The sequence below is a fragment of the Mus musculus genome, chromosome X (genome assembly GCF_000001635.26).
Source record: "Mus musculus strain C57BL/6J chromosome X, GRCm38.p6 C57BL/6J".
NCBI lineage: Eukaryota > Metazoa > Chordata > Mammalia > Rodentia > Muridae > Mus > Mus musculus.
Window position 1 is genome coordinate 152,888,836 of NC_000086.7, and position 72,089 is coordinate 152,960,924.

At 41.1% G+C, this 72,089-nt stretch overlaps 2 pseudogenes; both read right to left on the reverse strand.

Annotated features, from left to right (window-relative positions):
* On the reverse strand, window positions 19,895–21,485 carry Rpl7a-ps12 (ribosomal protein L7A, pseudogene 12; annotated as a pseudogene).
* Window positions 20,668–21,359, reverse strand: Rps7-ps3 (ribosomal protein S7, pseudogene 3; annotated as a pseudogene).

Below are 72,089 nucleotides of genomic sequence, written 5' to 3' on the forward strand. Positions count from 1 at the left end.
TTTGCTGCAGAAGATTCCGGTTTGTTGTGTCTTTCCTGGCCGGTTGCGAAAACGTGTGTAAGAGTTGGTGCTGGAACCTGGGACGAGAAAACCCGGGACGGGAATTACCATCACCGGCACAAGGAAGATCCCTCATTCCGGAACCAGAACTGCGGGTCACGGTCATAAAGGTTCCCGTAAAACAGACTGTTGAGAAGGATCCCGTGTGGATTCAGAACTCTTCAGCTGGGGAATGGTGGTAATGAAGTGTTCCCGTAAAACAGACTGTTGAGAAGGATTCAACTGCGTGGATTCAGAACTCTTCAGCTGGGGAACAGGGGTACCCGTAAGTACAGCTTTACAAGGTAGGTCTGGTCTTGAACTTTCTAACGAAATTCAAGACAGTCTATCAGAAGTAAAGTGGGAAATAGCTTTACAAGGTACGTCTGGCCTTGAACTTTCTAATGAAATTCAAGACAGTCTATCAGAAGTAAAGTGGGAAATAGCTTTACAAGGTAGGTCTGGTCTTGAACTTTCTAACGAAATTCAAGACAGTCTATCAGAAGTAAATCGGGGAATAGCTTTACAAGGTATGTTTGGCCTTGAACTTTCTCCAGTGTTAGGAGCCTTTTTGTTCCTTTTCACATGTTATCAAGTGGTTAAGGCAGGGCTGAAAATTCTGGATGAAATTCAGGGCAATCTATCAGAAGTAAAGCGGGGAGAGAGAGTAGGAGCAAAGAGGAAATATGGTGCACAAAATAAGTATACAGGCCTTTCCAAGGGTCTTGAACCCGAGGAAAAGTTTGGGTCAGGGAAAAATACCTGGGGAGAGATTGGAAGGAAGGAGAAGGAAAAAGAAAAGAAAAAAGATCAATCAGCGGAGGTCTCTAGGAGAAGGAGCCTATACTCATCACTAGATGAGCTCAAGGAGCCAGTTCTTAGTAGTTCTGAATCAGATGAAAAGGCTATTAGGGCCTGGAAGGCGCTCTCCCGAGCAGGTGAAGCCACTGGACAACTAACAAAGATCGTCCAGGGACCCCAGGAGTCCTTCTCAGATTTTGTGGCCAGAATGACAGAGGCAGCAGAGCGTATTTTTGCAGATTCAGAGCAAGCCGCACCTCTGGTAGAATAGCTCATTTATGAGCAAGCCACGCAGGAATGCAGAGCGGCCATAGCCCCAAGAAAGAACAAAGGTTTACAAGACTGGCTCAGGGTTTGTCGGGAGCTTGGGGGACCTCTCACCAATGCAGGCTTAGCGGCCGCCATCCTCCAATCCCAAAAATGCTCCCTGGGCAGAAATGAATCAACACATAGATCTTGTCCAGGAACAACTAGATGTATTATGGCAAATAGCTCAGCTGGGATGTGAACAAAAGTTTCCGGGATTGTGCGTTACTTCCATTCAGTATGAGAAATTTACTAGGGCAGCTAATTTGTTAAAAAGTCTTTCTCAGTATATGTTACAGAATTGGACGGCTGAATTTGAACAGACCCTTCGGGAATTGAGACTTGCCATCATTCAGGTCAACTCCACGTGCTTGGACCTGTCCCTGACCAAAGGATTACCCAATTGGATCTCCTCAGCATTTTCCTTCTTTAAAGAATGGGTGGGGGTGGGATTATTTGGAGATACACTTTGCTGTGGATTAGTGTTGCTTCTTTGGTTGGTCTGTAAGCTTAAGGCCCAAACTAGGAGAGACAAGGTGGTTATTGCCCAGGCACTTGCAGCTCTAGAACATGGTGCTTCCCCTGATATATCTATGCTTAAGCAATAGGTCGCTGGCCATTCAGCTCTTGCACCCCACGAGGCTAGTCTCATTGCATGGGATAGAGTGAGTGTGCTTCAGCAGCCCGAGAGAGTTGCACGGCTAAGCACTGCAGTAGAAGGGCTCTGCGGCATGTATGAGCCTATTCTAGGGAGACATGTCATCTTTCAAGAAGGTTGAGTGTCCAAGTGTCCTTCTCCCCAGGAAAAACGACACGGGACCAGACCAGGACCCCTCTGGGTGATGAGCCTGGGAAGAGGTTATGTGTACAGCTCCTTTACCTGCACACTGGGGATTTGACCTCTATCTCCACTCTCATTAAAATGGGTGGCCTATTGCTCTTATTAAAAGGAAAGGGGGAGATGTGGGGAGCCGCCCTCACATTCGCCGTTACAAGATGGCACTGACATCCTGTGTTCTAAGTGGTAAACAAATAATCTGCGCATGTGCCAAGGGTAGTTCTCCACTCCATGTGCTCTGCCTTTCCTGTGACGACAACTTGGCCAATGGGCTGCAGCCAATCAGGGAGCGACACGTCCTAGGCGGAGGATAATTCTCCTTAAAAGGGACGGGGTTTCGCCATTCTCTCTCTTGCTCCTGAAGATGTAAGCAATAAAGCTTTTGCCGCAGAAGATTCCGGTTTGTTGTGTCTTTCCTGGCCGGTCGCCATCTTGTAACGGCGAATGTGAGGGCGGCTCCCCACAATATCCTTCCAGTCTTAGGGCATTATTCTATTTTTAATAGCCCAAGAAGTCAGGATTTGTTTTACAAATGGTAAATGTATTCCAAAATTTAGTAACACTTTCCTTAAATTTTCTCAGTTCTAACACTTCCATGGGTTGCCATTTGAATTCCTGATAACTCTGTGAATGATCATTGTCTGGAGCTCTTTGTTGTTTACCAACCAGATAAACTAAAGTTTGTTTTCTAATAACCCTTGGTTGACCTTCTTTAATATCTTCTGACTCTACCTGAGTATTTTCCTTAGTTGAAATTTTAAATTGCTCCCTTAAAATCTGTGCCCATGCCTCATATCTCTGTATTCTCTGTTTAAGGTTCTGCTTCCACATTTTATTTTTTTCTTTATATTATACTTCTGATATTTTGCTGTCTATTTTATTCTGAATGATTAATTTTAAAAGGTTTTTCTCCAAGCCTTGCTTCCAATCCTCATTATTTTCTCTCTGCTGCTCAGTCTGCTCTATGATCTCTGCATCCTTTGTTCTAGCATCTTCCTCAGCTCCTGTCTCCCACCTTCATTTTCCTCTCTCTGTTGCTTATCATGACCTAGAATTTCCTTTGCCTTTAGTTCTAGTGTTTCCTCTAGGCTGTGTTGCTAGTCTTAAGTTTATCTCTTTGTTGCTTAGTCTCATCTATGAATTTCTGCATATTTTGTGCTAGCATCTTTTCCAGCTTCTGTCTCCAACCTTCATTTTCCTCTTTCTGTTGTTTATCTTGACCTATAAAATCCTGTATCTTTAGTTCTAGAGTTTCCTCTAAACCGTGTTGCCAAGTCTTAAGTTTATCTCTCTGTTGCTCAGTCTCATGAATGTCTGCATCTTTTGTTCTAGCATCTTCTCCAGCTTCTATCCCCGACCTTCATGTGTTTCCCCTAATCCCTTTTCTAAAGCTCTTTTTCTTTTTTTTTAATCTAGGGCCCTGTCTTTTGAGAAGACATAGTAAATCAAGATACCTAATATGGTAATTGTTGTGGATAGCCTTGGAGCTAATTATATTTTATGTGAATTCCATTCTCCTGTTTGTGGCTGAGAACAAGAAATGAGTCAGCACTCAGGTGATTTCCTATAAACCTGCTTCCCACCTCAATTTGTAAAATAAAGGAGAGCTGATGATTGGGCAGATAAAAGGGAAGGTGGAGAGGAAGGTGGAAAGAGAAGGAGAAAATGGAAGAGGGAGAGAATGCAGAGGAAGAGGAAGAAGAAGAAAAGTGGAGCACAGCACATGGCCTAGAGAAACCACAAGTTCTAAGGGGTCTCATAGATGTGATAGATGGCAATGTAGTGGTAGATCTGCCCAATCTAGGAACACAGCATATTAACTGTGCTGTGTTTTCATTGCCGGGCATATTTGAGATGGAGATTTACCACAATGATAATTGACAAGGTGTCTATTTCCTTTAAATCCATCCCTGTCAAACCATTCAAAATATCATCCCATAAAACCCCAAAGGTATTTATTGTGTTTCTTATCTTTAAATAATATATATATGTGTGTGTATTAATATATATTATATAAGTGATAATATATATTATTGATAATATATCTTTATTATCAATTTATAACTCTTATTACCTGATCCAGAGCTTTTGTACCTTTGCCTCCCTCTGCTGTTTGATTCAGGACATTTCAGTCCTCTCTGATTCTTTCATTTGCAGGGAGGTGCTAACTGTAGAAAGACCCAAAACTTCTGCGTTTCTGAGCTAGATCTCTGGTTTTGTTTGGGTTGAAACCAGCAGCATGTGCACTGATCTTAGGCAGCAGTAGTACAAATAGTCAGAAGAGTGGGTCTGGCTGTCCTGTGTCCTGTTTAGATGTGGGGGATATGAGGAAGGGTGCATAGGAAGGTTCCCTCAGCCATAGATGCTCAAATCAGACCATTATGTCTGTGAGAAGATTTCCCTGCATGCAGCAACACGCCAGGTTCCCCTGTCCCTCCCTAGGCTCAGGGAACCTGACACCAGCACTGCCCTATTCCCTGTCTGGGGCTTGGTGAGAGCCTCTCAGCAACTGTCTCTGTAGACCCTTCAGACTCAGTCAGCTTTCAATCCACACACTGCCACAGTCTTAAATGGCAGCCCCAGCCCTTTATTTGGGGATAAGAGGTAGGAGGAACTTTTATCTCAGGTTAGTTGGGTTCTAAGCCCCATATTGGGCACCAATTTGTTGCAGTAATTTCCAACCCCAATAAGTGCTTATAAAAAAACACACAACCCAATTATATTTATAAGCTATATGCCTAGATTGGGCAGATCTGACTATCCTCACTTATTCCCTGCTATGAAACCCTTTGCTACTTGTAGTTTTTCCTGGCCACATGCTTCTGCTCCATATTGGTTTTCTCCTCTTCCTTCTCCATCCTTTCTCTTCTCCTTCCTCCCACCTTTGAGACCGACAACCCCACCTTTCCCTTCCACTTCCCAATCATAGGCTCTAGACTTGATTTGACCAGATAGAATGGGAAGAAGGTTCAGTGAGATCACCTCAGTACTGGATCTTCTTCTCATCAGGTACAGCCCCCCTCTTGAGTAAGCAGAATGAACATCAAAAATACAAACAGCACCAAGACAACCTACAACAGGGATGCTTTGGTTCTTTGGCAGTGAGCAAAGCTTTAGACCATAAGGCAGAAATCCTAGAAATCAGGATGGAACCAAGGTTCAGTGCACATAAAAAAAACTATCAAACTGAAGTCAGATGTGGTAGTGGTGCACATATTTCATTCCAGATCCCAGGAGGCAGAGGCAGGGTGATCTGTGTGACTTGGAGGTCAGCATGATCTACATAGTGGATTCTAGGACAGCTAGACCTACATACTGGAACCCTGCCTCAAAACAACAAGCAAATGAATGAAGCAGCAAACCAACATCCCCCACCAAAACATTCAGACTGAGATTCTTAAACTCAAGCATTTTACCAATGAGTATTTTGAGATTCAGAGTAGCTCCTCCCCTCTTTGTGTCTCCGGAGAGCAGGTGTAGCATCTGTCCTCCAAAGAGCCCCACAGTATTCCTTGAAATTGCCCATTGCCATGCCCTCCTGAGGCTGATTATGGCTGCTCCACTGATGAGCTGTTCAAACATTCCCTTATTGCTCCTTGGCAATGATGCTCTCCCTTCCCTTGTCATAGCTGTGCCAGGAGATGTGGTGCTTTGAGTTCTTCACCTACCTTTGTCCTTCCTTGTGAGTCCTTGGAGCAGTCCTTTTAGTGCCCTAAAAGCTTGGAGGCTTGAAGGCATTCTGAATGGGTCTGACAATATTTTTCATGGCCAGAGAAGAAATGTCCCAAGATCATTATGGACCGACAGATTATGCTGGGGAGGGTGAAACAGAAGGCTTGGGGCAAGGTTTCAGGGGTTTACCAAGTCCTGGTGTTGGGAGCCGCCCCCACATTCGCCGTTACAAGATGGCGCTGACATCCTGTGTTCTAAGTGGTAAACAAATAATCTGCGCATGTGCCAAGGGTATCTTATGACTACTTGTGCTCTGCCTTCCCCGTGACGTCAACTCGGCCGATGGGCTGCAGCCAATCAGGGAGTGACACGTCCGAGGCGAAGGAGAATGCTCCTTAAGAGGGACGGGGTTTCGTTTTCTCTCTCTCTTGCTTCTTGCTCTCTTGCTTCCTGCACCCTGGCTCCTGAAGATGTAAGAAATAAAGCTTTGCCGCAGAAGATTCTGGTCTGTGGTGTTCTTCCTGGCCGGTCGTGAGAACGCGTCTAATAACAATTGGTGCCGAATTCCGGGACGAGAAAAAACTCGGGACTGGCGCAAGGAAGATCCCTCATTCCAGAACCAGAACTGCGGGTCGCGGTAATAAAGGTTCCCGTAAAGCAGACTGTTAAGAAGGATTCAACTGTATGAATTCAGAACTTTTCAGCTGGGGAACGAGAGTACCAGTGAGTACAGCTTTACGAGGTAAGTCCGATCTTGAACTTTCTAACGAAATTCAAGACAGTCTATCAGAAGTAAAGTGGAATATGTTTGGCCTTGAATTTTTTCTGGTGTTAGGAGCCCTTTTGTTCCTTTTCACATGTTATCAAGTGATTAAGATAGGGCTGAAAATTCTAGAGGAAATTCAGGACAAGCTATCAGAAGTAAAGCGGGGAGAGAGAGTAGGAACAAAGAGGAAATATGGTACACAAAATAAGTATACAGGCCTTTCCAAGGGTCTTGAACCCGAGGAAAAGTTAAGGTTAGGTAGGAATACCTGGAGAGAGATTAGAAGAAAAAGAGGAAAAAGGGAAAAGAAGAAAGATCAATTAGCGGAGGTCTCTAGGAGATACTCGTCACTAGATGAGCTCAGGAAGCCAGCTCTTAGTAGTTCTGAAGCAGATGGAGAATTCTCCTCTAAGGAAACAGACTGGGAGGAAGAAGCAGCCCATTACCAGCCAGCTAATTGGTCAAGAAAAAAGCCAAAAGCGGCTGGCGAAGGCCAGTTTGCTGATTGGCCTCAGGGCAGTCGGCTTCAAGGTCCGCCCTATGCGGAGTCCCCGCCCTGCGTAGTGCGTCAGCAATGCGCAGAGAGGCAGTGCGCAGAGAGGCAGTGCGCAGACTCATTCATTCCCAGAGAGGAACAAAGGAAAATACAACAGGCATTTCCGGTCTTTGAAGGAGCCGAGGGTGGGCGTGTCCACGCTCCGGTAGAATACTTACAAATTAAGGAAATTGCCGAGTCGGTTCGTAAATACGGAACCAATGCTAATTTTACCTTGGTGCAGTTAGACAGGCTCGCTGGCATGGCACTAACTCCTGCCGACTGGCAAACGGTTGTAAAAGCCGCTCTCCCTAGTATGGGCAAATATATGGAATGGAGAGCGCTTTGGCACGAAGCTGCACAAGCGCAGGCCCGAGCAAACGCAGCTGCTTTGACTCCAGAGCAGAGAGATTGGACTTTTGACTTGTTAACGGGTCAGGGAGCTTATTCTGCTGATCAGACAAACTACCATTGGGGAGCTTATGCCCAGATTTCTTCCACGGCTATTAGGGCCTGGAAGGCGCTCTCTCGAGCAGGTGAAACCACTGGTCAGTTAACAAAGATAATCCAGGGACCTCAGGAATCCTTCTCAGATTTTGTGGCCAGAATGACAGAGGCAGCAGAGCGTATTTTTGGAGAGTCAGAGCAAGCTGCGCCTCTGATAGAACAGCTAATCTATGAGCAAGCCACAAAGGAGTGCCGAGCGGCCATAGCCCCAAGAAAGAACAAAGGCTTACAAGACTGGCTCAGGGTCTGTCGAGAGCTTGGGGGACCTCTCACCAATGCAGGCTTAGCGGCCGCCATCCTCCAATCTCAGAACCGCTCCATGAGCAGAAATGATCAGAGGACATGTTTTAATTGCGGAAAGCCTGGGCATTTTAAGAAAGATTGCAGAGCTCCAGATAAACAGGGAGGGACTCTCACTCTTTGCTCTAAGTGTGGCAAGGGTTATCATAGAGCTGACCAGTGTCGCTCTGTGAGGGATATAAAGGGCAGAGTCCTTCCCCCACCTGATAGTCAATCAACTGATGTGCCAAAAAACGGGTCATCGGGCCCTCGGTCCCAGGGCCCTCAAAGATATGGGAACCGGTTTGTCAGGACCCAGGAAGCAGTCAGAGAGGCGACCCAGGAAGACCCACAAGGGTGGACCTGCGTGCCGCCTCCGACTTCCTACTAATGCCTCAAATGAGTATTCAGCCGGTGCCGGTGGAGCCTATACCATCCTTGCCCCCGGGAACCATGGGCCTTATTCTCGGCCGAGGTTCACTCACCTTGCAGGGCTTAGTAGTCCACCCTGGAGTTATGGATTGTCAACATTCCCCTGAAATACAGGTCCTGTGCTCAAGCCCTAAGGGCGTTTTTTCTATTAGTAAAGGAGATAGGATAGCTCAGCTGCTGCTCCTCCCTGATAATACCAGGGAGAAATCTGCAGGACCTGAGATAAAGAAAATGGGCTCCTCAGGAAATGATTCTGCCTATTTGGTTGTATCTTTAAATGATAGACCTAAGCTCCGCCTTAAGATTAATGGAAAAGAGTTTGAAGGCATCCTTGATACCGGAGCAGATAAAAGTATAATTTCTACACATTGGTGGCCCAAAGCATGGCCCACCACAGAGTCATCTCATTCATTACAGGGCCTAGGATATCAATCATGTCCCACTATAAGCTCCATTGCCTTGACGTGGGAATCCTCTGAAGGACAGCAAGGGAAATTCATACCTTATGTGCTCCCACTCCCGGTTAACCTCTGGGGAAGGGATATTATGCAGCATTTGGGCCTTATTTTGTCCAATGAAAACACCCCATCAGGAGGGTATTCAGCTAAAGCAAAAAATATCATGGCAAAGATGGGTTATAAAGAAGGAAAAGGGTTAGGACATCAAGAACAGGGAAGGATAGAGCCCATCTCACCTAATGGAAACCAAGACAGACAGGGTCTGGGTTTTCCATAGCGGCCATTGGGGCAGCACGACCCATACCATGGAAAACAGGGGACCCAGTGTGGGTTCCTCAATGGCACCTATCCTCTGAAAAACTAGAAGCTGTGATTCAACTGGTAGAGGAACAATTAAAACTAGGCCATATTGAACCCTCTACCTCACCTTGGAATACTCCAATTTTTGTAATTAAGAAAAAGTCAGGAAAGTGGAGACTGCTCCATGACCTCAGAGCCATTAATGAGCAAATGAACTTATTTGGCCCAGTACAGAGGGGTCTCCCTGTACTTTCCGCCTTACCACGTGGCTGGAATTTAATTATTATAGATATTAAAGATTGTTTCTTTTCTATACCTTTGTGTCCAAGGGATAGGCCCAGATTTGCCTTTACCATCCCCTCTATTAATCACATGGAACCTGATAAGAGGTATCAATGGAAGGTCTTACCACAGGGAATGTCCAATAGTCCTACTATGTGTCAACTTTATGTACAAGAAGCTCTTTTGCCAGTGAGGGAACAATTCCCCTCTTTAATTTTGCTCCTTTACATGGATGACATCCTCCTGTGCCATAAAGACCTTACCATGCTACAAAAGGCATATCCTTTTCTACTTAAAACTTTAAGTCAGTGGGGTTTACAGATAGCCACAGAAAAGGTCCAAATTTCTGATACAGGACAATTCTTGGGCTCTGTGGTGTCCCCAGATAAGATTGTGCCCCAAAAGGTAGAGATAAGAAGAGATCACCTCCATACCTTAAATGATTTTCAGAAGCTGTTGGGAGATATTAATTGGCTTAGACCTTTTTTAAAGATTCCTTCCGCTGAGTCAAGGCCTTTGTTTAGTATTTTAGAAGGAGATCCTCATATCTCCTCCCCTAGGACTCTTACTCTAGCTGCTAACCAGGCCTTACAAAAAGTGGAAAAGGCCTTACAGAATGCACAATTACAACGTATTGAGGATTCGCAGCCTTTCAGTTTGTGTGTCTTTAAGACAGCACAATTGCCAACCGCAGTTTTGTGGCAGAATGGGCCATTGTTGTGGATCCATCCAAACGTATCCCCAGCTAAAATAATAGATTGGTATCCTGATGCAATTGCACAGCTTGCCCTTAAAGGTCTAAAAGCAGCAATCACCCACTTTGGGCAAAGTCCATATCTTTTAATTGTACCTTATACTGCTGCACAGGTTCAAACCTTGGCAGCCGCATCTAATGATTGGGCAGTTTTAGTTACCTCCTTTTCAGGAAAAATAGATAACCATTATCCAAAACATCCAATCTTACAGTTTGCCCAAAATCAATCTGTTGTGTTTCCACAAATAACAGTAAGAAACCCACTTAAAAATGGGATTGTGGTATATACTGATGGATCAAAAACTGGCATAGGTGCCTATGTGGCTAATGGTAAAGTGGTATCCAAACAATATAATGAAAATTCACCTCAAGTGGTAGAATGTTTAGTGGTCTTAGAAGTTTTAAAAACCTTTTTAGAACCCCTTAATATTGTGTCAGATTCCTGTTATGTGGTAAATGCAGTAAATCTTTTAGAAGTGGCTGGAGTGATTAAGCCTTCCAGTAGAGTTGCCAATATTTTTCAGCAGATACAATTAGTTTTGTTATCTAGAAGATCTCCTGTTTATATTACTCATGTTAGAGCCCATTCAGGCCTACCTGGCCCCATGGCTCTGGGAAATGATTTGGCAGATAAGGCCACTAAAGTGGTGGCTGCTGCCCTATCATCCCCGGTAGAGGCTGCAAGAAATTTTCATAACAATTTTCATGTGACGGCTGAAACATTACGCAGTCGTTTCTCCTTGACAAGAAAAAAAGCCCGTGACATTGTTACTCAATGTCAAAGCTGCTGTGAGTTCTTGCCAGTTCCTCATGTGGGAATTAACCCACGCGGTATTCGACCTCTACAGGTCTGGCAAATGGATGTTACACATGTTTCTTCCTTTGGAAAACTTCAATATCTCCATGTGTCCATTGACACATGTTCTGGCATCATGTTTGCCTCTCCGTTAACCGGAGAAAAAGCCTCACATGTGATTCAACATTGTCTTGAGGCATGGAGTGCTTGGGGGAAACCCAGACTCCTTAAGACTGATAATGGACCAGCTTATACGTCTCAAAAATTCCAACAGTTCTGCCGTCAGATGGACGTAACCCACCTGACTGGACTTCCGTACAACCCTCAAGGACAGGGTATTGTTGAGCGTGCGCATCGCACCCTCAAAGCCTATCTTATAAAACAGAAGAGGGGAACTTTTGAGGAGACTGTACCCCGAGCACCAAGAGTGTCTGTGTCTTTGGCACTCTTTACACTCAATTTTTTAAATATTGATGCTCATGGCCATACTGCGGCTGAACGTCATTGTTCAGAGCCAGATAGGCCCAATGAGATGGTTAAATGGAAAAATGTCCTTGATAATAAATGGTATGGCCCGGATCCTATCTTGATAAGATCCAGGGGAGCTATCTGTGTTTTCCCACAGAATGAAGACAACCCATTTTGGGTACCAGAAAGACTCACCCGAAAAATCCAGACTGACCAAGGGAATACTAATGTCCCTCGTCTTGGTGATGTCCAGGGCGTCAATAATAAAGAGAGAGCAGCGTTGGGGGATAATGTCGACATTTCCACTCCCAATGACGGTGATGTATAATGCTCAAGTATTCTCCTGCTTTCTTACCACTAACTAGGAACTGGGTTTGGCCTTAATTCAGACAGCCTTGGCTCTGTCTGGACAGGTCCAGACGACTGACACCATTAACACTTTGTCAGCCTCAGTGACTACAGTCATAGATGAACAGGCCTCAGCTAATGTCAAGATACAGAGAGGTCTCATGCTGGTTAATCAACTCATAGATCTTGTCCAGATACAACTAGATGTATTATGACAAATAACTCAGCAGGGATGTAAACAAAAGTTTCCGGGATTGTGTGTTATTTCCATTCAGTATGTTAAATTTACTAGGGCAGCTAAATTGTCAAAAAGTCTTTTTCAGTATATGTTACAGAATTGGATGGCTGAATTTGAACAGATCCTTCGGGAATTGAGACTTCAGGTCAACTCCACGCGCTTGGACCTGTCGCTGACCAAAGGATTACCCAATTGGATCTCCTCAGCATTTTCTTTCTTTAAAAAATGGGTGGGATTAATATTATTTGGAGATACACTTTGCTGTGGATTAGTGTTGCTTCTTTGATTGGTCTGTAAGCTTAAGGCCTAAACTAGGAGAGACAAGGTGGTTATTGCCCAGGCGCTTGCAGGACTAGAACATGGAGCTCCCCCTGATATATGGTTATCTATGCTTAGGCAATAGGTCGCTGGCCACTCAGCTCTTATATCCCATGAGGCTAGACTCATTGCACGGGATAGAGTGAGTGTGCTTCAGCAGCCCGAGAGAGTTGCAAGGCTAAGCACTGCAATGGAAAGGCTCTGCGGCATATATGAGCCTATTCTAGGGAGACATGTCATCTTTCAAGAAGGTTCAGTGTCCTAGTTCCCTTCCCCCAGGCAAAACGACACGGGAGCAGGTCAGGGTTGCTCTGGGTAAAAGCCTGTAAGCCTAAGAGCTAATCCTGTACATGGCTCCTTTACCTACACACTGGGGATTTGACCTCTATCTCCACTCTCATTAATATGGGTGGCCTATTTGCTCTTATTAAAAGGATAGGGGGAGATGTTGGGAGCCGCCCCCACATTCGCCGTTACAAGATGGCGCTGACATCCTGTGTTCTAAGTGGTAAACAAATAATCTGCGCATGTGCCAAGGGTATCTTATGACTACTTGTGCTCTGCCTTCCCCGTGACGTCAACTCGGCCGATGGGCTGCAGCCAATCAGGGAGTGACACGTCCGAGGCGAAGGAGAATGCTCCTTAAGAGGGACGGGGTTTCGTTTTCTCTCTCTCTTGCTTCTTGCTCTCTTGCTTCCTGCACCCTGGCTCCTGAAGATGTAAGAAATAAAGCTTTGCCGCAGAAGATTCTGGTCTGTGGTGTTCTTCCTGGCCGGTCGTGAGAACGCGTCTAATAACATCCTGGACGTTCCTAAAGTGTCCCAGAAGGCAGAGCCTTTAGTCTTAGTACAAGGGAAGGGGATGGGGTGAGACCTGACATAGGCCAGGCAGGCAGTGAGGAAAGGTCCTATTTCCCAGGACTTGGTTAGGAGAGGGGGACCTTCCTGTGTCCTATGAGGAGCATTCTGCCCTAGATAATCCCCATACGTCCACAGAGGGCACTGGAAAATACAAGGTGTAGGATATGGGATCCAGAAGAGCACTTTTGAAAGCAAACCAGCCTAATTAATGATGACACAAATAATCCCGACCAGAGCTTTCAAACTCTCTGCTGGCATGTTCCAAAAGGACTGCCTGATGTGGAATCTATCTGCCAAAGCAAATTTTATCATTGAGCTCAGAGGTCTTTTTTTTTTTTCTTTGAAGGCCAGGTATTAACCCAAATGATGGGTTTTCAGATGAGACTGCCTAGGCAGTGATGGGGCTTGTACCATGAGCCTTAAAATGACACCTCTGTCCCTTTCACTAGGAACTAAACATGTCTGCATGTGCTTTGAGTGGGATGTGTACATTGTCATAGATTTTCTCTGAAACCTTTTGAGTGTATCCTCACAGTTTATGGATACATGTGTTACTATCTCACACAGTGCAAAGAAAGCTGTTCTATTGGGCCCATCTTCCTACCAGCAACTTTACATTCTCACTGTGGAGTATGAATGTGGGGGCAAGGACTAGACCCCAAAGTCAAGACCAAAGAGATTGTCAAATACTTGCATGCCAGTTTGGACCTGAGACTGCATGTGCCTTGCTTTTTGTGGTGTTGTGTTTCTAATTATTGAACTGTTGTGTGTGCACTTATAAAGACGCCTCCTGCACGAGTGTTAGTGGAGTCTACCCTGATTCCAGAGAGTTACACTTTGGCATTACCTTAATGTTAAATACCAAATACATGTTCATCTGCTTCCCAAACATACGTCCTCATCCTAGTTAACCAATTTTCATCACTCCCTCTGAGCACAGATGTTTGTTGTGAACTCTCTGGAAAGAGTTACAATGATACACATAGCTTTATAGTAATATATAATTAGATATAGCCTCCTGTTCTTTGTGTGTATGAGCTATATAGGTATGTGATGTATATAACACATGCATATTGCACATATATGCACCATCTATCATTGGCATGAATCAATTTTATGAAATCTTTGACTTGCCCATACAAAATATTCTTAGGCCTAACAACCCAAAGAGAAGCAACATAGAACAGAGAAACCATTGACTGGCAAGAAGAAGGAAGTTACATCTGTTCGAAAGAAAAATAAAGGAGTGTGTGTAGTTCAGGGTGAGGCCATTTAGTATCCTTTAATTTTTCATCTGCAAGATTCCTCTATTGTCCTTTTTTATGACACAGGAGAATGTTTTTTAGAGTAGTTGTTTTGAAGACCTCATAAATCTCAGCTTGTTTATTCAATTTCAAGGATTTTTTCTTTCTGAATTAGTCTTTACTGGATATTGCTCCAGGTATAAAGGTCAGGGAGACTGAATTCAGCTAGCTCACCAGAGAGATTGCATGTGCCTGCCTTAATGTGTTAACACAAGTACAATCATATACAAACACGAAATGGCCAACTCACTTCTCTTGTGGCCAGCCTTGGGAAAGGTACTGGAGGGTGTTGCTCTGTAGGCATAATTTACTTGCAACCTACTTTTAATAAACTTTCAAACTCACCTCTTGGCCACCAAGAGGTAGTGGAAGAATAAAAGTTATAAGGATATGGGGAAAGTAGACCTGTTTAGCAATAGTTCTTTGGGGCGAGTTTGATCTTCTTGGGCAGCAGTTCGGTCCCATTGCAAACATCAAATATGACTCAGCAGTATATGACTCTAGGCAGGTAGACACCAGGCAAGAAGCAACAGCTGCAGTCCAGTCCTTCCAGCAAGCAGACAACAGGCAGCTGTAGTTCAATCCTGAAGAAACCGCCAGGCTCGCCAACCTGCCTGAGGTGAGGCCACAGAAGCTGCAAGCTGCTGCAGGAACCTCAGGAGCAGATCTTGGGCCAGTTTCTTCTCTCAATGGGGGTGTTATCACAAGTTGAGCTCAACAACACTATGTAAGGTAAACCAATATATTCAAGTCATTATCAAAGAATAGCGAGGCAGGGCAAACCAAACCAAGGCTCGGTGTTCCTCTTCCACTGTCTGCGGGGTCATATTTATACTCCTTTGTCATGGGTCCTTTCACATTTGCTATATCAAAACATCCTTCACCTGTGTCTGCTTCAGGAAAACATTCTTTCATATGTCTGTGCCAGAAAAGTGTCATTTGACATAATTGATTTTCCAAAGAAACTAGAAGTTTCCACTTTATTGCTTTTTTCCCCTGTCTTCCTTTATTACTGGCAGAAAACACCTAAAAACATCTTGTCTGTATTCACATCCATCACTCAACCCTACCTACAGGCTTTTAGTAAATAAGCTCTTGGAGAGATAAAGTTGATCGTGTCTTCATTCACGTACCATGTTTTGAGACTGAAAGATCCTGACAGAATGTAAAAGGTCACAGAAGCCCTGAAATTGGCAAGATAGATGTCAGTGTTAGCAGAACTAGCTTCACTGATTTAGAAAAATAGAGGTGCACAATGCTCTGGCCACTCCTTGAACCTGTGTGTCTGCCAATGTTTTGACCAGGTGTGTGCCCATTGCTGCACCTTCATTAGACTCTTTCCTTGTACCCCTCCCATACCCATTTCTTGAGAATAGACATTGTTTAGATCTGGAAATCCCCTACTCTCCCCCTTCTCCTTTCCCCCCTGAGGGCCTATAAAAACTGGGACCTCTTTCCCCTCGAGGTCGACTCCTCTACCCCTGCGTGGGATATGAGTCGTCCCCAGAGCTCTGGCTTTCCAAAGCCTCATGTGGTTTGCAACAAGCTCGGTCTATCGTGAGTTCTTAGGTGTCCGCTATTGTCCTGAGGCCTGAGCGAGGGGCTCCTTTCGGAGTCTTTCAAGACATAATGTCCTAATGGCTTTGTGTTTAAGGGTCTGGCCTGGGAGTTGATGCTGAGACTTAGCTTGAGCTGCTGGCAATAAAGTTATTCTTCCAAACCTGGAGTCCCATCAAGAGCCAGAGACAGATATGTGCACCATTGCAAATGCAAGGCTTGGCGTGTCTACTGTGTGATACATTATTTCTTTGGATACTGCAAAAATGACTCACTGCAAGTTAACATTAGATTTCACTAGCACTTAAAAGATTCTCTGAAATCTAGCTCAGACCCCCAAACACCTGCCATCTACTTTTCCACATAGAAACAAATTTGGTGAAATCATACTATGGTACGAAGAAGGAAATTATTTTCTTAGGAGCACATAGAAGTCCTTGAACCAAAGGCTAGTCATATCAGCACTTCCTTTATTGTTGTTGTTGTTATTATTATTATTATCATTTAATCTTCCTTTACAGTCCAGCCTCTACCCACTCTCAGCCCACCCCCAGACTGTTCCCCAACCCATATATTCTCCCCTGTTGCCAAGATGTCCACACTCCCCACCCCAGTAGGCCTCCCTACTTCTTGGGGCCTCATGTCTCAGGAGAGTGAGCTGTGTCTTCTCTCAGAGGCCAGACTAGGCAGTCCTCTGCTGTATGTGTCGGGTGCCACATATCAGCCAGTGTATGCTGCATGGTTGGTGGCTCAGTGTCTGAGAGATTTAGGGGTTCCAGGTTAATTGAGACTACTGGTCTTCTTATGGGATTGCTCTCCTCCATAGTTTCTTCCAGATTTTCCCTAATTCAACCACAGAGGTCCCTGGCTTTTATCTATTGGCTGGGTATAAGTATCTGCACCTGACTCTTTCAGGTGTGTTACCTCCTTCCAGCCTAGCAAGGCTGGCTGTGACCATGGGCTGCTTAAGCAGAGCCACCTGCTGTGCTGCTCCTTTGATGTGCCACTACCTGCCTGAGGCCCGATCTGCCTGAGGCCTGAACCGGTTCTCTTCCAAGATTTTCTGGCGTTAACATGAACTGTTATCTTCGTGAGTTCCCACTAAAAGGTTGATCTGTCTACTTCAAAAGAACTTTACTTGTCTAGGGATGGGCCTCCCCTCTTCTTTATAAAGTGTGTTTGCTGACATTAACATTGAACCTTGATCAGAATGACTGTCTTGGTTTCATCTTTCTTTTGTTTGCCTAGCTCCCTCTTCTCTTCCAGATATCTAAGATGCCTTTCCAGACTAGAACCCAGACATGTGAGCCGCTGGCCAGACACAACACAGGTGCTTGTTGAGGCTCTTGGAGGGCAGCCATACCAGACTCCCGTCTGTAAGCACACCCTTGCACCAGCAACAGTGTCAGGCTCTGGATCCACCCTTCCCCCCAGTTGAATCCCAATCTCGGCCTGTCACTGGATCTCCTCTCCCTCAGGTTCTTCTCTATTTGTCCCTGCAGTTCCTCTAAACAGTAACAATTTTGGGATAGAGTTTGGATGGTGGGGTGGCAACCCCAACCTTCCACTTGATGCCCTCCCTGTCTTTATACTGGAGGTAAACCTACAAGTTCCCTCTCCCCACTATAGGGCATTTCATCTAAGGTCCTGAGCATCTCTCACCTCCCAGGTCTCTGGTGCATTCTGGAGGCCCCTCCCACCTCCTACCTCCTAAAGTTACTGAAGGAAGATGAAATATTGTAACTTGTGAGTTGTTTAGGAGCCCACTGAGAACAAAGCAGAACAGCCCCCAGGCATGCCAGGGCAGGGCTGTTGTTAAGGCATTCCTAAGAACATCTTGGCTGTAAAGATGAAAAGGTATTCAAGGACAAATAGGGCTACATTATCTGAGTTAACACCATCTGGCTGGAACCTCCCCTCAATCCGAGGACGGGCAGGGTTATCTTGTCTGAGTCAACACTATCTGACCGGAACCTCCCCTCTGTCTATTACCCCTTGGTGCCGGGTAAAGTCATACATCAACTGGTTGTTATGTGAACAAAGATAAGCCCCAAGCCCACTGGAACAAAGTTCTGCTGCCCCTTTTTGCTGACCTGTAATCTTTCTGTTAATGAACCAATCCCGTACCTTTGTCAAAATTCCTTGTACTCCTAACCCTTTGCTTCTTTAAAAACCCCTAGCTTCCGAGCCCCAGGGTCGACTCCCCTGCCTCCTGTGTGAGGTACGTGTTGGTCCAGAGCTCTGCCAATAAAGCCTCGTGCATCTTGCAACAAGAGAGGATTCTTGTATTTGTGGGTGCTTCCTGTCCCTGGAATAGAGTGGGGGTCCCCATATTTGGGGTCCTACATTACCTCTTTCCATTCTTTTTGCTGGCCCTAAGATCTTCAGTCTTGTTCCCTTGATCATGTTTCCTTTTTCCCTCCCTGTCCCCTTTTTCACCCAGATCCCTTCCTCCCTCTGCACCCCGTGATTGCTTTCTTCTCCCTCCCAAATGGGATTAAGGCATCTTTACTTGGGTCATTGGGCTTGTTAACCTTGTTGAGTTCTGTGGATTGTATCCTGGGTATTTTGTACTTTTTTCACTAATATCCACTTATCAGCAAGTACATACCATATGTGTTCTTTTGTGATTGAGTTATCTGACTCAGGATGATATTTTCTAGTTCCATCCATTTGCATGTAAGATGTCCTCATTCTTAATAGCTGAGTAGTACTCCATTGTGTAAATGAACCACATATTCTGTATCCATTCTTCCATTGTGGGACATCTGGGGTGTTTCTAGCTTCTGGCTATCACAAATAAGGCCACTATGAACATACTGGAATACCTCTGTGCCAAGGTGGAGCATCTTTTGGATATATACCCAAGAGTAGTATAGCTAAGTCTTCAGGTAGATCTACTGAGCAACCTCCAGATTTATCTAGAGTGGTTGTACAAGCTTGCAATCCCACCAGCAATGGAGGAGTGTTCTTCTTTCTACACATCCTTGCCAGCATCAGCTGTCACCTGAATTTTTGATCTTAGCCATTCTGACTGGTGTGAGGTGGAATCTCAGGGTTGTTTTGATTTGCATTTCCCTGATGATTAAGGGTGTTGAACATTGTTTCAGGTGCTTCTCAGCGATTCAGTATTCCTCAGTTGAGAATTCTTTGTTTAGCTCTAAACCCCATTTTTTAATGGGGTTATTTGATTTTCTGGAGTCCAGTTTCTTGAGCTCTTGTATATATTGGATATTAGTCCCCTATTGGATTTAGGATTGGTAAAGATCCTCTCCCAATCAATTTGTGGCCTTTTTGTCTTATTGACAGTGTCTTTTGCCTTACAGAAGCTTTGCAATTTTATGAGGTCCCATTTGTCCATTCTTGACCTTACAGCAAAAGCCATTGCTGTTCTGTTCAGGAATTTTCTCCCTGTGCCGATATCTTTCAGGCTTTTACACTTTCTCCTCTATAAGTTTCAGAGTCTCAGGTTTTATTTGGAGTTCCTTGATCCACTTAGACTTAAGCTTTTTATAAGAAGATAAGAATGGATCAATTAGCATTCTTCTACATGATAACCGCCAGTTGAGCCAGCACCATTGGTTGGAAATGCTTTCTTTTATCCACTGGATGGTTTTAGCTCCTTTGTTAAACATCAAGTGACCATAGGTGTGTGGGTTCATTTCTGGGTCTTCAATTCTATTCCAATTATCTGTCTGTCATTGTACCAGTACCATGCAGTTTTTATCACAATTGCTCTGTAGTACAGCTTGAGGTCAGGCATGGTGATTCCACCAGAGGTTCTTTTATCCCAGAGAAGAGTTTTTGCTTTCCTAGGTTTTTGCTATTCCAGATGAATTTGCAAATTGCCCTTTCAAACTCGCTGAAGAATTGAGTTGGTATTTTGATGAGGATTGCATCGACTCTGTAGATTGCTTTTGGCAAGATAGCCATTTTGACTATAATTAATCCTGCCAATCCGTGAGCATGGGAGATCTTTCTATCTTCTGAGATCTTCAATTTCCTTCGTCAGAACTTGAAGTTTTGTTTTTTTTTAAATTTTGTAATTATATTTATGTGCAGAAAACTTAGTGTACATTTAACCCAATTTAGTGGCAAATTCTTTAGCCTTTGCTTTTTCCAGCTTGGCAATGCGAGCCACAGACTTAGGACCCAGGATGTTGCCTCCCCAGTGGCGATGGATCTCGTCATATCTGTCATTATAATTGGTCCTAATATCTTCCACCAGCTTAGCCAGAGCACCCTTGTCTTTTGAGTTAACCTGTGTGAAGGCAACAGTGGTGCATGTCTTCCTGTGGACCAGGTGCCAAAACCTGGCCTTTCCCTTGATGATGCAGTAGGGCACCCCCATCCTTTGACTCAGGGCAGGCAGGAAAACCACCAGCTCGATGGGGTCTACGTCATGGGCAATCACCACCAGCTGAGCTTTCTTGTTCTCCACCAAGGTGGTGACTGTATTGACTCCTGCTTGGAGGACAGGTGGTCTCTTAGTTGGGACATCACCTTTGCCAGCAGCTTTCTTCTCAGCACGAGCCGGTAGCCTTTGCTTCTTCTCTTGCTTTCTCTCTGGCCTGTACTTGTGGGCAAGCTTAAGCAGCTGAGTAGCTGTCTGCCTGTCCAGCACCTGGGTGAACTGGTTAATGGCAGGAGGAAATTTGAGCCACTTGTAGAGGATGGCTCTTTGCCGCTGCAGCCTGATGTAGCGGGGCCACTTGACAAAGGGCATTAAATCTCTTTTGGGCTGGATGTCCTGTCCAATGCCAAAGTTCTTGGGCCTCTTCTTTTTTTTTTTTTTTTTTTTTTTTTTTTTACTATGAATGACACTTTATTCAGTCATTTTCTTTACAACTGAAACTCTGGGAATTCAAAATTAACATCCTTGCCTGTGAGCTTCTTGTACACACCAGAAAAAGTTTCAACCTTGTGTTCCACGTTGTTCTGCTGTGCTTTGTCTAAGTGAACTTTTATGAGCCGGCTGCCATCCAGTTTCACACGGATCCTCTTACCCACAATTTCACTTGGGAAGACTAAGTCCTCAAGGATGGCGTCGTGCACTGCTGTCAGGGTACGGCTTCTGGGGCGCTTCTGCTTATTTTTCGTACGGCTTTTCCGGGTTGGCTTGGGCAGAATCCTCCTCTGAGCAATGAAGACCACGTGCTTGCCACTGAACTTTTTCTCCAATTCACGAACTAGCCGGACTTGGATTTTCTGGAAAGATTTAAGCTGAGGAACTGGTACAAAAATTATGATAGCTTTCCGACCACCACCAACTTCGATTTCCTTGGCTGCGGTGATGTTGAGTTCACGCAGCTGCGCCTTGAGATCGGAGTTCATCTCCAGCTCGAGCAGCGCCTGAGAGATGCCAGACTCGAACTCGTCTGGCTTCTCGCCATTGGGCTTCCCGATCTTGGCGCTCGAGCTGAACATGGCTTCACCCTGACGGATCGCTGGCTTAGAAAGAGGGACGGCTCTCGCGAGAACGGCTCATATCCGGGTGGCCGGGCCTCTTCTTGAACAGAGGGTTGACTACCTTCTTGGCCTCATGCTTCTTGATGACCGCAGGGGCCGGGGCCACCTTCTTCCCCTTGGCCTTCTTCCCTTTGGGCATCTTGCTCGGCTACTAGAGAGGAGAATTTGAAGTTCTTATCATACAGATTTTTCACTTCACTAGTTAGAGTCACCCCAAGGTATTTTATATTATTTGTGACTATTGTGAAGGGTGTTGTTTCCATAATTTCTTTCTCAGCCTGTTTATCCTTTGTGTAGAGAAAGGGCATTGATTTGTTTGAGTTAATTTTATATCCAGCTACTGCACTGAAGCTGTTTATCAGGTGTAGGAATTCTCTGGTGGGATTATTAGGGTCACTTATATATACTATCATATCATCTGCAAATAGTGATATTTTGACTTCTTCCTTTCCAAATTGTATCCCCTTGATCTCCTTTTGTTGTCGAATTGCTCTGGCTAGGACTTCAAGTACTATATTGAATAGGGAGGGAGAAAGTGTGCAGCCTTGTCTAGTCCCTGATTTTGGTGAGATTGCTTCCAGTTTCTCTCCATTTAGTTTGATGTTGGCTACTGTTTTGCTGTAGATTGCTTTTATTATGTTTAAGTATGGGCCTTGAATTCCTGATCTTTCTAACACTTTTATCACGAATGGGTGTTGAATTTTGTCAAATGCTTTCTTAGCATCTAATGAGATGATCATGTAGATTTGTGTTTGAGTTTGTTTATATAGTGAATTACTTTGATGGATTTCCGTATATTAAAACATCCTTGCATCCCTGGGATGAAGCCTACTTGGTCATGATGGATGATCGTTTTGATGTCTTCTTGGATTCGGTTTGCAAGAATTTTATTGAGTATTTTTGTATCAATGTTCATAAGAGAAATTGGTCTGAAGTTCTCTTACTTTGTTGGATCTTTGTGTGGTTTAGGTATCAGAGTAATTGTGGCTTCATAGAATGAATTGGGTAGAGTACCTTCTATTTTGTTTCTATTTTGTGGAATAGTTTGAGGAGAGTTGGAATTAGGTCTTCTTTGAAGGTCTGATAGAACTCTGCACTAAACCCATCTGGTCCTGGGCTTTTTTTGGTTAGGAGACTATTGATGACTGCTTCTATTTCTTTAGCGTAAATGGGACTGTTTAGATCTTTAATTTGATCCTGATTTAACTTTGGTACCTGGTATCTATCTAGGAAGTTGTCCATTTCATCCAGGTTTTCTAGTTTTGTTGAGTACAGCCTTTTGTAGTAGGATCTGATGATGTTTTGGATTTCCTCAGGTTCTGTTGTTATGTCTCCTTTTTCATTTCTGATTTTGTTAACTAGAATACTGGCCCTGCACCCTCCAGTTAGTCTGGCTAAGGGTTTATCTATCTTGTTGATTTTCTCAAAGTACCAGCTCCTGGTTTGGTTGATTCTTTGAATTGTTCTTTTTGTTTCCACTTGGTTGATTTCAGCCCTGAGTTTGATTATTTCCTGCAGTCTACTCTTCTTGGGTGAATTTGCTTCCTTTAGTTCTTCAGCTTCTAGGTGTGCTGTCAGGCTGCTAGTGTATGCTCTCTCTAGTTTCTTTTTGGAGGCACTCAGAGCTATGAGTTTCCTTCTTAGGACTGCCTTCATTGTGTCCCATAAGTTTGGGTATGTTGTGGATGCATTTTCATTAAACTCTAAAAAGTCTTTAATTTCTTTCTTTATTTCTTCCTTGACCAAGGTATCATTGAGTAGTGTTGTTCAGTTTCCACTTGAATGCTGGATTTCTATTATTTATGCTGTTATTGAAGATCAGCCTTAGTCCGTGGTGATCTGATAGAATTCATGGGATAATTTCATTATTTTTGTATCTGTTGAGGCCTGTTTTATGACCGATTATATGGTCAATTTTGTAGGAGGTATCATGTGGTGCTGAGAGGAAGGTATATCCTTTTGTTTTAGGATAAAATGATCTGTAGATATCTATTAAATCCATTTGTTTCACAATTTCTGTTAGTGTCCATGTGTTTCTGTTTAGATTCTGTTTCCAAAGTCTGTCCATTGGTGAGAGTTGGGTGTTGAAGTCTCCCACTATTTTTGTGTGAGGTGCGGTGTGTGCTTTGATCTTTACTAAAGTTTCTTTAATGAATGTGGCTGCTTTTGCATTTGGAGCATAGATATTCAGAATTGAGAGTTCTTTTTGTAAGATTTTACCTTCGATGAGTATGAGGTACCCCTCCTTGTCTTTTTTGATAACTTTGGGGTGGAAGTCAATTTTATTCGATATTAGAATGGTTACTTCATCTTGTTTCTTCAGACCATTTGCTTGTAAAATTGTTTTCCAGTGTTTCACTTTGAGGTAGTGTCTGTTTTTTTCTCTGAGGTGGGATTCCTGTAAGCAGCAAAATGTTGGATCCTGTTTGTGTTGCAAGTCTATTAGTCTGCACAACTGGCAGTTATCATGTAGGAGAATGCAAATTGATCCATTCTTATCTCCTTGTAAAAAGCTCAAGTATAACTGGATCAAAGAACTCCACAAAAGACCAGAGACACTGAAACTTATAGATGAGAAAGTGGGGAAAACCTTCGAAGATATGGGCACAGGGGAAAAAAAATTCCTAAACAGAACAGCAATGGCCTGTGCTGTAAGATCAAGAATCGACAAATGGGACTTCATAAAATTGAAAAACTTATGTAGGGCAAAAGATACCGTCAATAAGACAAAAAGGCCACCAACACATTGGGGAAGAATTTTTACCAATCCTAAATCTGATAGGGGATTAATATTCAATATATACAAAGAGCTCAAGAAGCTGAACTCGAGAAATTCAAATAACCCCATTAACAAATGGGGTACAGAGCTAAACAGAATTCTCAACCGAAGAATACCGAAGTGCTGAGAAGCACTTGAAAAAAATGTTCAACATCCTTAATCATCAGGGAAATGAAAAATCAAAAGAACCCTGAGATTCCACCTCACACCAGTCAGAATGGCTAGGATCAAAAATTCAGGTGACAGTAGATGCTGGCAAGGATGTGTAGAAAGAGGAACACTCCTCCATTGCTGGTGGGATTGCAAGCTTGTACAACCACTCTGGAAATCAGTCTGGTGGTTCCTCAGAAAACTGGACATAGTACTACCGGTAGATCTAGCAATACCTCTCCTGGGCATATACCCAGAAGATGTTCCAACTGGTAATAGGGACACATGCTCTACTATGTTCATAGAAGCCCTATTTATAATAGCCAGAAGCTGGAAAGAACCCAGATGTTCCTCAACAGAGGAATGGATACAGAAAATGTGGTACATTTACACAATGGAGTACTACTCAGCTATTAAAAACAATGAATTTATGAAATTCTTGGGCAAATGGATTTATCTGGAGGATATCTCCCTTGTGAGGTTACCCAATCACAAAAGAAGTCACTTGATATGCAGTTACTGATAAGTGGATATTAGCCCAGAAACCTAGAATACCCAAGATACAACTTCCAAAATACAAAAAAATCAAGAAGGAAGACCAACTCGTGGATACTTCATTCCTCCCTAGAATAGGGAATAAAATATCCATGGAAGGGGTTGCAGAAACAAAGTTTGGAGCTAAGAGGAAAGGATGGATCATTCAGAGACTGCCCCATCCGGGGGTCCATCCCATAATCAGCCACCAAACGCAGACACTATTGCATACACCAGTAAGATTTTGCTGAAAGGACCCTGATATAGCTGTCTCCTGTGAGGCTTTTCCAGTGCCTGGCAAATACAGAAGTGGATGCTCACAGTCATCTATAGGATGGAACACAGGACCCCCAATGTAAGAGATAGAGAAAGTACCCAAGAGCTGGTCTACAACCCTACAGGTGGAACAACAATATAAACTAATCAGTACCCCCAGAACTTGTGTCTCTAGCTGCATATGTAGCAGAAGATGGCCTAGTTGGCCATCATTGGGTATAGAGGCCCCTTGGTCTAGCAAACTTTATATGTCCCAGTACAGGGGAAAGCCAAGGCCAAAAAGTGGGAGTGAGCGGGTAGGGTAGCAGGGTGGGGGGAGGGTGTAGAGGACTTTTGGGATAGCATTTGAAATGTAAATGAAGAAAATATCTAATAAAAAAATCAAATGCAAAAAAAGTCTATTAGTCTATGTCTTTTTATTGGGGAATTGAGTCCATTGATGTTAAGAGAAATTAAAGAGAAGTAATTGTTGCTTCCTGTTATTTTTGTTGTTAAAGTTGGGATTCTGTTCTTGAGGCTGTCTTCTTGTAAGTTTGTTGAAGCATTACTTTCTTGCCTTTTCTAGGGTGTAGTTTCCATCCTTGTGTTGGGGTTTTCCCTTTATTATCCTTTGAAGGGCTGGATTTGTGGAAAGATATTGTGTGAATTTGGTTCTTGTCATGGAATACTTTGGTTTCTTTATCTATGGTAATTGAGAGTTTTGCTGGGTATAGCAGCCTGGGCTGGCATTTATGTTCTCTTAGGGTCTGCATAACATCTGTCCAGGATCTTCTTCTGGCTTTCATAATCTCTGGTGAGCAGTCTGGTGTAATTCTAATAGGCATGCCTTTATATGTTACTTGACCTTTTTCCCTTACTGCTTTTAATATTCTATCTTTATTTAGTGCATTTGTTGTTCTGATTATTATGTGCCAGGAGGAATTTCTTTTCTGGTCCAGTCTATTTGGAGTTCTGTAGGCTTCTTGTATGTTCATGGGCATCTCTTCCTTTAGGTTTGGGAAGTTTTCTTCTATAATTTTGTTGAAGATATTTGCTGGGCCTTTAAGTTGAAAATCTTCATTCTCATCTAACCCTATTATCTATAGGCTTGGTCTTCTCATTGTGTCCTGGATTTCCTGGATGTTTTGAGTTAGGATCTTTTTGCATTTTACATTTTCTTTGATTGTTATGCCCATGTTCTCTATGGAATGTTCTGCACCTGAGATTTTCTCTTCCATCTCTTGTATTTTGTTGCTTATGCTTGCATCTATGGTTCCTGATTTCTTTCCTAGGGTTTCTATCTTCAGAGTTGTCTCACTTTGGGTTTTCTTTATTGTTTCTACTTCCCTTTTTAGGTCTTGGATGGTTTTGTTCAATTCTATTACCTCTTTGGTTGTGTTTTCCTGTAATTCTTTAAGGGATTTTTGTGTTTCCTCTTTAAGGACTTCTACCTGTTTAGCAGTGTTTTCCTGTAATTCTTTAAGGACTTCTACCTGTTTAGCAGTGTTCGCCTGTATTTCTTTAAGTGAGTTATTAATGCCCTTCTTAAGGTCCTCTACCAGCATCATGAGATATGATTTTGAATCCGAATCTTGCTTTTCGGGTGTGCTGGGGAATCCATGACTGGCTGAGGTGGGCATGTTGGGTTCTGATGATGGTGAGCGTTTCTTGGTTTCTGTTGGTAAGATTCTTACGTTTGCCTTTTGCCATCTGGTAATCTCTGGTGTTAGTTATAGTTGTCTCTGGCTGGAGCCTGTTCCTCTTGTGATTCTGTTAGACTCTGTCAGCTGTCCTAGGATTCCATCTCTCTCCTGAGTCTCAGTGGTCAGAGTACTCTCTGCAGGCAAGCTCTCCTCTTGCAGGGAAGGTGCACAGAGGTCTGGCATTCAGACTTGCCTCGTGACTGAAGATGAAGTCATGAAACAGAGCTTGTCCCAGAAGATGTGTTGCCTTTGCAGTCTGTGCACTCATCTGCACAGACTGGTCTCCGAGGGATGGCTCCCTCACCTGCTCTGGGGGTCAGAGCCCTCCTGGGCAGCCACCTCTCCTCTGGTGGGGAAGGTGCCCGGATGTCTGCAGCCCAAAACAGGGCCTGTTCCAGAAGCTGTGTAGCTTCTACCTGTCCCAGAAGTGGTGTCACTTCTCCAGTCCGCACTCTCACCTGTGCAGACTTGTCTCAGAGGGACCCGGGACACCAAACAAACTATTTCTTTAGCTTGGCTGAATGCTCTAAGCTGGGAACATAGGAACTTACAGGTGCAACTGGCACTTTTAGTGGATGAAAGGACGAATTAAGTCCTGGGCTTTTTCTCATTTTTAGTGCAACTCAATGTGGCTTTAAAATAAAATTCCCAGGGGAATGTGGAAAATGGAATTTCTTGACTGTGGTAAGCTATACATCTAACAAACCACAGTAACATCATTTGAAAGGGATATTTTTTCCACATTTATAAAGGATAAGAGAAAGAGAAACAGGAATGATGCCAGGAGGGGAAGGAACAGGTGTGTACGCTTTTTAAAAGACAATCTAAAGGTATTTATTGAACAATCCCTTTATGCTCATATTTAGGGCACTAAAAGGACTGCTCCAAGGACTCACAAGGAAGGACAAAGGTAGGTGAACAACTCAAAGCACCACATCTCCTGGCACAGCTATGACAAGGGAAGGGAGAGCATCATTGCCAAGGAGCAATAAGTGAATGTTTGAACAGCTCATCAGTGGAGCAGCCATAATCAGCCTCAGGAGGGCATGGCAATGGGCAATTTCAAGGAATACTGTGGGGCTCTTTGGAGGACAGATGCTACACCTGTTCTCCAGAGACACAAAGAGGGGAGGAGCTACTCTGAATCTCAAAATACTCATTGGTAAAATGCTTGAGTTTAAGAATCTCAGTCTGAATGTTTTGGTGGAGGATGTTGGTTTGCTGCTTCATTCATTTGCTTGTTGTTTTGAGACAGGGTTCCACTATGTAGCTCTAGCTGTCCTAGAACCCACTATGTAGATCATGCTGACCTCCAAGTCACAGAGATCACCCTGCCTCTGCCTCATGGGCTCTGGGATGAAATATGTGCACCACTACCATGCTTGGCTTCAGTTTGAGTGTTTTTTATGTTCCCTGAGCCTTGGTTGCCACCCTGATTTCTGGGATTTCTGCCCTGTAGTCTAAAGCCTTGCTCACTGCCAAAGAACCATAGCATCCCCACCCAATTTCTACAGTACCTCTTAGCTTGCATTAATCTATGTTCTCACTGAGCATTAATCTGTGATGTAACTGAGCAAAGCAGAGCAGTAAGGAGCCCAGTGGGTCCTGCTTTTCCCATTTGTTGCCCTTTAGACATCCTTTTACACTTCAGGTCACTTTCAGAGCCACTTTCCCCCATTTATTGTCTTCTGTTAAGATGCCTGCCCTTAGCCAGGCGTGGTGGCACACTCCTTTAATCCAAGCACTCAGGAGGCAGAGGCAGGCGGATTTCTGAGTTCAAGGCCAGCCTGGTCTACAAAGTGAGTTCCAGGACAGCCAGGGCTATACAGAGAAACCCTGTCTCGAAACAAAACAAAACAAAACAAAACAAAACAAAACAAAACAAAATGCCTGCCTTTATAGTTTCCATCCCACAATGGTTACTTTTAGTAAATTATGTCTAAGAATGCCAAGTAATCCTTGTCCTTCTGAGATAGATCAGAGGGATCCGACTCTCATTCCAACCCTGGGATATTAAGAGCCATTTATCGTTGTTAAATAATGTTAAGTGTGGTTACATGCTAGAAGTGTTAGTGCTATTTGATGTTTTCTCTGACTTTTCTGTAATTCTCCATTGAATGTTCTCTCTGTGTAACTCAGACTCTTCGGAGCAAACTTTGTCACAGGCCATTACGTTCCCTGTGCCTGTCAGCCTTAAGCAGCTCTGATCTGGAAGTATACCGAAATGCCCTGGGTTGTAGCCAGGTGACTTAGGTCACTGCACAGACACCTTGAACAGGCTGCACTGCTAAGCCATATGTGTGTCTATTCCAGTTGTTGAAGATGCCCTACCTGCCAGGGTGTTTTCAAGTAGCTTTAAGAGCTTTCTGTTTGGGTTAGCATTTTGGCATCTCATAGGCCTGGATGTATTCCTTAGAAGGCCGTACAGCTATTTCCACCCAGGCCAGAGGGCAATACACCCCCTGGTAGCCCAGCAGGATGGCTGCCATTGGTCCAGTTCATAAAGTTCCATTGGCATGAAAGATTGTGCTGTTACTGGTGCAAACATATTTGCCACACCCCTATTCTTACTGTGTGAGCTGGCAGTTGCGTTTACTTTTTGGATCAACTTGCCCTCTGCTGCTGTAATGTTAGGTCCACTAGAAGAATGGCAACTGTGGTCTTGTCTGACCACTTTTAGGGTGTGAGGTTTTGTTTTTCATGACACACAGGCCTAAGCTGGTAGCCTGAAGAGGAGACAGAAGGCAGGTGAAGCAGCAGCCTCCTAGAAACAGCATCTGCTATCTGCTGTCCCTGCAGAGGCAGCAGCTCTTGCAGTAGCACCAGTGGCCACAAGAGGGCAGTGGGAGAGTTCTTGAGAGAGAGAGGCTGGGGCAGAAAGGATGTGGAGCAGGAGAGGATGCAGCAAGGGACAACAGAAAGACAGAGGAGCCACCAGAGCCTTAATGCTGAAGAAAGACAGAAGGCCGTGAGGAATCATGGATGAGAAAGGGTGGGGTCTACCTCCCTGAAAGTGCTCAAGGAGCCTGGAAGGGCCAGAGGTCTTCAAAATCTAGATCCTGGGTCTTTGACAGTAATCCCTGTCAGGGGCCAAGTATCCCAACACTGTAGACCCTAGATGTAGGAACAGAGCATCCTAAGAAAGAAATGTCAAACTTGTGAGTGCTACCTAGTCTGCTTTTGTAATGATCCGAGTCACAGACAGTGGGGGTTTAAATCCTTGAAGAATAAGGCTCAAACTAAAGAAGTGGAATCCAAAGGTCTCTGGATTCTTTAGTGTGGAGTAATATCCTCCACCCCGCAACACCTGGGGGCTGTAGGACTCTGGGTCCGCCATTCCTGACCATAGGCTTTCATCAGACAGAATCCCAGCAGCGCTAATTCCAGAGGATATCTTTCCCACCTACTCACGATTTCTCCAGGTAGAGTTAAAAGCATCTTGTGTTTTTGAAAACCTTTCTCATTGTTGTTGTTGTTGGTGGTGGTGGTGGTGGTGGTATGTTTTACTTGATATTCTACCACTTTGATTTTTTTTATTATCATCCTGAGAGTCATTTGGTCAAACCAAGCTTTCAAAACACACGTGTTGCTGTATGTTTTGAAAAACTTTCTCATTTGTGTGTGTGTTCCCCTTGATATTCTACACTTTGATTTTTTTTTTTTATTATCCTGATAGTCATTTGGTCAAAGCAAGCTTTCTCTTGAGAGGCTCACCAGCCATATATTTTCCTCATACATTTATTCATGGAGAATTAGCATGCTTCTATCGTAGTGGAAATGTATTGAAGACAAATGCAAAGATTCCCATTTGTTTATTTTCTCTCAGAAGGGTGTTCTTTTCTCTTGTGTTTTTCATGGTGTTCTTTTTACATCCATGTGAAATTTGTCCGTAGGATAGAAGGCAGATTATATAAATCACATTAAGATGGCGATAATGTTTGAATACATGCTAATCTTGACTTGTCGCACAGTAAGAAAGTTACCAGGCAGACGTTTAGGAAAATATAAAAAGAAGTTAAATTGAGTGACAAATTTTAAATTTTATTTTATGTATGTGAGTGTTTGCCGTTATGCAGGTGTATATACTGTGTACAGGCCTGGTTGCCATGAAAGCCAGAAGAGGGTTCCAGGTTCCTTGGCAATAGTTAAACTGTCAAAACTGCGATGGAGATGCAATTTTGGGGCCATGTATATATGGGGAGGTCCTCTTCAAGAGCAAAAAAAAAAATGCTTTTAACTGCTGAGCTGTCTTTTCAGCCTTCACATGAGTACTTCTTTTTTTTTGACTTTAAAACATAAACAAAACCAAAACAATTTTATTTGACAAAAGACAAAAACCAGTTATTTACAGTAGTTTTTTGCTCAAATATTGTTCAATGGGACAACCGTGCTTCTCCAGATTTATCTTACAGGCAACCTAAGCAGAGACCGCTCTACCTTTCAGATGCCCTGTTTTATCCCAGGAGGGGGGAATGCCAGAATATGTCAGCAGCATGGCTCCCTCCCTCCTCCCTTGCTCAGTGCACTGTGGGAGGAAAAGAAATCCCTCATCCTAGTATCACCCCTGCCTTAGCATCCTACAGCCATCATGGGGTCTCACAGACAGGTGGGGTAGCAGTGGGCAAACCACAAAGTCAATGAAGCCACCATGTTCCCTTCTCAGCAGTACCTCAGGGTGACAGAGAGTTGAGCTTGCTGGGTCCCCTACAGGACAGGAAGCCAGAGGGAGGCATGAGGCAGAGCCTAGGAAAGCAGCTGTTGCTCTCGACCAGCAAGAACGACATGACCACCAGTCCTTCTAACAGCAGTTTATTCAGTCCTGATTCTTCTTGTTTATATCTCCCCCGAACCCTGGGCCTCTCACTCCTTTTATACTCTCATCCACGCACAGCAGGCCACGCCGCCTCACCAGGCACGCAGCTTCAGCTAATCAGGGCAGCAGAGGCATATCTCCTGGTGCACCTGCGCAGCTCTCAAGATGTTTGTGGCTTATATGAGGAAGTCAGGTGCAAGTCATATGACTTAGCTACAGTCCCTGGCACCTTTGGGACTGCCGCCACACCCGCTCCTAACAAGCAGCCCCTTACAAATAGCCATTCTCTGCCCACTTGCACAGCAAGGGATGGGTGAAGTCACTCAGGAGAGGTATGGAAGCCTGCTAAGCCTCAGGGGCTCCCTGGAAAGGCCAGAGTGGTCTCTGCCTTCCTCGGAACAGGCACTCCAAGCCAGTCAACATCCAAGAGCCCCGTCTGTGCTCACACCCGGGTGAACCTCAGCTCACAGTTAGGGCTCCTCACATCTTCTGGTTATTCAGAACACAAGTATTTTGGTTAATAAAAATCTAGGATTAGTGTTTCTTAGGATATAAAGATGGGGTATACTGTTGCTGAAAACTAAGCAAAGTAAACGGGGAAAAGGGAAGAGATTAAGACCAAGTGTGCTCTGTTTCCCCGGGAAATTTAGGCAGGCCCTTGCAATCCCACCCTGAAGGGAGGTGAAACAGACACAGCTCCCAGGCAGGTGGGCCAGTCGGTAGCCCACATGAGCACTTCTATTGACATTACCCACTCTCTAAGTTCCTCCTTTTTCTGGCTCCCAGAAGCAAAGTATTATTGGAACCCATGCCAAACTAAAGCATTTTCCTGTGAGCTCTGGTCCTTTGTCAGCACAGTGACTGGCAAGTACTTTTGATAGAGAGTAACTATGATGGAGTTCAAATCAGCGTATCCTTGCTGCTCTTCTTACTGCAAACCTCAGTGCAGCAGTGAGACCCAAAGGCCCTCGAAGTTTCTAGAACTTTGGCATGCTGGTTTACTTTTCTTCCCTCCCTTGATTCCACCTGATGAATTGAAAATGTACCCTCGGTCCTTGGAGATGCCATATGGTGCTGAGATTTTGATATTCCATGAAAAGTATAAGATATTTAAAGTATATTTAACTCCAAATAGACTGCATAAAATCAACATTCTAGATTCTATGCAGTCTATTCGGAGTTAAATATCTATACTTTAATTATAAGATGAACCACTCTCAAAGGCTTACAAAAGAGACATAATAGAACTATAATAGATTCATTTTTAGAGACCCCGATCTAAGCTTGAACTCAGCATTAGTTTCCAACTTGCCTTCCAACAAAGCCTGAGCCTAGCTCTAGTCTCTAGGCTAGAGAAACTTTCAAAGAACAAAAATAAAATTTATTGCACCCAAAGAACTCAGAGAGTAGGAAACAGAACTCAAACCCAGACAAAGTAAAGGTGTATCTTCATCACTCTTAAAGACTGTGCAATGGGTTGAGAAAAGAGAGACCCAACTGCACTCAGCATGAAATGCATGTCACATATACTGATGTAGTGCCAGAGGAATGTTAGTGATCCCCTCCTCACTACAAAAACAAACAAACAAACAAACAAACAAAACAGTCAGGAGCCAATCTGATGCAAATTACAATAGGGCCTTTTTATTTGAGCTAGCTCGGGCCCCCTCCAATGCACTGTGGTCACACAGGACCATTTTTGTGTGAGGGGGGAGCCCTGAATATATATCGGGACAAGGCTTCATAGTAAGAAGCAAGCAAGAGGTAAGTGTGCAAGCATCTAATTGGAAGGCTACTGTGTCATTTAACATAATTGACTGGTGCTGGGAGTCATATCATTGGTGGTTGTTAGGCAGGGTGTGGGCTTGTAACCTGGAGGTGCAGGTTTGTTGGGGGAAATTACGTGGAGATGCTAGTCTTGTTGGGGATTAGCCTAGAGACTAGAGCTAGGCTCAGGCTTTGTTGGAGGGCAAGTTGGAAACTAATGCTGAGTTCAAGCTTAGATGGGGTTCTCTAAAATGGAGTCTGAACTTAAAAGATTTGGTCTCTCAATGCTATATGTAGGCTATAAATGAGTGCAAACATATATACTTGGTAAACTTCATTAATAACTAAATCCAGAGGTGATAGTAACATCTGACAATGTGGACAACATAGCAAAGAAAAATTTCAGAGATGATGAGGAGTAAGTCTGAACTACTATAATTATTGAAGGTGTAGCCATTTGTGGCTCTAGTCACTTTCAAGGTTAATAATTTGATAACACTCATGGAAATCTTGAGGTAGTTGACATCATGTTTAAAATTACTACAATACAATTACTTGAACCAAAATCAAGGAAGTAAAAAGGCACGTGTAACACAACTAAAAGACAGTCCAACTCCATGAAAGTACTCTCCTTGTAGAGTAATTCAATGTATTTCTCTAGCAATGAATTGGGACCATGCACAAAGCATTCTGTACGAAAAAAAGGTTGTATCTCAGTTACCACGTGTTCACACTGCCTAGCACCTTTGCAAATCCAGTCAGCCAGAATGAAAATGGGTGTTCTGGTTAGTTTCGGTTACAAACTGGAGTCATCTTCTGTTGAGGAATTGCCTCTTTCAGACTGACCTATTGGCAAATTTGTGTTTCATTTTCTTGATTGCTGTTTAATATGGCAGAATCCAATATACAATGGGCAGTGCCACCACTGGGCAGATGGTTTGGGGGGTTGTGTAAAAATGCAGGCTGAGCAAACAATGCAGAACAAACAGCAAGCAGTATTCTTCTATGTTCTTTTTTTTTTTCTTTTTTTTCTTCTATGTTCTTAGCCTCAGCCTGCTTCTGGGTTCCTGTTCTGACTTCCCTGTATGATGGGTTGTTACCTGTGAGTCATTAAACACCACCACTACAACAACAACAAGATTTCACCCCCCCCAAGTTGCTTTTGATCAATATTTTATCACAACAGAAGCTAAATTAGAGGAATTTAGCATAAACTGCCATAAGTTAAACCACTTATATACACTTTTATAACATGCCTTTTAAATAACTAGCTTGATTCCTTTTCCATTATGAGGATGGCCTTCTTTGAGTCATCTCATAGATATACAGGATTCCAAAGTTTCAGTATATCACTAGTTGCACACTTTCTTTTTGGAGGTTCTAGCAGGGGAGCGCAGCTACTCGTATACCCTTGACCGAAGACCGGTCCTCCTCTATTCGGGGAAGGTCGTCCTCTTCGACCGAGCGCGCAGCTTCGGGGGGGGGGGGGGGAGCGGTGAGGGAGGAAGGGGACACCCGCCTAGCCAGCCAGATCAGCCGAATCAACCCTGGCGATCAATGGGGTGACAGATGTCGCAGCCAGATCACCCTCACATCCGCACACTTTCTTTTTGATGCATGATTGCATTGTTTGCAAATTTAAGCCATTAAAATTGAGGACCGTATGATCACTATTACATGTACAATAGTATCTACCCCAGCTCATTTAGAATGATATAAGGGTAAGTCGAACAATGTTGACCCTTTCTGATGAAGGATGATTGAATAAACGATGGTGGTGGTAAACAATATCATCTGAGACCCTGTGAGTCATTTGTGTCAGCTTAGCAGGTGTTGGGATTTAGCTCACTACTCTAATGATGCCATGTGAGCCCTATAACACATGAGTCAGAGAGCTCAGACCTCAAGAGGAAAAGGAACAACAGAAAACAGCAGAAGCAATGCTGTCAGCTGGCCATCCCAGGGATGGCCTCACCTGGTGCTAGGCCCATGTCTCCCACCACAGCCTTCCAGCATCTCTTGTCTGGAAGGCAACTCTGCTGGGTCTCATTTAACCCCATCCCCTCTTCTCCATTTTGACCAATTTCTACTCTTGAAACAAACCTTTCCCAAGACATCAGCAGCTCTCCACCCATGAACATACCCGGAAGGTAGGGAGTATAATTACTTCAGCTGTGCAGGTGAAGAGATTAAAGCCAACAGACAGCAGGTTCTAGGCCTGCAGCTACACCTTGGGTCAGTAGGCAGCTGGTGGAGTCTTTTACCTTAAAGCCTATAGCTTCAATTCTCACAAGCCACCGGGGCTTTTTTATTTGTTGTTTTGTTTTTTGTTTTTTGTTTTTGTTTTTTGTTTTTGTTTTTGTTTTCATTTTTCTGCTGCCTCCTCTAATGAGTCCTTCTGTCCTGTGGCTATTAGCCTATGAAAACACCAACAAAACCTTCAGCTAACCACAGTGACCAGGTGCTTCTTGTAGAGACAAAGCTAGATGCTGACAAACATGTGAGACTATTTTCATCCTTACATGGAAGAGAGAGAGAGCAGGATGTAGGGCAAAGTTATAAGCTCTCTGAGTCTGCGCCACAGTTATGTGATTCCGCCAGCAAGGCTGCACTGCCTTAAGGTTTCACAACGCCCCACCTGCGGACCGTGTATTCAAATACATGATCCTGGAGGAGGAATTTCTCATTCACCTTCTAAATGAGAATGCAATGTCTGTTCTGTGTTGTTGTGTTTTAAAAGTAGGTAACTTGGTTTTAATTTTATGTGAACTCAAATTTAAGAGATTGCCTTTAGTAATACATAAAACTTGGAGTTTTAATCTCTCTCTCTCTCTCTCTCTCTCTCTCTCTCTCTCTCTCTGTGTGTGTGTGTGTGTGTGTCCGTGTCCTTAAGTGTATGTGGTGCACCATATGTATGCAGGAGACTGTGAAACTCAGATGGCATCAGACTCCTTGGAACTAGAGTTAGCAGATGGTTTTCAGTTTCCATGTAGGTAATGGGCCTTGAACCTATGTCTTCTACAAGACCAGTAAGCACTCTTAACTGCTGAGCCATCCCTCCATCTCAGATCCTGGAATTTTAGTGTTAGAATTGTTAGACTTCTGTGGCTCTTGAAGTTTGACTGCATGTATTCTGCATTAGATTTGTGACAAGGAGTGAGGGGTTACTGTAAAGTGATGTCTTTGGATATCATGTAGGCAAAGGGTGGAGATGAGGTGGTTAATATTGTCAACTTGACAAGATATAGTAGAATCACCCAAGAGAAAAACTCCTGGCAACATGGAGGATTCTATAGACTAGGCTAGTTGATGTGGGAAGATTCTCATTCTGCTCCTGCTTCCCAGATGTAAGCAACAATATTCCATGGGCTGGGGTTATGTATTGAATAAACAGGAGAAAGTGACATGAACACAATATTCATGTCCTTCTACTGCCTGACTATGGGTACAGTGTGACCTCTTGTCACTGTGCTTTCTCCACCATGATGGACTTTGCTCTCAGACTGTGAACCAAAATAAACCCTTCATTCCCTAAAATAGTTTTACCCTTACTTACTCTTGGGGGTGGTAGTGGAAGGGGCAGCTTGTCACAGTGCATATGTGGAGGTCAGAGGATAATTTGCAGGGTTTAGTTACTTCCTTCCATTGTAGGATTCAGGGATTGAACTCGGGTCATGAGGCTTGGTGGCAAGCACTTCTACTTGCTTTTCAAGTATTTCACCCCTCTCTTTCACTTTACATTTATCTATTTGTTTTGTGCAGGGCAGGAGCCAGGGTCATATGTGTTATGGTCAGGGACAAATCATGGGACTTGGTTCCCTCCTTTCAGGACGTGGGTTCCAGGAAGAGCACTCAGGTCATCAGTCTGGGCAGTCAATTCTGCTTTCTAGCCCTTATGTTGCTTTTTCCATAGTGATGAGAATAGTCATTAATGCAATCAGGAATCCTATTTTGGGTATGTAGCTAGATAAAGAAAAACCAAACCAAGATTTTGTAATGTCTTCATTCTTGTGTTCATTGAAGTAATAATAATTAAGATTTGAAAGCAACGTAAGTGTCCAGGGCGAGATCTATGGATAAATAAAATAAAATATATAGCCATACACATGTGGCTATGCATTCCTATGTAGAGGAGGAAAATTGAGCTATAAAAAAAAAAGACATTCTTCAGTATGTGAAATCTTGGACGCAGCTGCATGATAGAGCCTAAGTGAAATCAGCCGGATATAGTAAAACAAATCCTATACTGATATTGTTTACACATGAATCGACAGCAATCTAATTCCTAGAGGAAGAGCAGAGGATGGTAGTGTCCAGAAGCTTGTAGATGAAGAAACATTGGCCAAAGCTTCATTTATAAGAGGAAAAGGTTCTGGAGATGTAATGTAGCAGAATGTAATATAGTGAGCACGAAGTTACTACTATTTTGTGTCATAGTTCTAAAAGTCTCAGAGAGTACATTGGAACTGTTCTCACTACTAAAAGATGAGGAAGTGAGTTGATGACTATGCTCTTTATCTTGCTTTTAGAAACAGTTAGGTTGTATATACATATATCACAAGCTCATACAGCATACATTAAGTAGACGTGCTTCTTAGTTGTTGATTAAAACTGAAAAGTATGTGATGTTCAAAGAGGAGAATCTTTTATGTGGTTGAAATATACCCTCCAGGTGATACTGCAACATCAGGAGTCATCTTTTTTTTTCTTACAAAAAGCAATCCCTGCACACCATTTGTATTAGACACAAGTCACTGTTGTTATATTTATAGCATTTGTTTCTTCTCTTAGGCATCTGCTTGTTTTATTTTTGTGCAATTAATGCAGAGGTAATCTTGAACCCACTCTATTATAAAACAGCACACCCCATAGCCAACAAAATGTGTGTGTGTGTGTGTGTGTGTGTGTGTGTGTGTGTGTGTAAACTGCATCAGAAGACCCATTTTCAACTCAGCCTCTTTCCATCTTTTGGAAAGACCTTTGATGTTTCTATGGGTTGTCAGTTCCCACAGTGGCCACTGGAGAGCGATACTGCACTTCAGATGCCACCTCCTGCCACATAATCTGAAAAACTCCTTTCTCTTCCAGTTCATGGCTTTAACTCCTTTTTAGAGATCTGACAAATGAAATGAAACATATGTATTGAATATATGTAAGAAAAGGAAATATAATAATGGCACCAGTCCTGCTCCGAGATCCCCATGTTTATCCCTGGTCGTGGTATGGACCAGTCTCTCAAGACTCTTGTGATGCTCCTCCCCAGTTCTGATATATGATTCATGTATTTGATTGTGCTAATCACAAGACACATTGCTATTAGTTTGTAAATTAAATGAACATACCTCTCTGATTTTCCAAGGTATTCACGCTCATCTCATGTATTTGAATTCTTACCAATAAATGCATGCAAACTAACAGTTTCCTAATAATCTTTCTCCTTCAAGAAGTATATTTAAAGTAATGAAGATGTAAAGAATAGGCATCAATATACCAAGGAAATGAACTGCCAAACCAAGCCGGTGTAACATTTCCTGTTCCTGATAAAGAAGATTTAAAGTCAAAATTTAAAAAGAAGACGGCAACTGCATATTAGTAAAAAGAACAATACTTCACAGTGATATAAAAATTCTAAACAAGTACTAACTGAAATTTATTATATCAAATTCCAGAAAACTAACATAGTCAGACATAAAAGCACATGCTAACCAAAACACAATAATTGTGAATGCGTTAAATACCTTATTCCCACCAATAGGCACATCGTTTAAACAAAATTCCAATAGACATCAGAATTAAATGACACTATAGATCAAATGATTCCACAGGTGGTTCATCCAGTAGCTACAGGTTATACATTCTTCACAGGAGCCCATAGAAATTTCTCTAATGCACACAAAGTGACTCAACAAATACAAGAAAACTGCAGTATTTTCTAGCATTCAATCTGATCCCAATGGAATGAGTGTGGAAATCAATCACAAAAGAAACTACAAAAGCCACAATCTCATGGATATTGAACAATACATTACTGAATAATCAATAGATCACTGAATAAATCTACAGAAAACTTAAGAAATTCCTAGAAAAAGATATAAAGGCACAGCATACCATAACCTGTGGGAAGCAACGGAGATAGTCCTAAGTCAGGTATGGAAGTGCAAGCCTGTCATCCCAGAACATAGCAGGTGGAGGCACATAGATAGGGAGTTCATGGCAGCCTCTTCTATGTATTGTGTTTGAAGTAATCCATCCTCCAAGACACTTTGTCTAAAAAAAAAGTGGAGGGTTCTAAGAGGGAAATTTGTAGCTATAAATGCTTATAAATGAGAACATCAGAGATATCTCAAATATATAACAATACATTTACAATACAAATACATAACAAATTAATACAAATACATAACAAATAAGCTATAAATTATAAATGAGATCATCAGCGATAACTCAAATTCATAAATTCACAATGTGGCTCAAGGTCTTAGAAAACATGGGTAAGCACAACCTAACATTAGTAGACAAAAGGAAGTAGTAAGACTTGGGGTGAAATTAATGAAATGGGAATGCAAACAGTAATCAGAAAAACCAAACCAATATTTCTTTCATCACTGAAAGAAATCAGGACTGGAACTCAAGCAGGTCAGGGCACAGGAGCTGACGCAGAGGCCATGGAGTGATGTTCTTTACTGGCTTATTTCCCCTGGCTTGCTCAGCCTCCTCTCTTATAGAACCAAGGCTACCAGCCCAGAGATGGTCCCACCCACAAGGGGCCTTTCCCCCTTGATCACTAATTGAGAAAATGCCTTACAGTTGGATCTCATGGAGGTATTTCCTCAACTGAAACTCCTCTCTCTGTGATAACTCCAGCTGTGTCAAGTTGACACAAAACTAGCCAGTACAATTGACCCCTTGTCAACTTGACACACAAACACATCACTAGTAAGCCTCAACCCTTACATTCTTATTCATCCCCAAGGTCTAAATAACTTTAAAAGTCCCACAGTCTTTACATATTCTTAAAATTTCAATCTCTCTTAAAATCCAAAGTCTTTACAATTAAAAGTCTCTGAACTGTGGGCTTCACTAAAAACCTCCTTCAGGAGGGAAAAATATCAGGACACAGTCACAATCAAAAGCTAAAGTCAATCTCCAACCATCCAATGTCTGGGATCCAACTCACGAACTTCTGGGCTCCTCCAAGGGCTTGGGTCACTTCTCCAGCCATGCCCTTTGTAGCACACACATCATCCTCTAGGCTCCAGATGCCTGTACCCCACTGCTGCTGCTGCTCTTGGTGGTCATCTCATGGTACTGGCATCTCCAAAACACTGCATGATCCCTTCAGTCCTGGGCCATCAATTGCAACTGAGGCTGCACCTTCACCAATGGCCTTCCATAGCCTCTCACAGTGCCGAGCCTCAGCTGTTCTGTGTGACCCCTTCATGCCTCCAAAACCAGTACCACCTGGGTGACCCTCACACATTACCAAGTCCCACTGCAGCAGGAGTACAACCTTGGCTATCTCTGGAACACAGCCTCTTTGTGCTTTCAGAAAACACTTCCCAGAAGATGTCACCTCAATGATGCTGGTCTCTTCTTAGTCACTGCTAATTTCTTAGCTCCAGCTAACCAGCATCAATAGTCCCAGTAATGCAAAGGTTTTGCTTTAGTAGTTCTGGTATCTTGTTAATCACACCTGATTCTTCAGCCCCAACTAACCAGAACCACAGAATAATCATACTCCAAAATAGAATAGCACTGAAAAGAGTCATTATTTTCCCTCTGAAATTTCACAAGCCAGGCCTCCATCTTCTGCACTGTTTTCAACATTATCTTCCAAGCTCCTACACAACATCTGACAGAGCTCTTAACACCTAATGGATCTTCTAGTATAAAGTTCCGAAGTCCTTCCACAGTCCTCCCCAAAACATGGTCAGGTTGTCACAGGAATACCCCACTCTGCTGGTACCAATTTGTCTTAGTCAGGGTTTCTATTCCTGCACAAACATCATGACCAAGAAGCAAGTTGGGGAGGAAAGGGCTTATTCAGCTTACACTTTCATATTGCTGTTCATCACTGAAAGAAGTCAGGACTGGAACTCAAGCAGGTCAGGGCACAGGAGCTGATGCAGAGGCCATGGAGTGATGTTCTTTACTGGCTTGCTTCCCCTGGCTTGCTCAGCCTGCTCTCTTATAGAACCCAAGACTACCAGCCCAGAGATGGTCCCACCCACAAAGGGTCTTTCCCCCTTGATCACTAATTGACAAAATGCCTTACAGTTGGATCTCATGGAGGCATTTCCTCAACTGAAACTTCTCTCTCTGTGATAACTTCAGCTGTGTCAAGTTGACACAAAACTAGCTAGTACAGGAACATTATACTAAATGAGGAAAAGCAGAAAGCATTAACTCTAAAATCAGGACTGAGACAAGGTGTCCTTTCTCTCACTCCTCTTATGGACTACGTGCTTAAAGATTTAGAAAAATATAAAAAAAGAGAAAAAATATAAGAAATAAAAGTATCCTTATTTACAGATAATACAATACAACTTAAGTAATATAAAAATGTCACCAGAAAAGTCTTAGAACTCATAGAAACTTTTAACAAATAGCAGAATATAAGAGCAATGTCCATCTCTGATTCTTACCAGCATATTTAATATTTTTAATTAAACTTTTCTGAGAATTCACTACAGTTTCATTCTCCTTTGCTCCTTCCATGCTCCCTCTACTCCCTCCCAAATTCATGATTTCACCTTTAATTATTGTTTTCACATACATAGACAGCTAGGTAGAGAGATAGATATATAGATAGATAGATAACCATATCTATATCTACATTGCTCCAAAGGAAGAAAACAATAGACTCTGAAGTACCTATCCCCAATTGATACATTTACATTAAAATATAACATTGCAAAAGGGGTTAGGGATGGTGGTGAATATTGTAACTGCCAAAGGACAAGGGAGTATACTTTCTGCTGTGATATGATGATGTGTGTGTGTGGGCGCATATATATATATATATATATATATATATATATATATATATATATATGTATGTATCCTGTTAATGTTGTTTGTATTTGTGTTTAGGTCTGAGTTAAGACAAACATTCCACAATCTCTTTTTCTCTGCATTTGAAGCACTGTGGTTTTTTGCACTGGTTTACATTGGCAGTAAAAGGAAGCTGCTTTGAAAAGGGGTAAGAGCTATATTTATCTGCAGGTATAAGGATATACATTTAGAATGTTGTTGCAAGTTATACTGGTTTAGGAAAATGGCAGTTCTCTTCTAGTGTCTATGACCTCACAGTCATGGGTGGTTAACTAGGTTTACAAACAAGCATGAATTTCCTCTTACTGAGCGGGCCTTAAGTCCAATTAACTGCTGTTCGTTACCCCGTGATATAAATACAAATATTGCATCCTTGGGATACCTTGTTGAGCTGGTCATTGTTATGATTTATAGGCTTTACAGTTGGGTAGGACTAGTAATCATTTTTATCCCTTGGCAGCTTGAATAGCTCCTTCAGACACACCAAGATTCAGCCCTCAGCAGGAAGGCTTTCAAGTCTGTTCCAGCTGGAATCCTCAAAGATCTGTATGAAACATGTGATGTCTTCAGCCATAGGGTCCTATCTTCAAATTCTGGGAGGCAACAAGGGCAATGGTAATTGCCTATCTTGTTTTGGGAGTTTCTTGGACTTCCCTGATGAGCAACTAGAAGGGGACTTTCTTAAACATTGTTCTGGGATTTTTGTTAGATGGTCCATGGTACTTGATGGGAGAATTATCACCCCAAGTGGCAATAGTGGCAGTGGCATAACCTCTTTAGATTTCATATATATATATATTTCAGATATGTGTGTATGTGTGTGTATGTATATATATATATATATACACATGTTTATAAATTACAAGTAATTTACCTGCAAATTTCATTATTTCACTTTGTCTTTCCAGTTCAATAGAATCATTCCTATATATATTATGTTATGTGTCATATGTTATGTGTTGTTATATGTCATGTGTTGTCATATGTCATGCCATATGCCAAGTGTTCTCGTGTTATATGTTTTATGTGGTCATATGTTATATGCCATATGTTGTCATGTGCTGTCATATGTTATATATTGTCACATGCTGTCATATAATATGTTATATTACATATTAAGTATATCATACATCATATTGTATACCATATATCATAGTTGTATATCATATATCATTTATAAAATTGATAAACATTGATATCTCAATTCTGTGGACTAAGCAATTTTATACAGACTGTACAGTCTGTTGCAAAATGTAAAAGAATCTATTTTAAATTTAATATCCTAAAGCACATTCTATATGGATCAACAATGCAAAAGTAAAAACTGAATGTGCGTAAAGAGTACATGAGAACATATTTTATAGAATTTAGTGTTTGTAAAACTAAGACTAATAAAATTAGGGGCTGGAAAGATGGCTCACCAATTAAGAGCACTAACCATGCTTTCAAAGACCCAGATTTGATTCCCAGAACCCACATGGCAGCTCACAACTGTCTATATCTCCATCCCAGTTCCAGTGCTCTCTTCTAGCCTCCAAGGGCAACAGGGACACATGTGGTGCACAGACATACACACAGAGAAATACCCGTTCACATAAAAATAAAATAAATAAACGATTTTAAAAGAGGACATGAAAAAATATAGAACTTAGTGTTTATGAAAGTAAGACTAATAAATTTGGTAATACCCAATTTAAAACCTTCCTTAATAGAAATTGACCATAAACAATATAGGGAAGTGTTCTGGAATGAACATGTTAATTAAATATTAACGAAGTAAGTTATGGAAAGCACCATGAAAAAGTAATTCTAGAAAAATGATTGTAAAAAGTGAATGAATATATAAGTTCCTTAAACTCATTTTGAATTTTGACTTTTTTTTACTTTTCATTCAACAGATTATACAGCAGTGAACATGTTTAAGAACACATGAGGTTGGTAAAAGTATGGAAAATAGACACATATAGTGGATGTACAATAAATGAGGGACAAAAAAGTGTCATAACTTTTGAGTTAGAAATTATATTTCTAGAAGTCATCAAATTTATAGCTAACTCATACATTTTATTCTAGGAATTATACTTAAAATACCATATGTAGATTTCATTATCAAGCTTTAGATACCATTATTAATACTAATTCACTTATGTTTCTTCCATTGAGTATATTTTACATACTTTCCAGCAAGGAATAACATTGAATAATCTCACAACATTTTAAGATGAAGGGTGAACACAGTTAATCAAGATATATTTTAAATTTAGACTAAGCACATTTTAATGTACTCCAATTTTCCTTATTTAAATATTATTAAAATAAAGTTATATATAATGACAATAAAATATAATTGTAGTGTTAGGTAAATTTTTAAACGTTAACAAATGTTTCATTAAGAAAATGGCTGAGATAGTTACTATTGTATCTCTTTTTTTAAAACATTTGTTATTAGATTTATTAAAAAGTAGGTTTTCTTTTTAGAAGGATTGATAAATATGTGTTTACACACAACAATAAAAAGGGTATTGTGATACATGAATGGTAGAGAAATTGTTGCTGCAAACACAAACACACACATGCACACAAAAACTCACACATTTATGCCCACTGATTCCAAGACTTTTGTAGTTAAAACAAACCCAATTCAGACGACTATATTTCTTTTCTTTTCTTTCTTTCTTTTTTTTTTTTTTTTTTGGGTTTTTCGAGGCAGGTTTCTCTGTATAGCTGTGGCTGTCCTGGAAACTCACTTTGTAGACCAGGCTGACCTTGAATTCAGAAATCCGCCTGCCTCTGCCTCCCAAGTGCTGGTATTAAAGGCGTGCGCCACCACCTCCAGGCTAAGATGACTATATTCCTTAAGGAATCAACTATGCTGCCTAACTAGTTTTATATCAACTTAACAGAAGCTAGGCTCATTTGGAAAAAGGAACCCCAATTAAGAAAATGCCCCCACTAAATTAGCCTGTGGAAAAACCTGTATTGTATTTCCTTGATTGAATGCTGATGTGGGAGGGCTCAGCTCAGTGTGGGTGTTGGCACTCCTAAGCTGGGGTAGTCCTGAGTTCTATAAAAAGGAGACTGACAGTCTGTGTATATCCTTCAGTTGGTGGCTCAGACTCTACGAGCCCCCAAGGGTCCAGGTTAATTGACTCTGTCTTCCAGTGGAGTTCCTATCCCCTTCAGGGCCCTTAATCCTTTCTCCAACTCTTTCATAAAAGTCACTGAGATCAGTCCAATGTTTGTCTATGATTGTCTGCACCTGTGTCAGTCCACTGATGGGTAGAGCCTCTCAGAGGACAGTTATGCTAGGCTTCTGTCTGCAAGCATAACAGTATCATTAATAGTGTCATGGGTTGGTGCTTGGCCATGGGATGGCTTTCAAGGTGGACCGGTTATTGGTTGGCCCAACCAAAGGATATACACGGGCTAGAACAAGGTTCCCCCCCACCGCCCCATCCCTCCTACCCCATGCTTCTAAGACGGTGCTCCCCCACCCACCTCCCCTCCCATTGATGTCCTACAAGGCCATCCTCTGCTATATATGCAGCTGGAGCCGTGGGTCCTTCCATGTGTACTCTTTGGTTGGTGGTTTAGTCCCTGGGAGCTCTTGGGGGTCTGGTTAGCTCATACTGTTGTTATTCCTATGAGGTTGCAAACCCCCTCAGCTCCTTAGGTCCTTCCCCTAACTCCTTCACTGGGGACCCTGTGATCAGTCCAATGGTTGGCTGCGAGCATCCATATCTGTATTGGTCAAGCTCTGGCAGAGCCTCTCAGGAGACAGTTATGCCATGCTCCTGTCAGCAAGCACTTCTTAGCATCAGCAATAGTGTCTGGGTTTGGTGTATGCAGATAGAATGGATTGCATGGTGGGGTGGTGTCTGGATGGCCTTTCCTTCAGTCTCTGCTCCACTCTTTGTCCCTGTATTTCTTTTAGACAGGAACGATTCTGGATTAAAAAATTTGAGATAGGTGAGTGGCCCCATCCCTTGACCAGGGGCAGTGCCTATCTACTGGAGGTGGTCTCTACAGGTTCTTGCTCCCCTTCACTGCACATTTCGGCTAAAGTCATCCTTGTTGGGTCCTAGGAACCTCTGGCTTCCCAGGCATCTGGGACATTCTAGTGGCTGCCACCACTTCCCCCTCCCATTCACCACCCTCCATTTGCTACATATTTCTATTCATTTTCCTGACCCTCTGTACTTTTCTCCTGTCTTTTTCCATACCTGATCCTGCCCTCCCCACTTTTACCCTCCTCCTCCTCCTCCTCACTCCCTCCCAGGTCCCTTCCTCCCTCTTCCTCCTGTGATTATTTTGTTCCCCCTTCTAAGCAGGATTGAAGCATCCACACTTTGGTCTTCCTTCTTGTTAAGCTTCATATGGTCTGTGAGTTGTAATGTGGGTATTCTGAGCTTTGGGGCTAATAAAAATATGTGGTACATTTACACAGTGGAGTACTATTCAGGTATTAAAAACAATGACTTCATGAAACTTTCTGGCAAATGGATAGAACTAGAAAATATAATCCTGAGTGAGGTATCTCAGCTTTTATTTTTATATGTCCATGCTTAAGTTTCCTTCAGAGTTGTGTGCTTCCTGAGCTCTTGTTCAGTTTTCTTTCTGTGTTTAATTAAAATAGAAAGCTGTCATGAATTTGCGATTCAAGGAAAAGGTTGTGTTGAAGAAATTTAAAAAACCTTTATTTTCAGTAATTGACAATACATATATAGTATATAGATAAATATATATGAATATAAAACATGGTAGAATGCAACTCAATCATACTTCTTTTAAACACTACACAATTTAGATTTTAGTAACTTGATGTTTCCAAGTAGGCATTAACTTTTATTTAAAAACTAACTGTATTTCTCTAATCCTATGAATAATTAGTACCCCTGTGGTTGTTTGGTGTGCTCAGCCACTAGCATAGACAGCCCCCGGAAGTGAGAAGTTTAGTTATTGAAGAGCTGCATAGCTTTTGTAATCAAGCTGATTTAATTTGTGCTATGATTTACACATTTTTTAAAACTTGTAGAACATTATTTTATTGAGCTTGCAGGAAATAAACGACATTACTCAAGGAACTAATTTAGTAGCGTTTGAACACATTTATGTTTCTGTCATCGTTCCTTAAGGGCTCTTCCACAGCTTCCATCTGTTCCATGGCCACAGGTAGAAAGTGTTCAAGAAACTGAGGTTTGTTCTTTTCATTTCCTGCTGTTGTGGTAACAATACATCTTTATGAGTTAACATACTAAGTATTAATCATGAGTATATTTTACTTTTAAAATTATATTGTGCAATTTTGGTTGTGAGCCCAGGCTTTAATGGCTAAGCCATCTCTCCAACCCATCCTTAAATTATATTGTAATATAGATATAAAATTGACATACTTTATAGGCAAATGAATTCATCAAACATACTTTAAGAGTATAGTACAGAAATGTAACTTTCAGAGGCAGTATATATGCCAATATTGCATTATTATCACCAATATCTTCTTTTTAAAAAGAATTTATATGTGTTTGAGTGCTTTCCTGCGTGTATGTCTGTGGACCAGGTGTGTGCCTGGTGCCTGAAGAAGCCAGAAAGAGGATGGTCCATCCTGTAGAACTGGAATTAGGTAGTTACTAGCCACTATGTGACTATTGGGAACCAAACCTTGAACTTTTGCAAGAGAAGCCAGTTCTCTTAACCCATGAATGATCTCTCCAGCCTCAGTATTTTGTTATTTTAAGTTTTATAAACATATAATTGTGTATAGTCACAGAGCATACAATGATGTCCTGATGCATGGGAAAATGATCATCCCATGATAAGTATTGTTAACCATCATCTGAAACATGTATCTTTATTTTGTGGCAAGAGTACTAAAACGCTTTCTTGAATTTTAGTGTTTTGAAACATACATTGCTGTGTAGTCCTCCTACTGTGTAATATAACACTAGTATGTGTTACCCCATCTTACTATATCTTTTGACTTGTTGGCCAACTTCTCATTCACTTAATTTTGTACTTTCTGTAACCCCTGATAACCATCTCTACCTCTTCTTCCACCAAATCAAAATTTGATACTTCACACAAGTGAGATTACCGATGAGTTTTTCACATAATGTAATTTCCTCTAGGTTCATGCATGCCCTCATAAATGTATTCTGGCTTTATTTAAAACTGAATGCTTTTATGCATATCTGCCATATCTTTCCCACTTACAGTGATTCAATATTGTGGGTATTCAGGATAAGGCAGCAGTGAATGTGTGATTGCAAATATGTCATGGACACACTGATCTCATCTTCTTTGGCTAGATTCTCAGTAGGGAGATTGCTGAATCATATGGGTACTTTTAGTTTTTTTTTTTTTTTTTAAAGAACATCTATGCTGCTTTCCATAATGGCTGCACTAACTTACTTTCTCATTTATATATTGTACAAACATTCTCTTCCCTCCATAGCCAGGTCATTACTTAGCTTTTTATATTGTTAATAATACCTCTGTAAATGATGTGAGATGATACTTCTATGTCATTTTAGTTGTAATTTTCATATACCTGATTGTTAATAATGTTGGGCATTTCTCCACACAGGCCTATCAAACACTTGCCTTTCTTCTTTGAAGAAATGGTCAATCAAATCTTTGGCACAATTTTTAGTCGGGTTTTTTGTTTGTTTGTTTGTTTGTTTGTTTTGCTTGCTATTAAATTATGTTTCCTTATGTATTAAGAATATTAACCCAATATTAGATGTATGGTTTTCAAATATTTTTCTCATTTCACACATTGCTGTTTTACCATGTTGAATTTTTTATGTGGCCTGTAGACATATTTGAGTTTGATATAGTCCTTCTTGTCTAATTTGCTCTTGTTGCCTAAGCTTTTGGTACAATATGCACAGAATCCTTGTTAGGGCAAATACCAGTAGTTTTTCCCTTTTTGCTCTGTTGATTTTTTTTTTGTTTTTGTTTTTTGTTTGTTTGTTTTTCATGATCTTACAGTTTCAGGCTTTGTATGTAAGAATTCAATCTTGTGTTGGTTTTGTATATTACAGAAGGTAAAATTCAAATTTCATTTTAAAATACAGGTTCTCAGTTTCCCCCAGACAAGTTTGTTTACTAAAGGGAGCATCCTTTCTACATTGTATTTGTGCCATCTTATCAATAACCACCTGTTTATCAGTTTCTTGGATTGTTGCTACAATAAAGCACTTTAAAAAAAAAAGGTTTCTTTTGGCTCACAGTTTGAGGATATAACCCATCATGTGCACCAATCCTAGGTGGCAGGGGGTGAAGCAGCTGGTCCCATTGCATCCTTAACCAAGAAGCAGACACCAATGAATGCTGATGCTCAGTTTGCTTTCTCTTTTTGATGTAGTCCTGGACCTCAGCCCATGGAACGGTGCCACTAACACTCCGTATGGATTTTTCCCAACTCAGTTAACCTAATCTAGATAATTGCTCACAGCCCTTACTAGAGGCTTTATCGTAGGCCCTGTCAAATTGGTAATATTTTTTCCTTTTTTTTCTCCACATACCACACCTCCTCCCTACCACACCCTATCTCTACGTGGATGCCCCCACCCCACCTGACCTCTAAACTCCCTGGGGCCTCCAGGCTCTTGAAGGTTAGGTGCATCATCTCTGAATGAACACAGACCCGGAAGTCCTCTACTGTATGTGTGTTGGGGGCCTCATATCAGCTGGTGTATGCTGCCTGTTTGGTGGTCCAGTATTTGAGAGATCTCAGGGATGCAGATTAATTGAGACTGCTGGTCCTCCTACAGTTTTGCCCTTCTCCTCAGCTTCCTTCAGCCTTCCCTAGTTCAACAACATGAGTCAGCTGCTTCTGTCCATTGGTTGGGTGCAAATATCTGCATCTGACTCTTTCAGCTGCTTGTTGGGTCTTTCAGAGAGCAGTCATGATAGGTCCCTTTTTGTGAGTGCTCCATAGCCTCAGTAATAGTGTCAGGCCTTGGTACCTCCCCTTGAGTTGGATCCCACTTTAGGCCTGTCGCTGGATCTTCTTTTCCTCAGGCTCCTCTTCATTTCCATCCCTGTAATTGTTTCACACAGGAACAATTATGGGTCAGAGTTGTGACTGTGGGGTGGCAACCCCATCCCTCACTTGATGTCTTGTCTTCCTGCTGGAGGTGGGTTCTATGTAATATTAATCATCGCAGACTGTACGTGCAGGAATTATTACTGCATTTTATCAGGCTCTCTCTGTGTGTGTTAAGGTACTACTATGCTTGCCTCATTATTTTCCTGTGTAGGATATTTTGAAATCAAAAAGTGTTCCACCTTCCATGATCATATTGACTACTCTAGGCTTTTTGTAATCCTACACTAATTCAGGATTGTTATTTATAAATCTGTTAAGACTGCCACTGAGGATTTGATGCACTTAATCCGTCAATTGTCTTGGCTACTATGAACAATATAATTAATAGTCTTAAACTTTTCAATCCATAACCACAAAAGCCCTTATTATTTAGCTGCCTTTTCTTTCATTTCTTTCTGCAACTTTTATATTTTTAAGTGTTCATGCTTTAACATCCCGGTAAAGTTCATTTTTATTTTATTTATTATGCTTTAAATTTTTATACTTATTTTCACTTCACCCCTGCCAAATTTTTACTATTTCTTACAAAGAAGCAGATTTCCTACACACACACTTACTTTTGACTCACCCTCCCGCAACTCCCTTTTTCCTACTTAAAACTCCCACCTCCATCTTTCACTTCCATACCACATATACTCTATTATAGTCAAATTGGTTTTATATCTATACAGACACATCAACTTTATTTTACTAGCCTTTGTGTGACAGTTTCCTATTCCTACTTTTAATATCAATGGGGTTTTCATTAGATTTTTGTAACAAATTCTGTTGGTCTGGTACAGCCATTGTAAAATTAGTGGGAAGGGTCCTCAAAAGAACCTAGAAATAGAACCTCATTCAACTCGGCTGTGCTGTTGTTCTATTTACAGTACCTAGGAAATGGAAAACAGCCCAGATGTTCACCAGCTGAGAAATGGAAAGTCAAAATGTGGTTCAGAAACACAATGAGATTTTGGTTAGCTGTGACAAGAAATGAAACTATGGATTCAGCAGGTAAATGAAAAGAACTAAAATGATCATTCTGAGGGAAGTAACCCAGGCCCAGAAAGACAAGTGCTACATGTTTATTCTGTGGCTCCTAACTTCAAATCTTTATAATTGCATGTTTGATCTGGAGTAGCTATAGTAAGGGAACTAAGAAAGGACCATTGGAGTGTGGATTAGTCTTAAGGGATGAGGGTTAGAAGAGCATAGTATTAAAGCAGAGAAGGAAAAAACCATTGAAATGTATTTAGTTATTGACTTTTTTTTATTTGAGTTTAGCCCTCTTGGACTTGAAACTCGCTCCATAGATTAGGTTAGTTTCAACACCACAGAGAACTGCCTGCTTCTACCTCCAACGTTTTGGGATTAAAGGTGTGTACAACTACATGCAGCAAGTGAAATAAACACTTGAAGGTGGAAAATTTAAGCAGTAGTGGGGTCAAGGAGAGGGGAGGCAATTGGAGGAGAGAAGGAGAGTTCAAAAAAACAATATATGCCAGAAAATATAGCATATGGAAACTTCTTATAAGTCAATTTAAAATACATGTTAAAATAGGCCATAGGACTGGAGAATTGGCTAAGTAGTTATGAACACTTGCTCTTGCAGAGGACCTGGGTTTGGTTTCCAATATCCATATCTAGTGTTCTAAATCATCTGTAACTCCATTTCCAGAGAATCTAATATCCTCGTCTTATTTCCACAAGCACCAGACGTGCACGTGGCGCACATACATACATTCAGGCAAAACATACATACACATAAAATAAAATAGATAATCAATCTAAAGTAACTTTTAAGAGACTGTGTTTAAAGGGTGATATCCTGCATGTCTGGATAGTGTTGCTCCTGAAAGCAAAGAGTTCCTAAATAAAATGTCTCTGAGATGCCTCTTTGTCAGTTGTTGATCAGGGAAGGCTCAGAACACTCAGACCAATACATGCTCTTGCCACTCTTCTTAGTTCTCTACCAAAACTCGTTGTTTTGGCAGCCTTACTCCTGAAGGTACCACACATTTTGATTGCAAGACATAAGAAAATTAATGGAATTGAACTGGAAGCTTTTCCTTGCTAGATAGCTTTAATGGTGCCAGAAAGTGCCACAGGTTGCTAGTGGACTAAATGAATCCATGAGGTGCCCATCTGTAAGCCTACACTCTAACATGTCGATGAACTTCTCAGGAAGTATATGCTCACCTGTGCAATAGTGGTACAACTGTTATGGGTGGTAATCGACTGCTCTCTGATTAGATCAGAAGCCTATGAAAAAGAATTCATACCTGGTACTGTAAACCTGCTCAAAGACACAAGGCTGAAGAGGTCTTGGTCTTAGGTCAGGATCAGACTTAATATCATTTAAATTGTCACAGTGCCAAGCTGACTTCCCAATATTTGTGTTTGCATCAATGTGAAAATGCTACTCCTAGCTTTAACCAAAAAGTCTCTCTTTGCAGTGAATGCAGAGATGCATTCTCTCTCAAGCTGTCGAGAATAAGCAATGATTGAGTGCTTAGCCCTAAAAAGGGTATTTATACCACCACCTCAGGGAACTCTGAGAAAGATGGGGTCAGAAGAGCCAGAAAATAAGGATAAGGGATGTGAAATCCTGACTTTGAGCATGGCAGAACCAATGCAATGGAGGCATTTCAGACTTTTTGTTTAGGAGCTCTTGGCTTTCAAGAGCAACATGGCAGAACCCACATCAGCTATGGTTGCCTGTATCAAACCTACTAGGTCCACCGGTAGTCAAATACGGATTGGGCAAGGGCTTGTAGGGCTTTACTCCTTCCTGCAGAAGTATTAGCTACTGATGAGTTCTGAAAGTGGGATAATCATTTTCTTCAGTTGTGTCCCCACCGAAGCCTCCAATAGATAGTTCCAAATCCATGATCATATAGTTAAACCCAGTGAACCTCAAAAGGAAAGAGAGAATGGAGTAGGGGAAACATGGCTAATGAAAAGAAATTGTAGGAAGGAGAGGAAGGTTCATAGCTGCGTCTGAGAGATCAGAGTGCTTGGGACAGTAATCGGAATATACTTTACACAGGTATAACATTGTTTAAGAAAATTTTTCAATAAAAAGAGAGAAATCTTGTTTTGTGACCTTTGACCTTTAATTAGAACATCTATTGCCTTTACCTTCTAATCCAATTGCTGGTAGAGTTGTGATTAAATCTCTCATATTATTTTGTGGACTCTGTCTTTTCCCACCTGGTGAAGAGTACTGAATTGCAGTGAAAGGCTAGCTCCCTTTGAATTTCCATAATTATTAAATACCTCCAACAGCAAGGGATTCAGGTTACATGGGTCCAGCAAACTTTTCTCTTTTAGATCTCTCTTTTGTTTTCTGCTTTTAATTCCTTGGTCCATGGTGGAAGCTCTTTTTTGTTAATGTAATTCTCTATGCATTTTCAATATTGTGGCTAAGCTTTATTGGCAGATGAGCATGTTTTCCTATGTAACTGGAGAAATAATATAACTTAGCCTGTCAAGGCTGATCTCAAACTTATTGTTTTACTAAACCCTTTTTAAAGTACTAACCTTCATTTGTTCTGTCTCACAGGTAGAAAGCTCAGAAGGAACATGATACCATACAGGAAATTAAATCACCATTTCTAATACTTTAAAATTATTATCAGAATCACTGTTTTTTCTTTTTCAATTTAGATCTTTTTTTTTAAGTACTGTAGGCCATTTAAAATATGCTGTTGGCTTATTTAGCCCCTGTATAATTTTTGGAATTTGGCACTTTAAACTTTGTTTTCACGTTTAGGGATTTTTCCAGCAAAACCCTGAAGACTAATGCTCTACTCCCTGAAATCTTCATGGCTGCCTTGGTAAAGAGAAATTCTCGGTGGAAAGCCAGTTCATTTCATTCATCTTCTCTACTTGGTCAGTATTTTAAGAAAGTTTTTATTTGAAAATTAATTTAGATGATTATCTCCAAAATCTGTTAGCATGTTTGTCCTTTCCATACACTACACACTGAAGAGTGATCACTGGAGGAATCCTTCTGTTACGTATTCACATCACTTGCCACCATTTATTTGAGATGAGTTCTCACTGTGGTACCCACTCTTATTCCCAGGTTTAAGCCAGCCTCCTAGCTGAGCCTCCCTAGATGCTAGAACTACAGAGCTATATTAGTACACCTAGTTTTGCCACCATTTTCACTGTTAAAATTTATTTCCATTTTTTCCTAGCATTTTTTTCTGACAATACATCTTTATGTGACTTGTACTGTTACTTAACATTTTCAGGGGAAAGTTGAGACTTTAGTCCAAATGGGTGACAATTTTTGAATGGATGATAAGAGATAAAATAGCCCAGTTTTAATTCAAACTATCTCTTGCTATAAAGGACAGAGATGCATATTTTGCTCTGGGTTGCTGAAGATTGCACTTGCTTTTCTGCTGGCTAGTTCTTGCCCCTCTGCCTTCTCAATAATGTTTCAATGGGTTTTTAATTTTACACATTCATTTAAGCTGCATGTCATCATTCTTTAGTTTCTATTTTATCCCATTTTGTAGTTATCTATCATTGCAGAACTAATTCATTTCCAAACATAGCAGCTTATAACATTAATATGTATTATTTCACTCATAGACAAGTCAACAATGTAAGAGGTGTTTTGCCAGTGATTTGGTACAGAGCTCTTCTTGAGGTTTTTGCTAAAACTTCAATTGTAACCCATCACCTATCAGTTGTCTACAAGCATTATCACTAGGGCTGGAGATATGCTTCCAGGGTAGTTAACCCACACAACTAATGGCAGAGGCTTCAATTACTCACTTTGAGTCACCCCATACAGGAGAAATACACAAACAGAGGAGAGGCAGGGAGACCAGAAGAGAGAGGGGGAGAGAAGGAAAGGGAAGGAGCCACTAAATGCTGTAATGCTAACACTTAAGCTGATTGTGAGTTCTAGGCCAGCCTGGGCAAAGGAGGGAGAGGGGAGAGGGGAGAGGGGAGAGGGGAGAGGGGAGAGGGGAGAGGGGAGAGGGGAGAGGGGAGAGGGGAGAGGGGAGAGGGGAGAGGGGAGAGGGAGAGGGGAGAGGGGAGAGGGGAGAGGGGAGAGGGGAGAGGGGAGAGGGGAGAGGGGAGAGGGGAGAGGGAGAGGGGAGAGGGGAGAGGGGAGAGGGGAGAGGGGAGAGGGGAGAGGGGAGAGGGGAGAGGGGAGAGGGGAGAGGGGAGAGAGATCTGCATTGATTTTCAAAGTGGCTGAACCAGTTTACTTTCCCAGCAACTGTTTAAGAGTTCCCTATTTCCACATCCTCCCCAGCATCTGTTGTCATTTGTTTTCTTCAAAATAGACATCTTGAGCAGAGTGAGATAGTTCATATCTAGAATGGAGTTTCATTAAGCCATAAGAAAAATGGTATTACATTTGCAGAAAGTACATGGAACTGGAGGTCAGTAGGTTAAATGAAATATGCCAAAATCAGAAAGGCAAATATCATCTGTGTTCTCTCATATGAGAGAGAGTGTGCACATACATGTGTAGGATATGAAAGTAAAGGAGAGACCATGAAAAGGGAGAAACAGATATTGAGAGGGGACAGTAGAAATCCCTAGAAGACAATATTGCTACTTAGGTAATGTAGGAATGGTCATGATTCTCTTTTCACATGAGCCACATTCTGTCACTTGCACAAGGGTTGTTCTTGTAGATTAAATATAAACTTAGTGTTTGATATCTAGACACATAGACTCTTATTTCCTCCCCAGGCACCAAATCTGAACAAGGATCCAAGAATTTTCAGGCTTTCCATAAAGAATTTGTCTTTATCAAGGCAGCCATGAAGATATGAGGGAGTAGAGGTTCAGGGTTTTGCTGGAAAAATCCCTCATTTCTCATGCTTCTTTCATGGTTTTCTTCTCGGACTCCAATCAACCACCCTTTGTCTTTATTTCTTTATTCTTCTCCTAGGCAGCCTCAAATTTTTCCTGGACCTGATCTATTTAGTTATGAGCATCCACTTCACCCCACCACAGTAGAACAGTTATAAATAAATTACTTCTATCTGCCAATTTATAAGGGTAAATCTGACCCCCTGACTATTAATAGATTATCTAAAGGGCCATTATGTATTCTAGTGCTAAAGACAGCACTTAGCAAAACTTGCTAGTTTACATTGTATATACATGTGCATTTTTCCTAATGGATGCCTGCACAGTATAAACCAACAAGTTAGTTGTGGCTAGGTAAGATGGATACATTGAGTCTCATGGATCTTATTACCTGTACTCAGATAACTGAAAATTTATATTAATATATATGCTCACAGTTACTATAGATATAGATATGTAGACATATGTACATGTGTGTACATACCTGTGTAAGTATAATGTATGTGCATAAACAACTAGTAGAAATGTAACAAAATAAAAAATACATATGGCAAGATACCTAGGTCAGTTAGACTCACAGAAATGGCCTCTGACCCTTGAGATGCATTATAAATGCTGTGCTGATTGTAAATGTATAATTGCTTCATAGAGTTCTGCCAGCTGTGGCAAGCAGGCATTTCAATTCTGCATTCATGCAGCATTTAAAATTCTCACTGGATCATCAATTAAGTTCGATACAGAAGTTGATGTATATTAGGAAGATTTGTTATCACCATCTCCTTATTCTCTTGATGTCAGTAACAATGGATGGGCCCATATGAAGTGTCAGGTGCATTTTAGTTATGTTATCTAAATTACTCCTCATGGTGTCCTTCTGAGATGAATGTAATGATTATGTTTTACAAATGAGGAATATGAGACATAGGGAGATTAGTGATTGACAAAAGGTCAAAGAGCCCGAGAGGTGAATATATCTGCTTGTTCCAGAGATTCTATTTTTACCACTGGATTATAATGCCCTCTGATATTTGGCATTCTGACTTGAGGAAAAAAGAAAAAAGAACCCAGCCCCAAATGTGAAGATTACATTTTACGTGGAGAGTGGTATTTTCCATTACCAAGAGGCTCAGCTACATTTTACCAGGGACATAACGTGAAGACAGTGCAAAGAGAAAATAGCTGGATGACGAGTGGGTTTGCTAAGCAACAGCTTATTAAATCTAGTGAAACCATGGTGATGGAACACTGTGGTCCCAGACATGCACTTACTTAACACTGAAAAGCACAGACACAGCTATTGGGAACATCTGGGAAGATAAATCAGGACTCCCAGCCTTTGAAAACAGAAAACCTCATCAATATTGCTATTATCACAACACATGATGCCAAAATCCAAGCAAAGAAGCTTACAGACTCATAATTAAAAATGTCATTGTTATACATGAAGATGAGTTTTAATTTTTTTCTTGACAGTCTCTACTTGCCTTACGAAGCAGAATTATCTCATTTTGATTTTTTAAAATGGTAGGTACTATATAATGAATTGATCACTTTGGATTTTAGTGTTTGCAGGATGCTTTTTTGTTTCATTTTTTTTTAATCATGTGTATGTGCACATGCATGCCACAACATAAAATCATTTACAGATATAATAAAACAGGAAATGAATTTGATAAGTGATGTGGTGTGAGAATTTCATGTAGCTAATAGACTCACCCAGAGATGAAGAGCTCTAGACATTTAACAACTGCTCTTAGAGGAGGACAAGGTCCTGACAGGTGATAGTCCCAGGTGCTCAGCTCAGCCTTCAAAGCCGTACATACATAAGAGAAGAACACAATGGACTCAGCAGGCTCTATAATGCATTTATATGTCTATGTAATAACAATAATCAAAGAAGATGAGATCATGAATTTGAGGTGTTTGGGGTGGAAGGAGGGTGAAAATTATGTATATAAAACGCAAGTGTATGAAATTCTAAAAAAATAAATAAAGTGTCTGATAGTTCTCATTTCTCTCTCATGTGTTAAATAAGCAAGCAACTGGTAGAATAGATCAAATTTTCTTCACCAGTGTCGAATATATTCAAATCACACCATAAAATCCAGTATATCTTCAAGACATTTAAAATGTTTAATTGTTAACCATATTAACCATATTAAACTCATAAGTTCTATAACACACTTTTTTCTGTTTTACTGATTTTTTTCTTACAGTTTTTCTATTGTGTATGTCATTTTTTCCATACTAATTTCATTTTGTACAGCTGCTCATTTCTCCATATATTTACAACAGTCTTTGTTTCTGTGGACTATGGTACTGTCATGGTGTGTGTGTGTGTGTGTGTGTGTGTGTGTGTGTGTGTGTGTGTGTGTGTAATTGTCTCTGTGTGTAACCTTTCTGTTAACTAAAAATGTTCATCATTACAAAAGCTTCTTCCCTTTCTCTACCAGTTATTTTCATCTTAAAATTTATTAGTTTGATATATTAATTCCAGTTCTCTCTTTCTTTGTTGTTTTATTTTCTTTTTCATTTACTCTTTGAAAATGTCATTCACCTGCTCCACCCTCTTATCCCCCTTCCATCTCCTAGGCTCCCTCCTTCAAGCACACCCCCACCTCCCCAGTTGCAGGGTTCTTTGATTGTTTTACTTTGGTTGGTTTTGCTGGTTACCCACTGGGTTTAAGCAGGTTTGCCAACAGGAGTATGGCTGTGAAGTTATCCACAGCCACAGGACAATTCACACCACTAAAGTTAATGACTCCCCTCCACCAGCACCAATTAGCTGCTGTCATGGTTGGTTTTAATGTCAAGTTGCTACAAATTAGATTCACTTGAGCAGGGATCCTCACCTAAAGAATTGTTCCTTTGATTTCCTTGATTGAAATAGGGAGAACCCACCCCAAATACATCGTAGCTGTACAATTTACATCCTCTTATATTGTATTGCCATCAGTATAGTTTCACAATTATTGTTTTCTATGATTGCCTCTTAAATTTGAAGAAAACATTGACAACAGAGTACTGTCTTTTATATTTGTTTGGGCATGACCTTTTACTATTAATTAACGTTTAACCATTTGAAATTTGTAATATGTGTCTAGTTGTTTCATTTTCCCATAAAAGACTCCCTCTCATACTTGTTTATAATAAATGATGTCTTGTTGCTTAAGACAAACTAAAAAAATCCTTTTGCATCAGTCTCTTGAGTGGATCTACAAGTCCGTATTGCCCCAGCCAGCTCCTTTAGCAGTTTTTGCAGAAAAGAATTGCTAGTGACGCATTGCCTCAATATGTTTATCAGATAGTATCTTGATTATTCCTTCAGTTTTGAAGGATATGGTTTTGCAGATATGTATTTTTAGTCCGTTTCTTTCATCGTTTGAATATGTTGTTCACAAGCAATCTGGTTTCCATGGTTTCTAATAAGTTTGTTATACCTTGAATTTGATGAGTCACTTCGCTAGCTGCATTTGGATTTTTTTCTTTTCCCTTGCCTTCTTAATCTTTTAAAATTATATTACATTATTTAGTGTGTGTGTATGTATATGTGTGCACGTACATGCACGTGGGTGGTGTATGTGTGGGAAGGTTATACATGTGCCACAGCAAACCTGTGGAAATCAAAGGACTATTTGTGGGAGTCGGTTCTCTTCTCCCAGCACTTGGGCCCCAGATATTGAATGCAAGGATCATGCTTAGCTACAAGCACACTTACCAGCTGAATCATCTTGCTGGCTCCTTAATTTTTATTTCTATTTACATGCATTAGTTGTACAAATTGATATTTTCTAGCATGACTTTTCATACATGCAACCAACACACATTGATCAAATTCAACCTCCTTTGAGAACCTTCATCTACACATCAGTCTTTGTCTTTTGGATGATTTAAATATGATGCCTTCAGCTCTTTTAAAACATATATATTTGTAATTATCCTTTGAGAATTTCATACACGGATACAATGTATTTTGAGCATATCTATTCCCATGTTCTCATCTGTTTCCTCCCAGATCCCTTCACCACCTCCGTCTCCCACCTTTCTAATGTCCTCTCCTTTAAATATTTTTCTAGCCATCTAAATCCAATTAGTGTTGCTTGTATGCCAATAGCACTTTAGCTAGGGCTGGGACCTTGTGAGTTCCTCCTTGTTGATGCCCTCTTGGTCTCATGCAGGTCTTATGTAGAACCTTAGATTATATCACCTTTTGTAGCACAGAATGGAAAAAAACTGCTATACATGTAAGTAATATTGTAGTATTCTGACCCTACAATAAAGAGATCATATATAATTAACTGAGTAGACTCTGTGTAATTATAAGCATATATAACAGTAGAAGAGGAAATAAAAAGAGATGAGCTGAGAAAATAGCACCAGAAAATATTCATAATAAATTCTGGATTTGAATGTGAGGGCATAGGGTCACAAGTCAAAGACTGTAAGTGAACTATGGGAACTAAAAAATAGAGCCAAAGAGATTCCTTCCACTTTGAAAGAAGAGTTCTCTGCTGACAAGTTGATTTTAATGAACCGAATCTCATTTTTGATTTATGACTTCTAGAACTACAAAACATGAAATTTTTGTTGTCTTAAGCCACCAAGTCTTGTAGCAATTTATTGCAGCAGCAAGAGGCAATTGGTATATCAAGTCAATATGCAAAAATAAATTGCATTTCAGTGTCTGTCAGCAACTAATAATCTTTAAGTTAAAAACAAAAATAGCATTTACAAAATTATTATACAGAGAAATATTTTAGGATCAATTTGATGAGCTAAACGCTCTGGGAACTAAAGATTATTTTTACCTTTATAGTAAATTAAAACTTTAATGAATAAACAACATTCTCCCGAGCACAAGACTGGATAGGCTAGGTCCACATTACATGCAGCAAAGCTGAACATGACAACAGTTTAACATGGTGTGCTATTGTGGATTTGATCTAATGCTTGTATTATGTTAATTGAATCCCGCAAATTGCACAAGGATCTGCATGTAAGACACTGAGGGTCCCTGCCCCCAGTTGGTTTGATTGGTAAGTAAAGTTGCTTGTGGCCAATGGTAGAGCAGGGAAACAGAGGGAGGACTTTAGGATTCGCGGGCAAGGGGACTGAGGTTAGGCAGAAGGAGACAGAACCACCATGCCAGAAAAGGAGTAAGGAACAGACCTGAGAAGTGCAGAAGAAAGAGCATAGCAAACATGTCAGAGCCAGGGAAAAATGGCCCCAGGAGGCCCCTGATTGGATCTGGGGCAGCAAAGATGGAATATAGATTTTTAGTAAGTAATAACTCAAAAATATCAGAGGGGAGGTATTAGCCACGTGGAGGTTTTGGAGTGAACCAGTCATTGAGCTATTTAAGGCATATAAAAATATAAGACTGTGTGTGTGTGTGTGTGTGTGTGTGTGTGTGTGTGTGTGTGTCTTTCATTTGGGAACCTAGAACATTGGGGCAGGTAGTGAGGAACATATTTTAGGGAAAAGGTGTGCCTCGTCTGCACAGCAGAAATTATACAAGTAAACACCAACAAAAACGATGAGATAAGCCACACCCAAAGTCTGTCTTGTACCAATAATGACAAATAAAACACACTTTTACACACACAAATAACTCTGAAATACTGAGAATGGTTTGCTTCCCTGATGCTAACTTCAAATGGCATTCCAACTAGAAAACTATAGACAGAAAACATTTATTTGATGAACATGAGAAGCATTTGAGGAAGGATGAACAATAGATGGTGTCATGGTTTTGGGACAGAAATGACAAAGAAATACCTGAAATGCAAATACCTGTAGAATCTTTTTCTGTGAGACTTAGCTGAACTTCTAATGGATACCAATAATAAATATTATTATATAATTATATATAATTGTTATATAATAAAATTATTATTTTATGGAGCTATATCTATATGTACATATATTTCCACAAGTTCATTGACACCTACACAATTCTTTTTATTTATTTATTTTTGAGAAGTCTATAGATGAATACTACATCTACATAATTTTCATACTTCTCCCTCCTGCCTCCAGTTTCCTTCATGTCTCCTCTTTCAAATTAGTAATTTCTTCACATTTTTATAGTTGCACACACACACATATTCACACATATGTCTATATAAATACAACCTGCTTAGTTCATTTAGTGTTTCTCATATGTTACATGCATTTTGGGCTGACAACTTATTTTTTTTATTCAAAATTTTCTTTATTTACATTTCAAATTTAACCCCTTTCCTAGTTTCCCCTCTGAAAATCCCCTATCCCCTCTCCCTTACCCCTGCTCTCCAACCCACCCACTCCCATTCCTGGTCCAGGCATTCCCCTATACTGGGGCATAGAGCCTTCACAGGACCTAGGGCCTCTCCTCCCTTTGATAACCAACTAGGCCATCCTCTGCTACATATATAGCTAGAGCCACAAGTTCCACCATGTGTTTTCTTTGACTGGTGGTATAGTTCCAAGGAGCTCTGGGGGTACTGGTTCATATTGATGTTTCTCCTATGGGGCCTCAGTCCCCTTCAGCTCCCTAGGTATTTCTCTTGCTCCTTCATTGGAGACCTGTCAGCAGGCTGTTACTGGCATCTGCCTAGTGACTGGGTTTGGTGGTTGTTTATGGGGTGGATCCCCAAGTAGGGCAATCTCTGGATGGTCATTCCTTCAGGCTCTGCTCCAAACTTTGTCTATATAACTCCTTCCATGGGTATTTTGTTCCCCATTCTAAGAAGAAATGAAGTATCCACACTTTGGTCTTCCTTCTTTTTGAGTTTCATGTGTTTTGCAAATTGTATCTTGGGTAGTCTAAGTTTCTAGGCTAATATCCACTTATCAGTGAGTACATATCATGTGAGTTCTTTTGTGATTGGGTTGTCTCACTCAGGATGATGTCCTCCAGGTCCATCCATTTGCCTAGGAATTTCATAAATTCATTGTTTCTAATAGCTGAGTAGTACTCCATTGTGTAAATGTACCACATTTTCTGTATCCATTCTTTTGCTGAGGGACATCTGGGTTCTTTCCAGCTTCTAGCTAATAAATAAGGCTGCTATGAACATAGTGAAGCATGTGTTCTTATTACCAGTTGGAACATCTTCTGGATATATGACCAGGAGAGGTATTGCTGGATCTCCCGGTAGTACTATGTCCAATTTTTGAGGAACTGCCAGACTGATTTCCAGAGTGGTTTTAAAGATCTCAGAAGATGGAAAGATCTCCCATGCTCATGGATTGGCAGGATCAATTTAGTAAAAATGGCTATCATGCTGAAACCAATCTACAGATTCAATGCAATCCCCATCAAAATTCCAACTCAATTCTTCACCGAGTTGGAAAGGCAATTTGAAAATTCATCTGGAATAACAAAAAAACCTAGGATAGCAAAACCTCTTCTCAATGATAAAAGAATCTCTGGTGGAATGACCATGCCTGATCTAAAGCTGTACTACAGAGCAATTCTGATAAAAAAAAAAAACTGCATGGTACTGGTACATCGACAGATAGGTAGACCAATGGAATAGAATTGAAGACCCAGAAATGAACCCACACACCTATGGTCACTTGATCTTTGACAAGGGAGCTAAAACCATCCAGTGGAAAAAAGACAGCATTTTCAACAAATGGTGCTGGCATAACTGGCGGTTAGCATGTAGAAGAATGCTAATTGATCCATTCTTATCTCTTGTACTAAGGTCAAGTCTAAGTGGATCAAGAACTCCACATAAAAATAGAGACACTGAAACTTATAGAGGAGAAAGTGGGGGAAAGCCTCGAAGATATGAGCACAGGGGGAAAATTACTGAACAGAACAGCAATGGCTTATGCTGTAAGATCGAGAATTGACAAATGGGACCTCATAAAATTGCAAAGCTTCTGTAAGGCAAAAGACACTGTCAATAAGACAAAAAGTCCATCAACAGATTGGGAAAGGATCTTTGCCAATCCTAAATCAGATAGGGGACTAATATCCAATATATATAAAGAACTCAAGAAGCTGGACTCCAGAAAATCAAGTAACCCCATTAAAAAATGAGGCACAGAGCTAAACAAAGAATTCTCAACTGAAGAACATCGAATGGCTGATAAGCATCTGAAAAAATGTTCAACATCCTTAATAATCAGGGAAATGCAAATTAAAACAACCCTGAGATTCCATCTCACACCAGTCATAATGGCTAAGATTAAAAATTCATGTGACAGCAGATGCTGGTGAGGATATGGAGAAAGAGGAACATTCCTTCATTGTTGGTGGGATTGTAAGCTTGTAGTGGCCACATTCTTTTTTTTTTTTTTTTTGAGATTTTTTTTAATTAGGTATTTTCCTCGTTTACATTTTCAATGCTATCCCAAAGGTCCCCCATACCCAGCCCCCCCACTCCCCTACCCACCCACTGCCCCTTTTTGGCCCTGGCGTTCCCCTGTACTGGGGCATATAAAGTTTGCAAGTCCAATGGGCCTCTCTTTGCAGTGATGACCGACTAGGCCATCTTTTGATACATATGCAGCTAAAGACAAGAGCTCCCGGGTACTGGTTAGTTCATATTGTTGTTCCACCTATAGGGTTGCAGTTCCCTTTAGCTCCTTGGGTAATTTCTCTAGCTCCTCCATAAGGGGCCGTGTGACCCATCCAATAGCTGACTGTGATCATCCACTTCTGTGTTTGCTAGGCCCCGGATGGCCACATTCTTAAAAGTAACTTCCTTTCCCAGCAGTGATTGCTTATAGCTAGGGTGGGGGTTTCATGAAGTAATAGATTTCCATAGGACTTTTTCAAAAGTCTTTTTTATCCTTCCCTATTTTACCTCCCCTCTATGCTGCTCTCACACCTCCAAGCCAATTTAACTCTTTGTGATGAAGTGGATGAGGAATGTCCTCAATAGGCTCAGGTATTTTAACAGTTGGTTTCTAATTGGTGGCACAGGAGTTACAATTAAGAGATAGCCTTGAGTATCCAAAGAGAATTTAGACTTTGGGCTTTTAAACAGTGTTGAGACTGAAATAGAACTTTTGAAGTTGGACCGAATGTATTTTACATTGTTATTGGCCATGAGTATATAGGTGCTGGGGAGGGGGTTGGTTTCTTGATGTTTTGGGTTCTTTTTATTTTTCTTATATCTCTGAATACTCTTGATACTCACTATTGTCACCATTGTCAGTAAAGGTAGGGGGTTTGTCTATTCTGTAGGCTGCCTCTCCATTCAAATTATGGAGCCCCTTGCTGTACAGAGCTTTTTGGCTTCAAGAGGTCTCCTTCAGTAATTGTTGGTCTTAATGCCTGCACTACTGAGAACCTGTTCAGAAAGTTCTTTTCTGTGCCAATTCAACCACCCTCTACTTTTTCTCCCTCCCTTATATTCAGGATATCAGGTCTTTGTCAAGTTCCTTTTATTTTGGTGGTCCAACAATTTTATTCTGGCTACTTACATGGTCATGGGCCACTCGTCTGCAAAATGCCCATGTCAGCAATGACAATGAATATAAGCTGATCCTTAGAGTGCCTTGCAAAAAGACAGCACCTCTAAAAAGTCACCAGCTCCAAAGCAATTGTTTGCCTCCTAAACAGCCTTGGGGAGGCCACTAGTGAATCATAACTTTTTGAGTTTCTTGGGTATGTTTCATTAGTTTGTTGGATTTACCTAACCTTGCCTGAATCTACTCAGGCTCGCTCTCCCCTCTAGAGGAGAAGATTTCAATTCCATTGCGGTTCTTGATCCTTTTGAAATTGGGGTGGGGGAGTGTTGCTGTTGTTGTATTGTTTGGCTGGTTCTTTTTTTTTTTTTTATTTTGTTTTTGCAGTGTTAGAGAGAAGGATCTAGGTTCATTCTTCTACCTGTACTTATTCCATTTCCTTTCTTCTCTTTATTAAAAATTAGGTGACTGTACTTGTGTAGACTTGTGTGTGGCCCCTCAATTCTATTCTATTGACCAGTGACTCTGGGGTGTTTTGTTTGTTTGTTTTGTTTCTGTAGTTCTGTGGTATAACTTAAACTCTGGAATGGTGATACCTCTAAAAATTTTATATTATTATCAATCAAGATTGTTTTGGATATCCTTGATGTTTTATTATATTTCCATGTGAAATTTAAGATTTTTTTTAAAAAATTATTTAAAAATTTTTTTCTGTGAGAATTGAATTGGAATTTTGATGGGGGTTGCACTGAATCTGAAGATTGCTTTTGGTATGATGGACATTTTCACAATATTAACCCTATAAACCCATGATTGTGGGAGGCACTTCTGTATTCTAATATCTTCTTCAGTTTCATTTTTTTCCATGCCTTAAGTTTTTATTATGCAAGTCTTTCATGTATTTGGTTAAGATTTACTCATTTTTTCCCCCAGGCTAGTGTAAACGTTGTTGTTTTCCTTATTTCTTTCTTGGTACATTTGTCATTTGTGTGTGCTAATTTTATATCTGCTAAATTGATTAATAGGCTTATTAGATGTAGAAGGTTTTTTTGTTGAATCTTTAGGACCTTTTATGTATAAAATCATACCATCTGCAAATAAGTATACATTGACTTCTTCTATTCCTGTTTGTATTTCCTTCACTTGTCTTATTTCTCTAAGACTTCAAGTCCTACACAAAACAGAAGGGAAGAGGAGAGTGCTCATCTTTGTGTTGCTTTTTATTTAGGTGGAAACGATTTGGTGTTTGTTCATTTAGCAAGATGTTGCTATGGTTTTCCTATAAATTGCCTTTATTATGCTGAGATATGGCCCCTTGTATTCCCTAGATGCTCCAGGATCTTTATCATGAGGGGCACTGGATTTTGTCAAAATCATTTCTGTATCTAATGAGATGATTATGTAGTTTCTGTCCTTTGGTCTACTTATATGGTGGTTTATGTTTATTGATTTATGTATTTTGAACCATCCCTCCATTGTTGGATGAAGTCTATTTGATTATGGTGATGTTCTTTATAGTGTGTTCTTGAATTCAGTTTTAGAATTTTTTTGAGGTTTTTTTTTTTGGCATTCACATTCATCAGCTGTATCAAAGTGTAATTTAATTTTGTTTGTTGAGTTCTTTGCCCAGTTTTGGTATCAGGGTGATCCTGGCTTTGTAAAAATGATTTGGATAGTTCCCCCCCCCCTCTATTTTGTGCAATAGTTTAAGGAGTATTGGTGTTAGTTCTTCTTTAAAGCTCTGGTAGAACTCTTCAATAAATCCACTTGGCCCGGAGATTTTTTTCAGTTGGGAGATTTTTAATTGCTGCTTCTGTCTCATCAGATGTTATAGATTGTGACAGGATTTTCCCTGTCCAATCACATTAAAATATTAGTGCAGCAGGAGGCCTGTGATTAGACAGGGAAAGGGAGGCAGAGCCAAGAGTTCCAGAGACAGAGAGAGTCTTGGAAGAGAAGGAGGAGCCAAGATGGAGACAGACATACAGGAAGAACCGCCTGAACCAGAGTGGCTTTAAATGGCCACAGGTAGTTACGGTATCATAAAGGTTAGAATAATTGAGATGGTGGGCAGCTTTTATCATTATCTATTGGTTCTGAAATTATTGTATTGGCATTTTGTGAATTGAGGATTTATTGATATATAAATCTGACTTGTTAGTTATAAGCTTCTAGAGTTTTCTTTCTACTGGGTTGCTGGGTGTGGTGGTGGCTGACCTCAGGGGGTGAACAGTCGCTGCTTGGGGCTGATGAACCAGCAAAGGGAATTCAGGAGCTCTGGCCCCACAGGAGAGTTGGCAGGCAGGGTTTATAGCTGAGAAGGAACTAGCGGCTCCAGGGACAAGCGAACCAGAGCTCGGAACACAGCGATCAGTCAGCTGAGGGAGCTAGCTAGAGACAGAGCTGGCAGGACCATGCCAGGGCAGATTTGCAGGCGGTAGGACAGGAACTTGGTGGATCATTTTTAATATTTCCCGAAACAATAGGTCTGTTTAACTTATTTACTGCATTGTGATTTGGATTCACATTTGTGATATGATCAGTGAAGTGGACTAATTTTTGTAATATAATGGTTGGGCATGTAGTGCATGTTTTCTTTTAAGACATTTTACAATGTCTATTTAGGCCTATCGCCCATATTTATTGATATCTCTGTATTTTGATGTTTGCTTTTTAGGAGTTCTTTTTATATAATTTAAATATTAATCTCTCAACATATGTCTAGTGGCAAACACTTTCTTCCAGTGTAGAGATTGTCTTATCATTCTCTTGCTTGGTATCTTTACTGTCTGGTTTTGTGTGTCAACTAGACACAAGCTAGACTCATCAGGAAGGAAGGAGCCTCAGTTGAGGAAATGCCTTCATGAGATCCAGCTGTAAGACATTTTCTCAATTAATGATCAATGGGAGAGGGCCCAACCCATTGTTGGTGGTGCCATTCCTGGGCTGGTAGTCCTGGGTGCTATAATAGAGCAGGTTGAGCAAGCCAGTCAGCAGCACCCCTCTATGGCCTCTGCATCATTTCCTGCCTCCAGGTTTCCACCCTCTTTGAGTTCCTGTCCTGATGTCCTTCAATAATGAACTGCAATGTGGAAGTTTAAGCCAAATAAACCCTTTCCTTCCCAACTTGTTTTTTGGGCACAGTGTTTCATTGCAGCAATCTAACACAATGCCTTTGCTGTGGTTGATACAATTCATTTTTTCTACAGTTGCTTTTGTTGCTCATACCTTTGATATTTATCCTAAAATTCTTTGCCTACTCAAATGTAAGTAGGTGCTTTACCTGATTTTTTTCTGCTAATTTCATAATTTCTGCTAGTTACAAAGAGGAAAGCATGAAAGAGGGTGGGATAAAAATCTCTTTGATTGGTCAAGGAGCACAAACTAATACCTAGGAAGAAGGGGAAAATTCTGCTGTTCTTTCCCACAACGGAATGATAAGAATTAGCCATGGTATTTGTCTTAGTCAGGGTTTCTATTCCTGCACACACATGACCAAGAATCAGGTTGGGGAGGAAAGGGTTTATTCAGCTTACATTTCCACATTGCTGTTCATCACCAAGGAAGTCAGGACTGGAACTCAAGCAGGTCAGGAAGCAGGAGCCGATGCAGAGGCCATGGAGGGATGTTCCATACTAGCTTGCTTCCCCTGGCTTGCTCAGCCTGCTCTCTTATAGAACCAAGACTACCAGCCCAGAGATAGTCCCACCCACAAGGGACCTTTCCCCCTTGATCACTAATTGAGAAAATGCCTTACAGCTGGATCTCGTGGAGGCATTTCCTCAACTGAAGCTCCTTTCTCTGTAATAACTCCAGCTGTGTCAAGTTGACACAAAACTAGCCAGCACAGTATTTTTTATATATTTCAAAATATCTAGAAGAGACAATTCTCATTAAAAAAAACATGATGATATTGGCTTTACTCATACTTTCATATGGGTAATGTATAAAAATATATTATATACCATATATGGGCCATGAATACATTATATCTAGGATCCACATATGTGGAATAAGATGCAGCTTTTGACTTTCTGAGTTAGTGTTACCTCACTTAGCATTATACTTTCCAGGTTCATCCAGTTCCTAGAAGTTTTATAATTTTTATTTTTCTTTATAGCAGAATAAAATCCCATTGTCCATACATACCACATTTTCATTGCACATTCATCAGTTAATGGATATCTAGGTTAGATCCATGTTCTTCTTATGGACAAAAGGATCCTTGGGACATGAAAGGGGAAAGTGAAAAAGAGACTAAGGAGGCCGAAAGAAGGGTTAGAGGTAGCAGGGACTGGTGTGTGTGTGTGTGTGTGTGTGTGTGCGCGCGCGCGCGCGCGTGTGTGCGCACGTGTGTGTAAAATGGGAATTAGGAAGAATCACTAAAACACACATTCAAAATGTCTGTCATAATGCTTTCTAATATATTATGCTAATTGGATTGTTTTTAAAAAATACAAGCCGGGCATGGTGGTCCATGCCTTTAATCCCAGCATTCAGGAGGCAGAGGGAGGCAAAGCTTTGTGAAGTTAAGGTCAGCTTGATCTAAATACCAAGTTTCAGGCTATCTAAAGCTTCATAGTGAGACACTGCCCCTACCCCCAAAGAGCATAAGTGGAAAAGGCCTTGCAGGGAGGAGGATGTAGGGAATGGGAATGGGAAAGAGATAAAATGGTGAGGATAATAGACTAAGAACACACTATATACATGTATGAGATTGTCAAAGAACAAATTTAATAAAAGTTTTTTAAAGACATGGTAAATATTTGAGATATGGGCATGTTAACTGTGTCTTCATTAGAGCTTCTATTGCAGTGATTAAAAAAAACCCATATCTAAAACAACTTGGGGAGGAAAGGGTTTATTTTAAGCTTACACTTCCACATCATAGTCCATCACTGAAGGGAGTCGGGAGAGGAACTCAAACAGGACAGGAACCTGGAGGCAGAGCTGATGCAGAGGCCATGGAGAGGTACTGCTGACTGACTTGCTCCCCATGGCTCGCTCACCCTGCTTTCTTATAGAATCCACCAGCCCAGGGAGGCACCATCCACAATGGACTGGATCCTTCCCATCAACCATCAATCAAGAAAACACACTACAGGCTTGCACACAGGTCAATCTGGTGGAAGCATTGTCTCAATTAAGGTTTCCTTATTTTCCAAAATGACTCTCACTTGTGTCAAGTTGACATAAAACTAGTCAACTTGAGCAATTACATTGATTTGATCAGTACATAATGAATACCTGCATCAAAACATGGTGTTATGTTCCAGAGGTACATAAAGTGACAATGTAATAGCCATAAATAACATTTCCATTCTTATATAAAGTGGAATTAAGGCAAATAACTAGGGGCTTAGGCATATAGCCTAGAGGTAAAACACTATCCCACCATGCACAAAGTGATACAACTATCCACAGAATTATGAATATATTTCTAGATCAAACAACAGAAAGCATTATAAAAATATCACTAAACTTTCCATACACACTACTTATCACTATTATTAATATTTACTATTTATGAGTTATAGCTTAGTTTGAAAATGTCATTTGTATAGACAAACAGAAAATAAGAAACATGTAATTTCATAGGAAACATTATGTTTCATATTCTATACTGTTAATGCAAAAACACAGCTCTCACCTCAAGGGGAATAAAAGACATTCTATAGTCAAATATAAGTGGCCATGATCAAAGAACACAGATCAAGGTTGCCCCAAATACCATGTTCCAACACAGCAACAGTTTCATGCAGTTTTTAGACACTGAAGAACAGATGAGCATCATGCTGCACACTTCTAATCCCAACACTCATGAGGCAGAAGCAGGCAAATGGATCTCTGTGAGTTCGAGACCAGCCTCGTCTACATAGTGAGTTCCAAGCTAGCCAGTACTATATAGTAAGACCCCATCTCTAAAAATAAATAAATAAAGATAAAATAACTTAATAGATGAAGGCAATTTTAAAATACATTAGTGGCATCATCAGGTAGAAATGTAAAACAGGGAAATCTATGCTGTAGAGCTTAGATTCTAAATAATGACGTTCTTAGCCTTTTGTTTGGGGGAAGCTGAAGGCCTGTTAAGGTTTACCTAATAGTTTCAAAGATGTTAGGACGCACAAAGAGGTGGGCAATGATGGCTAATGAAAGGGCTATAGACCCAAGATAATTTAGCTTCAGACCTGAAAATATTCCTACTCTCGCAATCATAAAAGTTCAGCCAATTACTCTTATAGAATAAGTTTTAGAGACAAGGCTCTTTTTGTCTGGGGGCTTAGGATGTTCAAGCAATAGTATATATGTGTGTTACTAATTATTCTATTATATGTTCTCATTTCA